Raw genomic sequence first — 72,089 nt, 5'->3', positions numbered from 1 at the left:
ACATCACAAGAGCAGGCATGGGAAAAGGAAGGTTCCAGAAAGCCTTACACTTATGGATATTGATGTAGAAGAGCAGGATGATGATGATGATGATGATGAGCCAGTCATCACAAACATCACTCCCGGGCCTGAGGAGATGGAGACCAATATTTTTACACTATCCAAAATGGCTGCGAGAGATGTAGCACGAATACCTCCAACACAGGTAACACCAACACGACCTCCAGCTTCCATATTTACATTAGCAAAGGGCCGGCAGCGTCCTACATCCAGCACAAGCACCACCTCAGCAGAAGTAGGTAGTCGTACTGCACAGAGTCAAATTCAACACACACCCTCCAGTTCATCCGGCTTTGGAAGTGGGAGTGGCACCTCCAGCAGGAGACAAAAGTTAAGCTCCCCAGTGTGGGATTTCTTTACGGTTAGCGGAAAGGAGGAGAACATCGCTATATGCTCCATATGTCATACGTCTGTTAGTCGTGGTAAGCTTGGTACAAACTATGGTACCGGAGGCCAAATGACCCATCTGAAAAAACACCACGCAATCCAGTGGGAGGAGCACCTTAGTCTTATCAAAAGTGGAACCATTGCTGTTGGGCATAAACGAGTAGAAAGTCCGCTCAGGGTGGAACAGGAAGAAGAGGGAGACATTCTCTGTGGTAGTGGTACACAAAGTAGCCCTGTCCCCAGCACTGCAGTGGTAACGCTCACATCGTCAGCCACATCTCATTGGCACAAGAGTAAGAGTCAGCCTGAGACACCAAGGAGTACTGCTGGCCCAAAAAGTGCGACGTTGACCACAGGAAGGAATACCACGCAGCCTACCATTCTTAGCATGTTTAGTAGGCCGGAGGGGCAGTACGAACGCAACCACCCAATAGCACGTTTGTACAATGCAAAGCTGGCTAAAATGTTAGCACTGGACCTTCTCACCTTTTCTTTTGTTGAAGGGGTGGGTTTTCTGGAATTTGTGACCACCATCTGCCCAAAATGGAAAGTTCCCAGCCGCTACTATTTCGCAAGAGTTGCTGTTCCAGCACTACATCACGACGTGCTGGAATTGCTTGGAAAAGCCTTAAAACAGAGTGCTGTTCAGAGTATACAACTGACAACAGACATGTGGACCAGTTGCCAAGCCACTAATTACATGTGCATCACTGCACACTGGGTCTCTTTTTCGGTGTTAAAGATAAGATATCTGACGGTGTTGTTGACACCGCTGAGATTTTTAAAGACACTCGCAAACATGCAACTATAGCCATGTTTGCTATGGAGAAATCTCATACTGCTGCAAACATTTTGGATGAGTTTAACAGCAAGTTGTTTGAGTGGCTGCGACCAAGAGGGCTTACCATTGGTTTTGTTGCCACGGACAATGGCAGTAATGTAGTTAGGGCCATGAAAGATGGTGGCTATTTCAGGGTGCCATGTTTGGCACACTGCATTAAAATTGTTGTTCAAGACTTTCTGAAAAATGAAAGCAAAGTCAGCAGCTTACTGACCACCTGCAGAAGAATATGCAAACATTTCAACCATTCTTTTAAAGCCCGGAAGCAGCTGAGGGTCATTAAACGTGAGCATAAAATGCCAGTCAAATCACTCATCCAGGAGGTGCCAACATGTTGGAACTCAACATATTACATGCTTGAGCGTCTGTTTGAGCAGTACATACCACTTAATGCTTATGTCATGAAAAGGTCAGGGGATCCTACTGTGAAAGGCATGAGAGTTGAGATGGCCCAATGGGACCTCGTCAAATGCCTGACAGAGATGCTACTTCCTTTTGAGGTCTTCACACGTGAAGTGAGCAGGGAGGACTGTACTATGGGCCAAGCTATCCCATTGTTGTACATGGTAGAGCAAGAGCTGAATGAGGTGTCAGAAATGTACGCAGGTGTGGATGACAAAGTAGATGCATATTATTTGGCAGACACCTTATCCGCTCGCTTATCTGACAATACAAGGATTCAAAATAACATTGTGTCACATCCACATTACATTACTGCCTCAATTTTGGATCCACGTTACAAATTATTGCTGCGCAGAAAAGAAGTCATTCCTTTTTCAGAAGTGGATGTTGCCCAGTACAAAACTTTGATAGCTGAGGAAGCCACTGAGTTTGAAAAAGAAAGGATCTTAATTAGAGGCCCGCCCCCCCAGGGCAGAAAAAGTACTGCAGGGCACCCAGAGTCAAGTTCTACTTCAGAGGCCAAGAGCAGTGCGTTTGCCTCCCAGCAGTCAACAACACTGCCAGCAATAACATCAACAGCACCAACAGGATCATCAGGCACAATTAAAAAAACGGCAGGTGATTGGTTTCTACGGAAAGGGTATTGTACGTCCATGACTGATGCAAAGGCAAAAGAGGCCCAGGAAATCGGAGCACCCCTGAACATTGAGCGGATGGTTCAGGCCTATCTAGATGACACAAAAGAGGTCTTCATGGAGCAAAGCCCATTGGTGTATTGGTATGGGAAAAGAAGCCAATGTCCAGTGCTCAGCAGGCTGGCGATAAAGTATGTGGCTTGCCCTGTTGCAAGTGTCTCTTCAGAGCGTGTTTTCAGTGCTGCTGGTGCCATTGTTACTGTCAAAAGGACCAGTCTCTCGCCCAAAAGCAATGAGAGGTTAACCATGATCAAAATGAATCACCACTTTATACCACCGGAGTACAAAATACGTGAATCACAGCAGGAAGAGGAGAGCGACTTCGATGACATAAGTAGTGGGTTGTTAGACGTACTTCTGTCTGAACCACCAGAGTTTGAGGACGAGCTCCTCTTCCCTGACAACAAGGCTTTCAAATTGTTCTCCCTTCCTTTATTTGTGTGTGACTGTGCATCTGTTTTTCTGGTTCAAAATCTAATCACAACAAATCCATCAACAGTCTCCTCTTTTTATTTCCCTATTGGAGTTGCACGTCTGTGCATAACTGTCCACTCCACTCCTCAGCGTCCTGCTCCATCTTCCTTACTCTCCCTAAGTACATTTCAAGCAAGTCAGACATTGGATGGAGATGGAGAATAGTACAATACATGTTGCCTCTAACAGTCCCTCCATAAGAAGTGAAACGTGACTCCAGCTATATTCCATTTTGTTTCCAAGCCGAAAGAAACTCATCACTGACTGCCAGAAGGCTAGGCAGGCATCAGATCAGACAGCCAAAGAGAACACCAAGACAGGTAATGAGTGATTATTGTGAATGATGGTGGCATGCATTGCATTGGATGCTGGCTGACTACGAATAATTGTGCATGAAGTAGAACTATACTAGTTTATCGACAAAGTAAAAGTGACTCAGGTGTGGTGACAGTTAATGTTTCCTTGTTGTTTAATAATAACCACATTGTACTCCTACCATTGGAGGTGCCGGCCAATATCCGTTGCAATTTAGTAATATGGAATATATTATAAACTTAATCAGTCACTACAGACTGAGTTGGTGTTGGAGAAGACGTACCACACGGTCATCATCATGATGCTGCTGAGCATACTATCTTTGCACACAGTCAGTTGGATCGGAGAAAATTGATGGAATAACTGCGTTTCATGGGCTGACTTAAAAGGTAAACAGTTTGAACAAGAACCACAGCACAGACCTAGGCTAGATGTCCGTGTAGTGGTATGGACTTGAGTAGAGTGTAGTGGTATGAGGGACAGTGGGGCATTCATTTAGTCACTTCATTTGGAAAATGCTCGGTTGCTGCAGTGCATATGACATTTCTCTAGCTCGCTCAAAATGTAAGTAAGGGAAAGGGTGCCTGGCCTGTGCCACGGTTCTCCTGTTCTGTGGCTGTGCTGGCTCCTGAGTCCTGTCCCGTTGTTGTTGTACCTTAATGCTGTAGAGTAGACACTTATGTATCCTATCCAAACTGCCTCAGTCTGAAAGTGTTCTCTCCAGAGTGTTGTCTTCTTGTCTTGAACTCCACTGTAATTGAGTTTATTGTTTTAAATGCAGTAATTTTTCAATACCCTGTTTGTTTTTCCATCTACACTTACAGGCCGGCCTTTAACCTGTGCTATAGTGGGAGAAAAGACTCACACTTACCTTACCAATCCGCATCAGGCAGGCAGTGGTACCCAAGATTGATGTGCGGAGTGTCCATGGAAGGGAGGACCAAGAGGAATGACGAGAATGATGCAACTCCACATTTGGACCAGGATAATACAGTAACTTTAGTATCAATCATCATTCGTCTTTAAATGTGTTTGATTGCTTTTTTCTCTTCAATCATTACAACTGTGTCTTGTGGTTTGTTTGGTAATTGATCCCTACAACTATTTTTTTATTTCCTTTGCTAACTTGAAAAATAAAAGTAAGCCCAGTACAGCAAGTAATTGGGTTCGGTCTGAGCTCTGAGGGCGGCAGACAGTCAAGGCAAATTTCTATTTCTTCCCTGACTGTACTGTCTCATTGGGTAATAGTAGTTATAGTAAGTACAACTCATTATCATTACCATCAAGTTCTCTTCCTCAGCATGCATGCATTTGCTTTTTCTCACTTTATACTTTGATTTCTTTGTTAATGGATCATGGTTGTCTTACAAGATTGTGTTTTACTTTTGTTGTGTCCATGCATACTGTCTGTTTTTCTTTCTCAAACCTTTCCCAAAACCCCACTTCCCATCTATTCATCAATCCCTAACCCTCTTCCCCCGGGTTGTGTGATTTATATTGAGGTGTGATGTGATGACTACATTAAATGTACACCAATTGATCACACGCTTGCTGGGGCAGATGTGGTGAAAGCAACACTAATTGAATTTCAACTAAGGCAGGGCAAGGATCTTCTTCTGCTAGCCCACCCATGCTGTAGTTTACTTTGTGTTCTGTTCTACTACTCCTCCCACAGTCTCTCAGTGAAGTGACTTTCTCTTTCTTCTTTCAAATGCTATTGCCAGTGTCTACTACTACCACCACAATAATGGCATCTTGTCCGTTAATTTGGGAAACCAACCATGCAGCCATCAGTGTGCCGAACTTCATCATCAATTGCAGGTAAGATAAGTTTGGTGGGAGGTATGGACTAGGAGGAGAGATTGACAGTACTATTATGACAATTAAAATAACTCAGTGAGGGGTACTGCATCTATCGGTTTGTGTGTTACAAAATCGGCAGATCTTTTAAATCAAACACTGGCTGTGGGCATGCAGCAGCACGGAAACAAAGTAAACAACCATGTTACTTAGATGGAATTCGGAAAACTGTAACCCACCACAAAACATTAACATCGTATAAGTAAATAGTATATATTTTAATATCCCTAACAAAAACAAACTATTCCACTCTGACCTAACCCACTCCCCTCCCTAACCCCAACCAATGTCCAAAACGAAAGTTGAGAGTCCCAATGTCCGGAAAAAATCCCCAACGCCCACAAACCCACCCACCAACAAAAGGAATTAAAAAAGGGGCAAATGACAAGGTCCTCTATCGTCGGCGGGCCTTAAGGTGTTTATCCACCAGGATCTTTACCCGCTCCTCCAGGTTCTCCTCTAAGTGGGCCATCCGGCGGAGCAGCTGGCGGCGACATGCCCTGCAGTTACATTCAGGGTGGGGGGGCAGCAGTGCTTGAAATCGATGCGCGCCGGCGGGCGGCTGCCGGACCACGATGCCGTGAAAGTGGAGGCAGGGCCTGACTGGGACCCGGGGCATTGGAGGAGGCTGCAGCTGCAGCTGCCTCCTCCTCCTCCTCTGCCTGAGCCACCAGCTGGCGATAATGTTCACAGATGGCCTCCAGTTTTCGGCCCCAGGCCATAGCGGCCAACTCCTTCCTTGATGGTTTAGTGGGTGTGGAAGGAGTATCTATATCAAGAAAGAAAAAGAACATGTTGTAGCCAATACTCTTAGCAAAACAGAAACACTAAAATCATTCAACACATAATGTCACAGTATCACTAGCAAGAACAGTTCATAACATTTGTGATTTGGTGGTAAGTATCTCTACTCCTACTTCCTTGGACTCTAACATTTGTGGGAGATTCCGACATTATAAATATAATCGTACTATGTACTCCGGTACACCAGTCGTGTTGTTCTTATCTGTAGTTTAGCCCAATTACATAACCTTGTTGTAGCCGGCATGCCAGCTCAGTCTGCTAAGCTTGCACCCAAAAGAAACCAATATGAGCCACATGATGCAGACTCACGTTAGTTTTATCTACTACTACTGTCTGCAGGTGGGGAAGCTCATATTTTTGTATGACGCCTTACGGCCGTTGGCACTGGCCATACTCTGTTACATGGATGCAAATGGCATGCACAATTTCACTTACACCCTGCCATGGGTACTACAAAAAGGCTGATTATTTATCTGATCCAATGATCATTGCTTAAATTCATATTATACATGCTAATACGATACGACATCAGGCCAGTAGCAGTCAGTGGTGGGAGTGCTGCCGGGCGGTGAGTCGGTGACGTGGGAAGGTGCAGGGTGGGGATAGTAAACTATGGATTAAGGACAATCACAGGTAATTACACAATACATTAAAAAAAAAATTGTTGCAAGCACTGCATCACATTCGGCGGTGCAGCACGCACATTGAAAACAATGTTATTTATTTTTATGTTGATTACCTGTATTTGGCCGTAATACACAGTTTACTCGCCAGTGCCACCCACCCGTCCCCTCCCCATGTCACCGCCCGCCAACACTCCCACCACCAACCGCTACTGCAGAGGGTACTTTGCTTTCATTGATTGTGTAACCCATAAATGACCATAAACAACAGATAGGCCACCCTTTGCAGGCCGGCTGCCCCAATCGAAAATACATTAATAATAATAGGTAGGGAGTGGTCCCCAGAGTGGGAGGAAGGGGCTTCCGCTTGACAATATATATATATATATATAAATATATATGATGTGCTTGCAAACTACTGCAAGTGTACTGTATTCTGATAATACTACCTATATTCCCCTAGGCTTTGCTACTGTCGCGCAGTTTCTTTTACATTTTCTTCAAAGTAAGAATCTCCAGTGACACTTTCCAACCTATACTGTCTATAGTACATCCAGGCATACATCCATTAAAGTAAACGTTTATCCTTCTTTTTTATATCTCTCATACTTAGTTGGTTTCACCAACAACCACCCATGCTTCCTCTCCTTCCTTGCTTGCCTTGGCTTTGAGTTGAATTTGAACCAAACAACGCTGATTTTTGCTATCTAGCACTATCCACCCATACTGTGTCGCCCACCCAGGCAGGCATTCTTTCACCTTCCACCCATCCTTCAACAACCCATGCATCTGATCTGATTATTTACTATCAGCCACCTATGCATGCTTCCAACAACATATCCTTCTCTGCCAGTCAGTCATATTATTTATCTCGCCCGTCCTTCCACCCTTAGTTCTTTCCCTCTTTGTTCAACACATCCATCAAGGTCATCTGATCTGAGTTTGTCTTCTCCATAAAACCTTCACAGCTGATTTTGGAGTCAAATAGAAGAGGCCTTTGGTTACTCTACTCACGCTGCTAATGCTAAGTAAAGGGTGTCTTCTTCAACCGTTGAATAATAATAAGTCGCACAGTACAGCGAAATAGTGAACACACTTCCATCTAGTAGTAATGTCAAGAAGTAATGAATATAACTTACCGCCGCCGGCCACTGCTGCTGCATTCCCCCCTGTCTCTCCTGCAGGTGCCGCCAGTTCGCCTGCCCCCTCCAGAATGGCCGCATCACTGGCCCCGACGGCACTGGTGGATGGTAGTGTGCCTAGAAAAAAACATCACACATTTTTAGATGCCTGGAAACCTCCCCCTATTTTAAGTGTTGTTCACTTGGAACATTGAAAAAAAAGTTAATACAACATACATCAGCACTAGACAGTATGTACAGTCAGTACACAGACACTAGTGGTTATATGGTTCCACTTCCTAGGGTCATCTAGTCCTACTCTACTCTTTTGAAAGTTAGCCTGAGCCATGTGTAACCCTTTTAGATTCATCATTCCGACTACTACTCTTTTGGCGCATATTTAATTATACCTGCAAGCTTATTGAGATGTGCAGTAGAGTAGATGCCTTTGAGGCCACTTGACTGTTGCGTACAAGTGACGAGGTCGGAAAAAAACACACTTATTGAGTTTGTTTAGTTCATATTGCTTAGCCATCACATACATGTTACAATTTTTGCGATGACTGCAAAATGCTTGCATTCACCAGTATACTATCTAACGGCTAACTCGCCGCATTTTTCTCATATAATAGGCGGAAGATTCCCTTCTACAAACCAGAGATTTACAGAACATATTATGATGCAAGATTATGAAACCAGTATTTCTACGTTCTATGGTGAGGGGTCTTCCAGAATTCTAAAGATCTTGGCTCTTGTTCTTGTTGTCATGCACTTGTAAATGTTTACTGTTTTAATGTTAGGCTTTTTGCTGGCTTATTGACTATGGCTGTAGTAAATTAAATTTCATATTAACGATGTACAGAGTTTGATACTTGTTTCAAATAAACCTTTTGAACTTACACATAGACTCTGTGGTATTTGGTGGGGTGGGGTGGACTTACACAAGTGAGTGTGCTAAATGGTATTATTATGTTCTGGGTTGTCTGTCTCAGTCATCATCAACATTGTGTATCTTCTTCGTGGGGGGGGGTCGGGAGTGGGACCCTAATGTGAGACACTATAGCTAGTCGGTCAGGGGATCCTGGGTTCTTCGGACTGAGGTGTGACCAGTAAGGTCCAACCTCCCATCAGCAACATCCTATTTTGTTGTGCATAGTCCTGTATGTGGCTCTGCAGAATCACTAGACAAGAGTCATGTACTATCCGATCAAAAATACTAGTCAAATATCTGGTTGGCCATTTTGTTTGTGGTAATTGTCAAAGCCTTTACATTGAGAAGACTTGAAGAGGACAACCCAAAGGACAGGACACAGTGGCTAGAGCTATTGGTCAATCAGAGTTTTATTATTCCAAAGAAAACCTTCTATAAAGAGTGGGCAACTGTGCAAGCTTCGCTACAGACAGAGTAATATAATAGTAATAGTAGTAGTAGTAGTAGTACAGAGAGTCATAGCAGAGGCAGTTAGAAGCAACTTAGTTAGAGGCAGGGATAAACAGAATTTGGAAACAGATAGTCAAGGTCAAAGAAGTAAGCTTTTGTAAAAAATAGAATTAGAAAGTGGAACCATAATTTATAGTTCGGAAAAAAAAGATGCAGTAAAAGTTAGGGAAATATAAATGTCAATATAACCACTGGAGGACTTACTGGGGCCAGCAGCAGGAGCCTCGGTAGAGGAGCGGTCCTCTTGTGGTTCCCCCGCCGACTCCGACCCCGTCTTCTTGCCCCTGGGTGGTGCTTATGATCATGTAAAATATAATAAAGAAAGAGACAAACATTAAGGAGTGCTGTGAAAGAAATAATAATAAATCATTTGGAAAATTAAGTCAAACAACATTTTAGGAAACAACAATTGCAATAAAATTGACCTAACTAATCAGATGGATCGACTACTGGCTTCTTCCTGCATTCACGCATCGTCTACTAAGTTATTTATGAACACTCCAGTGTTCCATAATCATTCTGATTACAAATACTAACGAAGCCTAGTAAGTACCACCTGACCTACACCACCTATTCCAGACGGGCCAATTGTTCACTAAGTCTGCATTTCCATTTTTTTTCAGCCATCAAATGCATAGATGAGATGGAGGACACATGCATACATTAGTGCATACATAGATACAACAAATTGTAGGTTGGTTGCATGATTCTGATCTAGTTCTGCTACTGACTGACCATGCTAAGCCTACCACTCACTAAACAAAGTACAAAAGGTTCGACGGAGGACTGGGGTAAGCAGCACTCAGTGACAGAGGAGGCATCACGCAGACCGCATAAAACAATTATTAACTAATACTAACAAACTAAACCTAGTATCCAATATCCATCCACCACTATTTCACAGTAGGACCATCCACCACTATTTCACAGTAGGACAATGGAAGGACTAGAGTCTCTCTAGCAAATCGCATTACCTAACTTCAGTTCTGTAAAATAAACTCTTATATAATCAGCATCAGCACAAGCTAGCGCAAACTAAGTTGCAAACAAGTAAGAGTACCACCGAGCAAATGGGTCCTTAAATCAAAGAACATTTTGCTTTTTGGAACTTAATTTACCAGCAACGCTTGGCACGCAGCAGTAATCTTGTTGTTCATCAAATTTAATATACACAATAAGTTACTCACCAAGCCCGACGACCTCGACACCTAGTAGGTCCAACAGGTCCTGCTCCCGGTCCAGGACGTCGCACCACCGGTGGGCTAGTTGATTGTGGGTGCGCCGGACCCCAGAGCACCGGAACACGGCCCGGCGCACCTTCGCCCACCGACGGTGCCGCTCCTGGGTAGCGTACCCGGAGCCGGGCCTGCCGCCTGCTGCCAAGGTAAAGGGGAGGTGGCGCTGTATGAAAAAAACAAGGACGGCCACCTCCTCCTCCCCAAACAGTTGCCGGGCCTGCACCCCTGCAGGACGCATTCTGCCGCAAGGCAGGCGGCCCTTCTCTGCTCCTGCAGGTCCCTTGCCCTTGCCACTCGGACTTGGTGTGCCCTTGGCCATGGTTCTGGGGTGGGTGGGAGGCAGAAAAGAAAAGTTAGAAGGGGAAAAAAAAGTTAGGGGGAAAAAGATAGAAAGAACTTTATAAAAGTAACAAAAACACAGTAAAAGTAGAAATAAAATGAAAAATATAAACTTAGGCAAAGAGAGAGATAGATAATAATTTAAAAAAGTCAGAAAAAATGTTTTAAAGACAAAGGATGGCAAAGATAAAGGGAGGATACAAAAGTAGGCCCAGAACCATAGCATAGAGTGAAAAACAAGATGGCCGCGCCCATTCGCGAACGCGTGGGTAAGTTCACGCGATATTTCTCGCGAACATGTACTATTCATCGCGAACAAGTAAAATGCGCTCCCGTACACTTCAATGCACATCGCGAACACGCTATCCGCGACCCGGAACAGGAAATAAGGCATCGCGAGCGGGCGGGCCAATGGAAAAACAAGATGGCCGCGCCCATTGGCGACCGCAAGGGTAAGATCACGAGATATATCCCCCGAGCATGCAAACAGCTCCCCGAACATGCTTACCATGCTCGCGAACAAGAAAAAGCCATCGCGAACGGGCACTCCAAGCAACTACACAAGCTCGCGAAGCTACGCGAAAGTCGCGTAGTGCAATGACATCTTCGCGAAGCTTCGCGAAGCGCGGCTACGCCCAGGGTTAATCTGCACCAGTGCATTGGTATTGCTGTTGTGGGCCATTGTCTGGATGTTGTTTTTGTGATTTACCCTGCTGTCCCCGTGAGTCATATCACATCATTCTGCACATTCATCCTGGTTGCTAGGTCCCATTGCTGGCATGGAATGGAAGTTTGTGACCTGACAACTACAGTATACACAGGTTGTTTTGGTTTGTGTGTCTATTTTCCACATGTGTATGCTTTGTGATGGTCACTTCTGCTTTTGTGCCGTTGTACACTGTATGCATTGTCAGCCCCCATGGGTGGTGCTTGTCTGCACATGTCCGAGAGTATGTTTGTGTTTCACAGCACTGTTAGCCTCACCACATCTCTTTGGGTATGGAACACAACCACTACACAACCACAACCACTACTTTGCCCCAAAAGTGTTTCATGTGTTGGGACCAGACATCATACATGCTATTTGGCATTTGCAGCTTTGACAATGATGACACTTACCTTTTGGTCACTGTGATGAGGGGGGTTTTCGACCCCATCACCACAATGCTCAACTTTTGCTGCAGTTTGGAACTACACACTTAACTTTTGTTCTACAGTGAGGGGGTGTTATTTTTACATTGACACAGTGCTAGTAATGCTCTCCTTGTGTAGGGCACACTCAGTTTTTGGTCACACTTGTGATGGTAGTTACATTGTGTGTTCGAAGTCATAATCACTGTTGTGGGCATTTGTCACAGACTACACACTGTTGTCATGTTGTTAGGGGGATGTATTTTGCTGACATACCTAATGTTGGTGTATGATGGATGTGTGGCGCTTCACCCATCCTATGAGTGGGGGTGGCAACAGGTCCCCTATGGGTTGGGGTGGCAGTAGTGATGTGCAACAGGTCCACTATGAGTGGGGGTGGCAGTAGTGATGGGCAACATAAGCCCTATGGCTGGGGGTGACAGGAGTGATGGGCAACAGGTCCCCTATGGTTGGGGGTGGCAGGAGTGCTGGGCAACATAAGCCCTATGGGTGGGGGTGGCAGTAGTGATGGGCAACATAAGCCCTATGGGTTGGGGTGGCAGTAGTGATGGGCAACAGGCCCCCTATGGGTGGGGGTGGCAGGAGTGATGGGCAACAGGTCCCCTATGAGTGGGGGTGGCAGAAGTGATGGGCAACATAAACCCTATTGGTGGGGTTGGCAGTAGTGATGGGCAACATAAGCCCTATGGGTGGGGGTGGCAGGAGTGCTGGGGAACTGGTCCCCTATGGGTGGGGGTGGCAGGAGTGAAGGGCAACATAAGCCCTATGAGTGGGGGTGGCAGTAGTGATGGGCAACATAAGCCCTATGGGTGGGGGTGGCAGTAGTGATGGGCAACAGGTCCCCTATGGGTGGGGGTGGTAGGAGTGATGGGCAACATAAGCCCTATGGGTGGGGGTGGCAGTAGTGATGGGCAACAGGTCCCCTATGGGTGGGGGTGGCAGTAGTGATGGGAAACATATGCCCTATGAGTGGGGGTGGCAGTAGTGATGGGCAACATAAGCCCTATGGGTGGGGGTGGCAGGAGTGCTGGGCAACAGGTCCCCTATTGGTGGGGGTGGCAGGAGTGATGGGCAACAGGTCCCCTATGAGTGGGGTGGCAGTAGCGATGGGCAACATAATCCCTATGGATGGGGGTGGCAGGAGTGCTGGGCAACAGGTCCCCTATGGGTGGGGGTGGCAAGAGTACTGGGCAACATAAGCCCTATGGGTGGGGGTGGCAGTAGTGATGGGCAACAGGTCCCCTATGGGTGTGGGTGGCAGTAGTGATGGGCAACATAAACCCTATGAGTGGGGGTGGCAGTAGTGATGGGCAACAGGTCCCCTATGGGTGGGGGTGGCAGGAGTGATGGGCAACAGGTCCCCTATGTGTGGGGGTGGCAGGAGTGATGGGCAACAGGTCCCCTATAGGTGGGGATGGCAGTAGTGATGGGCAACATAGGGCCTATGAGTGGGGGTGGTAGTGGTGCTGGCCATGCAACCCCTATGGTGGCCTGCTGCTTGTGGCCAGGATATGGATCCCCTGTGTGTGTGTGAGATTTTGTGGGTACGTGTCATTTGTTTGTGTGGTGGGTGTCTGACTTACCATCTGTGCCATCCGCGTTGGTTCCTGATCCAGTCATAGATGTACAGTACTGGTATGACCTGCGCGATGAGATTCATGATGTGTTCATCTTGTACACGCTGCTTGTTGCTCCGTCTCATACCCGTTGCAAGCTGGTCTGTCTCGTATCAGTGGATTGAGTTCTGGCACGAATCGTACCTGATATGCTTCTTTTCTGGATGCTATGCCGTGCCGTACGTGGCGACCCATCCGGCGCACATGATGTGCGCATCGTATTTGTCCGGCCGGAAGCTGCTATGGATACTGCTTCCGGGCAACTCGGTTCGGCGTTCGGAGGTACGGCTCGGACGGAGAGTGAAGCTTGAATCACAGCCTACGTGTCGGTCGGATTTTTGTCAGTTATGCGCATCATACTTCATCGCCAGGACGGACCGCCTCTGGGTACAAGGTATGGCTACGAACAGCTCTCGGAGAGCTGTTCGACCCGGATTGGAATCGACCCCTTAGTGTTTAGTAGTTTACAAGTAATAACATCTAATTAATACAACTTTGAGCATATGTTTTTCCTTTTTACTATTATATATTTTTGTCTGTTTTAGTATTTTGATTTTAAACTTTATACAATTAAAATGTAATGTTAATGATTTCATTTTTTTAATAAATGTGCTACAATTTTAAAATGTTAAGAATATTCCCATATGTTACAATCCCAAGTTTAAAACAGCAAGCAACAATAATTATACCTTTTTATACTTGTGTTGCAACTCCCACACAAAAATCATCCAGAAAGAGTCCCAAGGTATGAGATGTTTTGCTCAAGAGGTGTGCATATCCACCGCTCCCGCTGTTTCCAAGGAACAGTCTCCAAGACTAATGTTCAAATTCAAACAAATGTGGAATGCACCACCAGCACCAAAAAAATGTTGATTTATGGCAGACTCCAAGGAGGAATTCATCAGCTTGTTCAGAATAGGATTACAGCCAAACAGCCTACGCATTTCGTCCAACTGGTGTGAACTTCATCAGAATTATAGAATATTGGGGTCCTGTGTGGAAACTATTCCCCCTGTATCCAGGGACAGTTGATAGTGCAAGGCTCCTGTGCTGTAGCGTTGCGAGGACAAGACCATCCGATTAAGGGTTCTCCTCAATAGTACTTAATACTACATTGGATGGACATAATTATTTTTGGTGCTGGTGGTGCATTCCACATTTGTGGGAATATTCCATTTTGTATTTTAGAATGTTCAAAATGTAATGTGTAAAAAAAGTTCATATTATTTATGATGCAGCAAAAGGGACACCTTCCTGCATATAAACAATCACAAGAGGCTTTTTCCTCTTTCTATGTGTGCTGCTGAATGCAGCACACCTGGAAAGTGATAAAAACAAGGTGAAATGTAAACATTTCTCCTTGTTACGTCTGCTCTAGGAAGACACAAGGTTTTGGCGCTGCTCTAGGTTTACCTGATGTTTTAAACCTGGTGCAGCATCAAATTCCATGGGTGTTGAGTGGGAACACCGCCAGCAACACCCATGGAACGCCTTTTTCATGCAGAGTAAGGCAGGCAGAGACTTGCGCTGCTTCGCCTTACTTCATATCTACAAGACCATGAAAAGTCGCACAAGGTGAGTTTGTGTGGTATTGTAGATATGGGCCTGCACTGTGCAGCATCGGATGATCATAAAAAGGGCCACTCCAGTGGTGAAAGGGGCTTGTAAATACTCTCCCTTATTAGAAAACAAAATGTTCTCTCCTATCTAAATGAATTATGGCATTCAAATAATAATAGTTTGGTAAGAAGGGGGCCCCTACCGTGAACAATGAAACTTACTAGGTGTAAGGAAAATTAAATATGGGGTAAAGGCAAAAAGCTAGGAATAAGTCATAAAATCAAGTAAAGCATTTCAGGCTATATATTTTCATATATCTTTCAAATAACAGAATAACAGAATAAAACGCTTTCTAATAAACACATGACCAGAAAATGTATATCTTTTTTTGAAAGAGGAAGTGTTTATTCAAGGTTTCTCAATAATAAAGAAATTTTTTTTTGGGGTGTATCAAATATGTAATTTTATATACATTTTTTTGGTTGATGTTCTAGATCATCAGTGATTCAGATATACAACATACCAATATACAATCACAGGTCTGTGAAAAACATATACATATATATATTCATATGTCTATAATGAACAAACACATACACACATGAATTTGACAAAAACTGTACATAACATCACTGGACATAGAGTTAAAATGCAAGAAAATGTGGATAAACTATAAGGCAGTTCAAAGGCTGGCGGTAGATGGAAACACTACGCGCATTTTGGCGGGTATGCCTTTGTCAGGAAAAACTGCCTCAACATTTTCTACAACAAAATATACAATAAACATGGTGTAAACATTTAAGTGCACTACTTAGCCTGAAACGTAAGCTTTTCTTTATTAAGAGCAGATCATGCTTCTAAGATAAATAATCAGTGCCAATGCTTCTAAGGGAATGCTCATAGATATACAAGAAACTTTATAAAAAGCACACAGAGTGATATTAACAAGAGTGGTATTAAAAGCCCACATTGCTAGTCATCAGCAACGGCCCGTGTAGGGCGTGTTAGTGGAGCGGTGACGTGGCGCAGAGGAGGGGCAGGGTGGGGGGTTGCAAAATGAGGCATACGGCCGATTTCAGGTAAGTTACGAAAAAAATTAATAAAACGAATTTCGTTGCATGCACTGCATCACCAAATGTAAATGTAAATGTCAAGGTACTTATAGAGCGCACTGTCACCAGACGGCCACCTTGCAGTGTCGCCTTTGCGGTTTCCTGGCGCTGATACTCATACCGCTGTGGAACCCCTCCTGGCTTTCCCTGTGAAGTGTCCACTCCTGGGCACCCCCAGGGTGAAGCCAGGCATCCTTAGCGCTGTTGGGGCCGGTGTGGAGGCTAGGCAAGCTATTGCCCAGAGTTGCAGCGTGGGGCACGTGATTAGAATAGGCACCGAGGCGAGAATAGACAGGTCCGAGGAAATTGAGCCTGAGCCCCGCCGAGATGGGAATCGAACCCTGGTCCCTGGCCAGAACTCTGCTTCAGGGTCTGCCGCTCTAACCATTGAGCCACACTCCTCCAAATGCGATGCAGCGCGCGCAACGAAATTCGTATTATTTTTTTTTTTCGTAACTTACCTGAAATCGGCCGTATGCCGCATTTTGCAACCCCCCTCCCTGCCCCTCTTCTGCGCCACGTCACTGCCCCACTAACACACCCTACACGGGCCGTCGCTGCTAGTCATGCAATGTGAGTAATGTGTGCGGCCTTCAGCAAAGTTGCTAGAGATAAAACCTTTTATTCACAAGAGAATAGCCGAAAGTGTTGATCCTACAGAGGAATGAGTGAGAGAAAATATGAAAAAGTAGTGCTTCTAACTAATACTAGAAGTGAATAGGAGGACTGATGTACAATATCTGGCTCCTCTCATAATGCAGCATAGCTGGGCTTAGGCACTGGTAATATGGACACCCTGGTGTCATACGTGTTGCGTTCACCGGATTTAAAAGGGATATAAAACAAATATAGATGCAGTAAATAGTAGTTTTAATTTTGAGATTGGGGGTCTTTGCTTCCTAGAGTCGAAGACCTACAGGTAGAACCTTTTTACCAAATTTGGTGTAATTCCACTCAGTCATTTTTTTCTGTAGCTGCAACAGGAGATTGCTAAGGGAATACACATAAGAAATCATTTTTTGGGGACCCCTCTTTTTCTTGGCCTCCACTTGATGGATCAGTACACCAATATTCAAGGAGTAATACGCAACAGTAATGGTTAAGAAAAGCCCTTGCAAAACAAACTTGGCAGCTGTACTGTTTATACCACACTCGGTCTTTGCTCTGTGTTTTATTGTGAAATATAGCTTATTACTGTTCTAATGATGTATAAGAATACTCAAGGCAGTTTAGCAAGTTTAGAGCTAGGGAAAAGTATTTTTATTGATTTATATATTTTTTAAATATATATGATGTACCACAGTACTTTCTCGAAAATATCTAGCAAGTACTGCAGTACTTATTGAAATGTAAAAAATAAAAATGTATATAAGACAAAATAAAATTAGGCATCAGATAGAGTGGCTCTAAAAGGAACCTTTGTTTTTTACTAAACATTTTTGTATATGTTTGGCAAGTCAAGTTCGTACTCTTGAAATGAAAATATAATTTCCATGGGTTGAAAAATGTACAGCATCAGGACGATACAGTGCTGCCTTGCTATTTCTTATATTTAAATGAATAATTAAAGATATTTTATGATCGCAAAGGAATGCTGACATTACCTTCTTCTCAAGTCTTTGAGAACTCTCAAGGTTAGCAGCATTTACAATAGACCACTTCCACTTTTGTCTCTGACAAATATTTGAGAACACAAAATGTAAATGTGTTAGATTAGACATTAAAATATAAAATTTCTCCTTCATCTCAATTTCCAATTTTGCTCCAGTTAAGTGTCATAAATCATTGTCATCATAGTAGATAACCAGAAAGTGGGGAGGGTCACAATTACATGCATAGGAAAGTAAAGGGAGTAACTGATTCAATTTCAACCCTCTTTCACCGATCCATTTTAATTAAACTCCTTTCAAACCTAAATCATTTTTGACATCTAGGAGCTTATTTACAAGGACAGTGTGCTGCCAGAACGTCACTTTTAATGTTGCACCAGCAGTACACTAGGCTTACCCATATCTACATGGCCACGGTAAGCCGCCCTACATGGCTTTTCATGGCCTCATAGATATGGTGTGAGGCATCGCAGCACAAGTCACTGCGTTGCTTCACACTGCGATGGGGAAGTGTGCCATGGGGCGTTATGGTGGATGTTCCCATGCAACACCCATAGCATGTGACACATTCCCAGATTTACAAAAAGCTGTAAACCTGGAAATGCACCAAAAGCCTACGCTCCCCTCCCCCAGGTGTGGTTAAAGGGTTGATTTTGTGAGGGAAGGTGTCCCCTCTCTCACAAAAACAACCTGACTCCAATGCAGACACCATGGTGCAAGGGTGCCTGTGTTGGTAGGCATTTGAGAGCCAGGACAGTAACAGAGGACAGGAGTGCGCCGTATCTCCTAGATACAGAGCATTCCATCCTTTTTCTTACATAGGGCAGCACTGCAGGAAGGCTTGCACTGCTGCCCTATGCCAAAAAGTTTGTAAATGATGCTCCTACTTTCTTAGCATGGTGTTTGGGACGAAAAATTAAACTGTGCCCCAAACCCCAACCATCTTGCACGTACACTGACATACAAGGATTAGGAACACAAAGCCACACAAACAAATATATAAAGAGTTAGATGGTTGGCCATTAGGATACTACATCATACCAACAAGTTGATTTTGAAAGGAGGGTAATTATTGGCTTGAATAATATTTGTGCTACTAATGTAGAACAATACTACCAAAACTCAAACTACAGTAAGAAAATAAACTAGTTTGCAGTAATGACATTTAAAAAGTATTAGAATGGCATGTGAAACACACATTTCTGGTCACATGACAATGAAAATTAATACAAAACCCAGATAACAAATAAAATGAAGAAGTAAAACATTATGGCCCTAATTACGATGTCGGGCGGACACTGTTGCGGTAAGAAACCGCCCGACCTTAGGTCGGCACTTTCGAACACAATATTAACAGAGGAAATATTCTCTGAATGCTAACTGCCATTAGTAACCTGGCCGGGATAGGTTCACAAGACCTGGAATCTGTCGAATTTGAAACGTTCAAACACCTGTCGGAGCATGAAACAACAAAAACAACCTGGGCTACTCGTGAAATCGCTGAGAGAATTCTTAAGGAGGAGTACCAACTGGAAGCTTGGGGGATCCGACTACAGATTCACCACACAGTCGGGTACCCAGAACCCCTACTTCAACTCCACCAAGGGCCTAATGACAGCAGGCCAAGCCACAAGGGCAACCCTGGACCCACTAACTCTGTGCTTAAAGGGGCACGCAGCACCTCAATTGAGGCCACGGGCAACAACGGAGCAACCTCCCACAAAGCATGGAACAACGGAGGAAAGGACACACCAGATGACTGGTCATGGATAGCAAAAACCATAAATTGCAGACCCGAGAATCAATGACAGGGAGCAGAACAGGCAAAACTGACTTCAAATCTAAAATTCTGCTCCTGGAATATAAACGGCCTTGGCACTAAAACCTCTGATAAAGCCTTTCTGATGTACCTTCAACAATTAGATATAATTCTCCTACAAGAAACATGGCTGGAAGATCCTTTTCATCTACAAGGCTTCAAATCATACCATCTTCCAGGAACCAGAAGTTCGAAATTTGGCCATTTGAAAGGTGGCCTTACAACTTATACCTCAATCAAAACTATAACGTCCGCGAAGGAACTAACAAGTAAAAACACCCCAACAAATGGAATAAAAACTTTACGGATAGAAATAGCAGGTCCTAGAGACAAACAACAGTTAATACTTGGTAATACCTCCATACACCTCGGTAACAAAAAAACAGGCTCAAGACTTCTGGTAGCCGAACTAACCAAGCTAGTCACTGAAGAGGCATCTTCAAACTACATTGTTTTAGGTGACTTCAACATGTGCCTCACAGGGGGTGCTTACCCGGACAGGCTGGCAGCAGACTGACATGCAGCATGGGGGGGTCCCTCGCCAGGATGAGTGTAGGTGGGGCAGGCAATCTAAGATCTCTAGAGACCTTTTGAACGAACTGGAGAACCTGTCCCTGGTGGCATTGAATGGTCAATTTGCGGGAGACCGCCCACAAGCTGCAACTTTTCACAATGCGCTCACAAATACTGCAATAGACTATACTTTTACTTCTTTATCATTCTTTAGCTCAATAAAAGGGTTCAGGATTGGAACGCTGGACCACAGTGACCACCAACCTCAAGAGTTAACACTTGACGCTTACAGAACGGCAATCACACAACCAATTGAGAATTTAAACTTAATGGTCACATTGAACCACCGGCGAATTAAATGCAACACGACTAATCTAGAAAAACTACTGGCCCTATCGGAAAAAAGATGGGAGGAAAGCAAACAGCTGAGTGCGAACAGCTTAACAGCTTGGGAAAACTTCATCAAAAATTTCGACTCAACAAAGTCGAAAAATGAGCCAAGACAAGAAAAAGCAAGTTCAAAAAACGAACGAGAGGCAACATGCAAGTCGGCAAGCAACCAAATAATTCACCTCTCAAGACCCCAGAATGCTGAATTAAGACAAATAAAGAGTGAAATTAATAGAGCACTGCGTAGCGTCTGCTCACATGGCCCAGCTGATAACACACAGTCAGAACTAAGGAGGCTAAAGATACGCAGAAAGAAAATCATATGGCTTGTAAAAAAAGGAAAAATCCGACATAGATGGGCAAAACTGCTATATGACGCAAAAAATAACAACAGCACCAGGTTTTGGCAGACAGTTAACAGCTTAGAGAACCCAAAAGCTCCAGGAATTAATTCGCACATACCGGAGGATACTTGGGTACAGTTCCTACAGCGCCACTTCAACACGGAAGTTGGTGAAATTAAACAAGATCTGTCAGAGAACCGATGCCACCAGCAGTTCCCCAAATTCCAAGGATCGGAACTCATCCCCTTTTTCTCAATCAAACAGCTTGTGAATAGAATCTCGAAAAGCCGGAAGGACGGAGCACCTGGGTCTAATGGCATAACACCAATCATATACAAGCATGACCCGGATTACTGAGCTGATGTGCTACTACCCCTTTACAACAATATCATGGAACGTGAAAGAATTCCCGATTCTTGGAAGGGGTCAATTATCTCACAGATCCTAAAAAAAGGCAGTAGGACCGAGCCAAGGAATTACAGTCTCATCGCAATAATAGACTTTGAAGCCAAACATTATGCAGGCCTCCTACTGAATGAATTTACGGAATGGGCACAGGAAATAGCCTTAATTCCCATCAACCAAACTGGCTTCCAAAAAAGCATGGGGACTACGACAAATATTCTTGCTCTTTCTCTCCTGATAGATGCTACAAAAAAACTCAACAAGCCACTCTTCGTCTGTTTTATCGACTATAAAGCCGCTTTCAATAGCGTCGACAGGGGGATACTTTGGGCGAAATTCTTGAGGTGGGGAATTCCCACAAACCTCCTGAAGCAGTTAATTTTACTTCACTCTGGAACATGGGTCCAAATCAAGGTGGGAGCAGGGGATATTTTTTCAAGGAGAATACCAACCACCAAAGGGCTGAAGCAGGGCTTTGTCTTGGCCCCGACCCTGTTCAACCTCTTCATCTCCAACCTCACCACAGAGCTGGACAACTGTAACCATCATGCCCCGAATCTGGGGGGCTTATCTCTTTCAAACCTACTGTACGCCGACAACCTGATACTCCTCAGTCGTACTCCAGTCGGCATGCAGCATTTGATAAACACCACAAGCAATTTTGCAGACAAGAACGGGTTAAGTATAAACCTTGAAATATCTAAAGTTATGATATTTAACCAATGGAATAACAAACATCAACCCCGATGGTCAATGGGGGCAGACCACTGGAGACGGTTGTGGAAGTAACCTTTGATAGGAACGGTTTGTTCACTAAGCAGAAAGCAGCCATCAAAGGCAAAGGGACCTCACTGGCAGTTGCATTAAAAAACATCAAGAACAAAATAACCGGCCCCAATCTTTTGCCTTTACTAGAAGTGCTCTGAGCAAGACTCTTACCTACGATCAATTATGGCAGCAAATCAATGAGAGGGAGAGACGAGGTTACCTTGGACAATGCGGTCGCCAAGGCCTTGAGAATAATATGCAACCTCCCGCAGTTCACTTCGCCAGCCCAAATAAGGCTAGAGTTCGGGCTCCAAAAGCCACAAATAACACAGAAGGGCACCGATGCAAAGTGCTGGTACAAAATAAAGGGAGCCGTGCCAGGTACACTGAACTCACACTTGTGGAAGGAAATGATAAAGAAAAAAGACAGCCCGGCCATGGGCTACCTTCAATCAGCAATTCGGCTGCTCGCATTACAGGACCTATGGGAAACTAGCATGCCCCAAATAAGTTTCATTGACCTGGTAAATAAATCAGAAAAGATTGTATCTCATGCAGAAGACAAGGCAGCACTTAGCAAGAGGGACCACGGTTGGTTTGTAATTCAGAGCTATGCGAGGGCCAAGCCACAACCATACCTAGAAACAGGCTTCTCGAGAATCACAAAAAAAAGATTCTTGCTTCTGAGGATGGGAATTTTACCCGCAAAGAGTCACTGTCGACCATGGAAACGTACAGACACAACAAACCATTGTAGATTATGCGGAGACATCAGTAAGGATGTTCTACATCTATTATGCATTTGCAAGGGCTTGGGAGCGGAACGAAGACAACTATTAAAGATGCACCTGATCGAAAACCAGGTACGAACGTGAAAGGCAGGCGTTAAAGGCTTGCTTCTTCGGTTTATGAGTGCAGCAAAAGCAAAGCTGTGTCTGGCAGCCCTCTAACAAATTGGTCACCAATTTAGGCCCATTGTCCTCAGAGTAATTTATGACAACCCTGCTCAAAAGAGATCGCCCTTAGTAATTGTGCCTATCACTCTGGCCCCTTTGCATCTTGAAGCAGCCACTCTTGGGATGTGGACCACCAACGCTAACATAAAATTGCTGAATCTATCATGCCACCCCACGCTCAGCAACATGGGCCAAGGAACCAGCCAAGCACTGACACTGGAATCACCTGGCAAGGGGTGTAAAGAACTGGGCAAGCAAAGGTCACAACGAATTGCAGACTGCAACTGTCAAGAAAGAACATTTTGGCAGCCCGCTTACAGACCCCAATGCTATTTAGATCAAAATCATTAATACTAACTTGAAAGGAACTGGCATTACAAAGGAACACTCAAGAACTAACACCTGAAAAACATTGCACTTTTCATGCCACTCTATGCACCTTACTGTATTGTATGCCATTTGTTTCTAATTTTATGGATTCATCGTAATTTTTAAATGTATCTAACCAATCTTAGTATTACAAAGGATGTTGTGTTGCTTTTACACAAATGTTTTACTGATTGCAAAGGTTTTAATTAATCATGCAATAAAGAGATTACTTACTTACTTACTATTAGGATGTGGTGGTCCACAGGGCGGTCAGAAACTTCCATTTCACAAAGGAAGCATGTGCGGCCGGCAGAATACGCCCACAGCACAAGCTTCCATTGGGAAATTGAAGTTGGTAAACAACCCTGCACTGTGTGGCAGGCATAATGAGATGTTGTGGGGGGGCCCCCACAAAGACACTTTCTGACAGCAGTTCTATGTCGAAAAAGCCAACATGGAATTGCTGTCGGAAAGTGCCTTCATAATCCAGACAACAGAAATGTCGTCCTTTAGGGATTATGTTGCCTTTCTGACTGGAACCCGGTCAGATTAGACCGCAGGTTTAAACAGACTTCAAACCTATCATGTTGCCATCATCATATTCAGGCTCTATGTGATTCAGTAATATCACAAAGTAGTCATTAGACAAAATCCAGTAGTGCTAAATACACCAGCAACCATAGAGACTGTTAGAAAGCAATAGAGTTCAAATACTACTTTAATGACATGACTGAGAAGCTGAAAATTATACCTCATCACCTCCATCTATATATTTCTAAATAAAACAGGTACATTTCTATATTAAATACTGTTAGAAAAATAATACAGGAAAATAAATAAAAACATTAACATTTGCATTAGGACAATTAGTACTGGAACTATTACTTCTTTATGTCTTTTCCAAAACAGATTTGCCCACATTGAACACAATGCAGAAAAAAACAATACCTGAAGAAGCAAAAAAGGAAACTACTACAGAGAAAGGAAATATAAACTAAATGAACAGAGGGAAGGAGGACTTTGAAAAGAAAAACAATACGACAGGAAAGAGTATAATTACATTTTTCACAATCCGTTTGTTTTGTTTTTCCACAGTTTTTTTTTATGACACTTCCATATGATCATGTTGACCTGTAAATAATCTAAATGACAACATACTAGTATAACAGAAATTGTATTTTTTGTCTGAAAACACAAAAAAAGGAAAACAATAATGGTTTGATGTTGTGGTATGTTTAATAAATACAATCAGATATCACTTCAGTTGTCTATTATTAACTTACCATCTATGATGCCACCGTAAGGCACATGTTTAACTTACCTTACACTTACTATTTATGTCTACGTTAATCATAATGTAATATTTTTGATACCTTAACAAATATGGGTAAAATTGGTTGAAGCTCTTTAACTTTTGAGACATTTGGTTAGTTCTGAAAACATATTTTTTATTTAAGATTTTTTGGGGATTTTCTTTCTACAAGGTGAACATGACCAACCAAAATATTAGTCTGAAGAGGAAACAGGAAGACAACTAAGGCAAAAAATAAACTATACTACAGAGAGAGGAGTTTCCACAGTGTTTCATGATGACAACTATCATATGATTATCTTGTACTGTAAATGTTCTTTATGATGACATTGCAGGGGAACGCACTATACGCCGGCATAAACAAGTCCCTACATCGGAAACTCCAGACGATACAGAATACCGCCGCCCTACTCATCCTCAGCATACCCCGGCACAAACTCATCAGCCAACACCTACGAAGGCTCCACTGGCTCCCCTTGGAGAAAAGAGTCACCTTCAAAATATAAACCCACGCCTACAAATCTCTACACAACACTAGACCCAAATTCCTCAATGACAGAACCAACTTCCACGTACCCAAAAGAAACCTCCAATCTTCCAACCTCGCATTGGCCGGAACCCCGCGCGTCCGCAGAGCCAAACCAGGTAAAAGGTCTTTCTCTCACATCGCGGCCAAAACCTGGAATGAGCTCCCGGCAGACATCTGACCCGCCCCCACCCCGAATACCTTCAGGAAGGCTCTCAAGACCTGGCTCTTCGGCTAACAGATCTGCAACCCCCTCCATCAGTGCCTTGAGACCCAGTCGCGCGCTTAAGAACCCCTGATTGATTGATTGATTTAACAAAAATTGCAGTTTTGTCTGAAAACACATGAAAAGGAAATCAATGATGGATTGACTTTGTTTACCTGCTGCTATTGAAAGCTATATGATCACTCAGACAATGCTGACATTCATAATGAGCTTTGACCTATTGCAAAAGTACAGCGGTGCCAGAAACTAAATGTACAATAATTAATATCATAGAAAATAAACATTGTATGAGTAGAAACAATTTTTTTTAAAACATTCAATGTAACTTTCTAGTTATAACTCAAAGTTATAGTTTACGCCCGTCCAAAACCTATTATCTAGCATGTTAAATTCTACAATTCATAACAAAACTCATACCATCTCAAAAGACATCATTTATGAGAAGACTGCATGGGAGTAGGCTGAGTTATAGTTAAAATGGCTGCCATCATATCTTTATTGATGTGGTGGCAGCCAGTCAGACCAGTCAGCTCAGCAGATTGTCCGCAGCATGAAATATCAATATTTTTTAACCTTAATAGCTTTAAAGCTACTGAACAGAATTACAGCAAATCAAAAAATGCACATATTCTTGACCAAGATCTAGATTTCTGGCAAATTTGGTGTAATTCCATTCAGTCGTTTTGGCTATAGCTGTTACTAATTGTCCTAAGGAAAAATGAATGGGGAAATTGTTATTTTTGGGACTCCCCTTTTTCTTGGCCCTTGCTTGATGGATCACCCTGAAACTTTCCAAAAACGAGCAGGGTTGGATGAACCTTTGTTTTGGAAAGTTTCATGAAGATTTGTCAAACAGTGCAAAAGATATTAGCAAACCAAAAACTGCTTGCCTTATGGAAACATAGAGCATCATGAGGATGCCGGTCGGACTCTTGTCCTACGGGCTTCATAGTGGAAGCGGGTCCACCTGACAAGGAGTCGGTAGTCACGCAGCCCTTATTACAACGTGACCGCATTCACGACAGTCGCAAAGTGTATATTTTCCATTGCCGCTTGTGCTGCGGGCTGCAGCACACGCGGCGATAGAAAATGTACACTCTAAAAACATCCATACACCTTGTGGCAGGCAACATGTGGTGCCTGCCAAATGGTGCAGGGAAGTTTAAGTGGGCATCATAGTTGCCCCCCAGGCTCCATAGTGGAGGGCGAATGGAGAAGGCGGCTCTGCTAAGGGCCTCCAAAGTCACTTTCTGCCTGCCTTTTCATGGCAGGTGAACAAACATTGTAATCCCCAAGGTGATGCTGAGCAGGCACCGCCCCATTGCTAGGGATTACTGACCCTCCGATGATCCCCGTTGGACAGCGTCAGACTGTCCCTCGCTGCTTTCAACCGTACGCATTGTAATGTGCCAGTCAGACCGCAGCAGCAGATGGCAGTCGGACCACATCCGATGAGCTGTTGAATGCGGTCCGACCTCCATCAGAATGGCCTCCATAGTCCTAGATACCCAATGTTGACAGCCACTGTGGGGCTATATAGCTACATATATATATATATATATATTTATTACCTACTGGCGGTTGCCAGTAGGTAGATATAGTTAGGACCTATTTTCCATAGGAAATCTGCAACATTCTATTTGGAATAACGTTGGCACCGATTGACGAATCTTCGCAAAATTTTCCAAACTTTAGGCCAGCTCCGGTCCGCTCCTATCCTGAAAATTTCACGGTGATTCGTAAAGCGGGGGCCGAGAAAAAATGGGGGTCCCAAAACATGTTTTCCCCATGCATTTTCCCATAGGACCTGTTGACGCAGCTACAGCCCGAACTGCTGAACGGAATTACACCAAATTTGGCAAAGAGGTAGTCCTCAGTTCAGACTCGTGCCTTTTGCTTAAAATGTGTAAATCCGTTCAGTAGCTCCTGAGAAAATTAGAGTTAAAAAGATAGATATATCTATGGCCTCGGAAGATCCGCACACCCTCCCCGCACCCAGTGCACACCCTGCCGTGCACGAGCTGAATGCTAATTGGCTGCCAACACTCTGAATCAGGAAGTGTTGGCAGCCATCCTGTGCCTCGGTAGAACCGAAGCACAAGAAGCCCCAAAAAAAACGCGAAAAGGGGGCAGGGTAGAAACTTTTTTAAATTGCGCGATGCGCTTAGGGCCCGCTGACGAAAAAAAAAAATGAAGCACGGGCTCCTGCTTCATTTACAATTAGCCCCAGGGGGGGCCAAGTCCCGGGGCAATCCCAGCCTTGGGGACCACCACCCCCTGGGGCTTTAAGTTAATGTGTGCGGGGGGGCTCATGGCCCACAGCCCCAGGGGCCGCTACTCCCCGGGGCTTGTTTGTTTTAAAAAAAAAAAAAAACCTGTGTGGGGGGGCTAATTAGTGCCACCTCCCCGGGGCACTAATAATTTTAAAATAGGGGGTCTGTCATGGACCCCCAAGCCCCGGGGACCACCACCTCCCGGGGCTTTAAATTAAGTGGGAGCCAAAGATGGCCCTGGGGACCGCCACCCCCCAGGGCCGGCTCCTGCAGTGTCCCACGGTGCCCACCCCCGGGACACTGCTGTTTGCAATGGCAGGGCGGGAGCCTCGCGGCTCCCACCCTGCCATTGCAAACTGCTTTGATTCATTGAAGCGAGAGCAGGGAAACCAGCTCTCGCTTGAATGAAGCAAAGACGATTGCTTTTCCACATGGAGAGCAGCATGTTAGCTGCTCCTCATGTGGAAAAGCAATGCCGGCTCCCGCAGGAAGCGGGGAGCCGGCTGGGACCGTGGGGGGATTGGGACCCCCCACGGTCCCCAACGAGATGGCCAGGCCCCGGGGGATGGGGTCCCCGGTGCCAGTAGTGGCCCGGGAGGGGCACCACGCAGCCCCCCTCCTAAAAATAAAAACAAACCCAAAAAAAAAGGGCCCCGGGGGATGAGGCCCCCGGGGCCTTAAGTGACCACAGGAGGGGGGCTACGCAGCCACACTCCATAAAAATATATATTTTTTTTTTAAAAGGCCCATGCCCCGGGGGATGGGGTCCCCGGGGCAGATTAAGGCCTCGGGAGGGGGGCCGCGCAGCCCCCCTCCACAGTTTTAAAATAAAAAAATAAAAAATAGGGGGCAGGCCCTGGGGGATGGGGTACCCAGGGCCAAAAAATAAGAAAAAGATGGGGGGCTACACAGCCCCCCTTCTTAAAAAGAAAAAGAAAAAAAAGGGATCGGGGAGGAGGCCACGCCCCCTCCTTTCATCACTCTGCAAACGCGCCCCCTGGTGCGTTTGCAGAGGGGGAACACATTTCCATTCAATACTGGGGTCCCTGGGGGCCAACTAGCCCACCAGGAACCTCCCGTATGCGCCAGGGGGCTGCGTTGCAGAGAGGTGTAATGAGGCCACGCCCCTTTTTACACCTCTCTGCAACGCAGCTCTGTGGCGCTTACTGGAAGTACCTGGTGGGCTAGTTGGCCGCCAGGGGACCTCAGGATTCAAGGGGACTTAATCTCCCAACTGAAAACGCGCCACGGGCGCGTTTGCATAGTGGTGAAGGTAGGGGGCGAGGCCTGAGGTGATACCGTGCAAACACGCCCTGTGGCACGTTTTAAGTTGGGGAATTCATTCCTTTTCAATCCTGAGGGTCCCTGGGGACCAACTAGCCCACCAGGTTCCTCCAGTAAGCGCCACGGAGCTGTGTTGCAGAGTGTTGTAAAAAGGGGCATGGCCTCTGAATACCTCTCTGCAATGCAGCTCCCTGGCGCATACTGGAGGTACCTGGTGGGCTAGTTGGCCCCCAGGGGCCTCAGGATTGAAGAGGAATTAATTCCCCAACTTAAAAACACCCCACCGGGCACGTTTGCACAGTGGTGAAGGTAGGGGGCCGGGCCTGAGGTGATATGTGTGCAAACACGCCCTGTGGCGTGTTTTAAGTTGGGGAATTCATTGTGTGGTTTTCAGCAGAAAATTTTCTGTGTCCAGTTTTGAAACGTACAAATATTCCTCTAAAATCAGCCGAACTACGAAATACGATTTTCTCACCTGTTATCAGGAGAGAACCCAGTGCTGCATCTTTTAGCCCAGCACTGACCCTGAAAAGTAATTCTAAGCGTTCTTACCAGTAACTTGCATTTCCTTCCATAGGAATCCATTGTGTGGTTTTCAGCAGAAAATTTTCTGTGTCCATTTTTGAAACGTACAAATATTCCTCTAAAATCAGCCCAACTACGAATTACGATTTACCCACCTGTTATCAGGAGAGAACCCAGTGCTGAATCTTTTAGCCCAGCACTGACCCTGAAAAGTAATTCTAAGCGTACTTACCAGTAACTTGTATTTCCTTCCATAGGAATCCATTGTGTGGTTTTCAGCAGAAAAAGTTTCTAAGTGTCTATTTTCACAAACTAAAAATATTCCTAAAAAATCATCTGTATGACTTAAACACATTCTTTCAACTGTTTACAGGAGGTTGGCCAGTGCTGGATCCAGTATCCACCACTGAGTAAGAAAAAGTAACGATAACACTACTTACCTGCTAAGTGAATTTTCTGCCTTAGGATAACATTGGTGATTCTATGTGTCAACTTTTAAAATACAATAATATTCCTTAAAAATAACTACTGTAACCAAAACGCTTTTACTCAACTGTTTACAGGAGATGTCCAAGGACAGAATCTAGGATCCAGTCCTGGGGTTAGAAAAGTAATCCATAAAGTAACTAATTGCATTTAACTAGAAATTCACATTGAGCTCAATGTTGCTTTGTGTTTGAAATTGTGTTGCCCATTGCAACAACTGTAACTACTGTACTTAAAAGTCTGTTGCCTATTTGACAAGTATTTAAACTAAAGTAATTCATTCTGAGAAAGTATATTTTGTATTGTAATGTATAATGTAATTATAATGTAATTAAAAAAATATACCTAAAAATAAATAGTTTAAAAAATGTAGTAAATCAGTATAAAAAAATCAGTATACCAATTAATACATTAAAAATTGTCATTTACAAAACCTTTGAAATTCACTGAAAAAACCATAGGTTTCAGGCCTGATATAGTTAGAAATTAGTATTTAAAAAACCTTTGAAATTCACTGAAAGAACCTTAGGTTTCAGGCCTGATATAGTTAGGAATTAGCATTTAAAAAACCTTTGAATTTCATTCATTGAAAAAACCATAGGTTTCAGGCCTGATATAGTTAGGAATTAGCATTTAAAAAACCTAATGAATTCACTGAAAAAACCATAGGTTTTAGGGGTGTTATAGTTAGCTTGACATTTCACTCGAACAAAACCATTGAAATTCCTCCAATATAGTTAGTTGAACTAACTACATTTCGCGCGCCCGCAATCCACTGCTGATGATGTCACATATTACATCATTCATGACATGGTCAGTGACATCACTGATGACATCTCAAATGACATCACTGATGACATCACTGATGGCATCATCCACGTGACAATCAGATAGACCTCATCATACACTAGTATAACCTTTCATCACTCACTGTAAAATACAGAGTGCCAGATTTAAAACCATTGACACACCAATACAAGTTTCTAAACACCCACTCAGTGATTCCTAGATCTATACACACATCTAATCACTTACCTATAGATTCACTCATACATGCTGTCAATGATCAATAGAACACTATCACTTATACACCTACATCGACATTACACACCAGCACACATCCTAATCACTTATGAAGTCATCCTACTCACTTATGCAAACAATGGATCACACTTACTTTTACTTAGCTATACACTTATAAAAAGACCACTTCATCTATTCATATAGCTAATAACTCATACTTAGTGTGTTATAAAAACACTATTACAGGTATACAGTTATCCATACAGTCACTCATACAATCACTGAGTCTTATGTATACTTATTTATATGCAACAACTGACACATACACAGGCTACATTTTTCTAGTTTGTCGGACATGTACCATTGAGAAATATATTGGCTCATCACCACACCAATAAACATAGTCACTCACCCAAACAACTGTTATAACGTAGTTTTAACTTCATATACCTACTGAATCAACTATTCACACATCTTTGGGCAGTCACACACCCCCCACCGTACCACACACACATTCACTCTCCCATACAAATACTCAGTTAACTAATCAATAAATAATATAGACTTTCACGTAGCTAGTAACCAACTGGTGCAGCAGTTTACACAACAACTGACAAAGTGATACAGATATTCACACAGTTTAGTCACTATCCAATATATTTAGTAAGACACTATAATTTAGTCAAGTAAACAGTCAATCACACTGCTACTAAGTCCTCCATCCAGATATTTATATTTACATATCCACTCATTCTTCAATGCAAATTGCTATATATATATAATACATATTTAAATAACGAACCAAACCACATTCACTGGATGATGTCATCAGTGATGTCATCAGTGATGTCATTTGAGATGTCATCAGTGATGTCACTGACCATGTCATGAATGATGTAATATGTGACATCATCAGCAGTGGATTGCGGGCGCAATAACTATATCGGAGGAATTTCAATGGTTTTGTTCGAGTGAAATGTCCAGCTAACTTTAACACCCCTAAAATCTATGTTTTTTTCAGTGAATTTCTAAGGTTTTTTAAATGCTATATATATATATTATGGTGTTAAACAGCAGCTCTACGGGATATAATGGCACCCACTGGGGATTTACGAACAGTAGAACTTCATCTACCAGAATGCCGTGATGGTTTACGCCCACTGGGGTGGAGAAGTCTTAAACGGTGCAGGTGCGCTATAAACTTTTTGCTGTTTTCCTGTAGCCTCAGCCAGTGATCAAGGGCGAAAGGAGCCCGAAACATGTTTGGCGAAGATAGTGTTTGAAAGGCATGCTGATTTTACTGCAAGGACACTGCTGAATCCCTGAAGCTCCATCAATAAAAGGGTGAAATTGTACGAAGTGTGTGGTGCCTCAATTGGGAGCAACCTTCATTTGGCTATATATATATATATATATATATTCACTGAAAAAACCATAGGTTTCAGTGATGTCATGATTGATGTCACTGACCATGTCATGAGTGATGTAATATGTGACGTCATCAGCAGTGCATTGCGGGCGCGCGAGTTATAGTTAGCTGAACTAACTATAACGGGGGAATTTCAATGGTTTTGTACAAGTGAAAAGTCCAGCTAACTATAACACCCCTGAAACCTATGGTTTTTTCAGTGAATTTCTGAGGTTTTTTAAATGCTAATTCCTAACTATAACGTGCCTGAAACCTATGGTTTTTTCTGTGAATTTCAAAGGTTTTTTAAATGCTAATTTCTAACTATGCCTACAGAGATAGGACATGTGAAGAAAGAAGAAGAAATGCACAGAAAGAAAAAAAAGAAGTGCAGAAAGAAGCAACAGAAGTCCTCAAAGACGAAGAAAAGTGCAGGAAGAAAGATAACGTGCAGAAAGAACAAAAAGAAGAGCAGAAAGAAGCCTTGTTGCAAAATCATCCTGTACCCTTAATTTTTTCAAACGGATACTGGTGGTAACTGACTCTGACTAACCAGTCCTAGAGCCAGTGCTATGTTAAAAGACACTTAGAATACAGTGAAAACACCTACATACACTAGGGAACATTATGCGTTGGGGTCCCCCTGTGATTAGCATGACCTCCTCTGTAAGCCCCTAGTATATAATAGGGCAGGGGGATTAAAACTACCTCTTAAAACAGGCCACATGGCGTTTTTGCACACGTTAACTCAGGCCCCGTCCCCTCCCTTCACCACTGTGTAAACACGCCCTGTGTCCGTTTTTAGTTGGGAGATTAAGTTCATTTGAATCCTGAGGGTCCTAGGGTCCAACTAGCCCACTAGGTACCTCCAGTAAGTGCCACAGAGCTGCCTTGCAGAGAGGTGTAAAAAGTGGCACGGCCTGGACCACCTCTCTGCAATGCTGCTCAGTGGCGCTTACTGGAAGCACTTGGTGGGCTAGTTAGCCCCCAGGGGCCCTCAGTATTGAAGGGAAATTATATCCCCAATTTAAAACGTGCCATAGTGCGTGTTTGCACACGTCACCTCAGGCCTCGTCCCCTCCCTTCACCACTGTGTAAACCCGCCCTGTGGCCGTTCTAAGTTGAGAGATTAAGTCCCCTTGAATCCTAAGGGTCCCTAGGGTCAAACTAGACCACTAGGTACCTCCAGTAAGCGCCACAGAGCTGCGTTGCAGAGAGGTATAAAAAGGGGCTTGGCCTCAGAACACCTGTCTGCAGCGCAGCTCCCTGGCGCATACTGGAGATGCCTGTTGGGCTAGTTGGCCCTCAGGGACCCTCAGTATTGAAGAGGAATTAATTCCCCAACATACAACTCGCCAGGGGGCGTGTTTGCAGAGTGCTGCAAGGAGGGGGCGTGGCCTCCGGCGCGATGCCAGTCTTTTATTTATTTAAATTTTTTAAGAATGGGGGCTGTGTGGTTTCCCTTCTTATTCTAATTTATTGGCCCTGATGACTCCATCCCCCAGGGCCTGTCTCCTAATTATATTTTTTTGACCCCAATCCCCAGGGCCGGCCACTGTTTTTTATTATTTTTAAAAAATATATATTTATAGACACACCTAGGACATGCTGGACAAACCGTACGTACCTGTCACCATGACGATTTGCGTGATATTCATTAAAAGGCGACTATGCATACAATGAATCCACGTGGAATGTATTTACACCACTAGTGAAGCTCTGACATGTCTGATGCCCTATCGTGCCTAATCCCGGTAGACACCCTTGTCGTTTATTTATACAAACATGGGTAGCTATTGACGGGCACATTTAATACACATGCACACCAGGCCATTCAAAGGGGATTCGACAAAAATGAGACCAAAACTATGCAAGAAACCCCCCTCACGGTTAATAAAACACACATCCACTGCCGGATGTGTAATACTTTTTATTTTACTCTCTTGAAAGGGGACGAACATCACTTGAGAGTCACAGCGCGCTCCTGGCAGAGCCCAATGCTGTGTTACACCCACCAGTGCCTGCTGAGTGCCACACACCTCTGTGTTGTATTCCACTAGCTAGTGCATATGCTATGACACTCTCTAGCCCATGTGCACTGTAACACCACCCCGTGAATATGTCATGCCACACTTGTCTTCGCACGGGTTATATTGCCCCATCTAACGTGCCTTCCTCGATGCCTATGTTAAAACTCACAGTGCTATGCCATACATATTACAATCTGGGATCCATATCTTTGTCACAGTGCATATGCAACGTTACACTCCCCAGCACATATTTTATATTACAACTTTAGAGACTAGTTAGGTTACACAACACTGCCCTGTGCATATTACACTCCAAGGCGCCTATCGCATAGCACGCGCTAGTGCCTGTGCTATCTCGCGCTCTCCAATGAATCTGTCATTGCGCACAATGTATTGCATATTATATTTCACGCCCGGTTCATCTTATATCACACTTTTCGGTGCATAGTTTATACCATACACTATATCTAGTTTTCATTTTCAATCGTGCTCTCAGGACTATGTTCTATATAACACTGTGTTCACCTACCCTTTTCACGGGCATTACATTTTGCGATAGGGGGTGGAGGGTCAGGGGGTGTTTCTGCCAAGTGAGCCCGGAGTCACAGTCACAAACGTCCTCTTCTTCCTGAATAAAAGTGAGATTATGCTGCATACTTGTTCATATTTTAAGTAGTTCGCACAGACACACGTTTTAAAAACAATAAAGTTCCTAATACCCGCCTTCTCTGAACAGTTAGCTTGCTGCCCCATCCCCCTCCTCCCTATCCTCTGTTGTGTGAATCCATGGACTAGCCTCCTCTCTCCTGCCATGCATGGTCTGATGTGCTGCCACTGCCCTCAATTTAGTATGATGTACCAGTCCACTCCTCCTGCCCTCCATTGCCCAATTCTATGCCCCATAATTGACCTCCTGCTTAAACTCTGTGCTTAGCTTGCTGCCCCTATTCTCCTTCCCCCTGCCCTCCGATGTCTTTGTGCATGTCCCTGCTCCATCCTTTTTGCCCACCATGTTCCATGGACCTGCCACTCCTATCTACTCTGGGTGTTCTGTTGAGCTGCCACTCCCCTCCCACCTGCCTAGCATAGTCAGATGACTGTAACCTGTCCCTGCCACCTCCACCCTGCCTGTCCACATGCCATGACCCTATCCTCTTCCTCCTGTCCTACATGGTCCATTGTACTGCCACACCCTTCTGCCCTCCCTGGTCTTTTGTGCTGCAACTGCTCCTCCTGCCTGCCCCGTGCGGTCTGTTGTGAGGCCCCTTCCCCTGAACTTTCTTGTCTGTGCACAGGTCCTGACCCTCCCTTCTATCCTCCATCGTCCTTTGTGCATGCCCCTGCACTCTCCTTCTTGCCCATCATAGCCATTGTGCTGCCACTAACCCTCCCACTTGCCATGCATGGTCTTCTGTGCTGGTATGGCCCCTCCCACCTTCCATGTGTGGTCAGTTAGCTGCCCCTGACCCCCTCCCACCTTCCCTCCATGGTCTGTGTGTATGCCATCACAGTCTCACTGTTGCTCTTCATGGTGTGTCTTGCTTCTAGTGCCCATCCTGCCTGACCTCCATGGCTATCTTGCTGCTCCTGCCCTGCCCCCTTGCCCCCAGCCCTCTGTTTACATGTGCAGACCCCTACTCCCTCCCTCCTGGCTTGTCTGTTCCATTGTAATGCCCCTGATCCGTCCCTCCTGCCCTTTATGGTCTGTTATGCTGCAGCTTTCTCTCCTGTCTGTCCATTATGGTCAGCTAGCTACCATTGCCTCTTGCCCCTCTGTTCTCTGTTGTCCATGTGCATGGTCCTGTCCCCTCCCTCTTGCTTTCTATGGATTGTTGTACTGCACCCCCGTCCCGCATGCCCTGTGTGGTGTATTGTGCTGCTGCAAACCCTGATGCCTGCCCTGCAGGGTCAGTTTGGTGCACCTCTCCATGTCCCTCCTGTCCTCTGTTATCCGAGTCCATGTCCCTACCCCATTTCCTTCCATGATCCAATGTACCATACTTGCGAACATTTTGAACTTGGTAAGAGGGAGATATTGAAAAAAAACTGGGGTATTGATTTTCCCCTTTGAGTTACATTGAAAAAGAGGAGATTGTAGACAGGAGACAGATCAAATAAAGCCCATTTGAGCTTAAAAACATTGGACGTTTCCTGGCTGAATCGGGTCTGTTGGCATGTATGGTTGTACTACCATTGCCTCTTCCTTCTGCCCACAATGGTCTATTACATTGCCACAGCCTCTCTTGCAAGTCCTGTATTGTTGGTTTGTTGCCCCTGCCCCCCTTTCCACTGCCCTCCATAGTCTGTTGTGCTGCCACGGCCCTTCCTGCCTGCTCAGTGTGGTTAAATTGTTGCCTTTGCACCCTCCTACCTGCCTTCAATTTTCAGAGTCCGTGCCCCTGGCCTCTGCCTCTCAACAGTATCCTAATGAACAACTAGATTGCTAACATTCTATATTTATTACAAAAGTGTGGAACGCCTGACGTCATCTTGATGTAATCAAAACTGTAATACCTAGAGCATTTCCTTTAGAAATTACATATATGAGAGGGTCTTATTGGTATCAAAATTATGGTTAGTGCTCTAAAAGACTAAAATAAGGACATTTTTTCTGAGTTTTCAAATAGCGACAAAGCACTTTTAAATTATTTGTTATCTTTATGTTTTTTTATCCAGTTGACCACTTGATTAAATGTTGCACTTAGGGGAGAGGGTGTGGTGTTACTTCCAGAACTGCAGACTTCGCAACTGGGGAACCAGGTTGGAGTTTCTGCTTCAGCTCGACATTCTGTGATTCTGGTCAAATCACTTAGTCTCCCCATGTCTACAACCAAAATGAATTTGTTCTTGTGTGATGTAACCAATGCTCATGTAAAGCACTCCAATACCTGACAAGTCTGCACTATAAAACACTTCAAAAACACAAAATAATAAGTGTTTTGCACACTTCTGTCATTGGGCTATATTTGGGCTACATCTGGGTGATTTTGGGCTACATTTGGGCTCTTTTGTCTCCGGTGGCCATCTTGGGAGATTTATTTGTTATGAAGTTTCCTAATTTCCTCATGTACTGCAGTCTCCTCAGTAGGAAATGCTTTCAGTTTTTTACTTTGATTCCATCATGAAGGTCTTCAGATATGTCACACATTTGCCATAAATTCTGAATGTTAGCACTCTAGTTGCTCATTAGATCACTGTAGTAAAACTACTGTTCACCATGGAAGTCTGCTCCTGGTATTAAAAGTGCATGTTTCAGTCTGCATGTCAGAATTTTTTAATGAAATAGAAGAGGATTTGAGAAGTCACTCAAAATGTGCCCTCATTTTCTTTCTTCAGCATTAATCATAATTTCTATGGCAAAATGAACCCCCTCATTGTGTTCCTTTTTAAATTAAATGTTTTAAGTGTTACCAGTTTATTCCAATCAAGATGGCTTCAGGTGTGCCATACTTTTGTCATAATGAAGACAGTAAGCGCTCTAGTTGTTTTTAAGAACACTCTGGGACATTCTGTCATTGGGCTATACTTGGGCTACATCTGGGTAATATTTGGGCTACATTTGGGCTCTTTTGTCTCTGGTGGCCATCTTGGGAGACTTATTTGTAATGAAGTTTCCTAATTTCCTCATTTACTGCAGTCTCCTCAGTAGGAAATACTTTCAGTTTTTTACTTTGATTCCATCAAGAAGGCATTCAGATGTGTCACACATTTGCCATAAATTCAGAATGTTAGCACTCTTTTTGCTCATTAGATCACTGTAGTAAAGCTACTGCTCACCAGGGAAAACTGCTGCTGGTATTGAAGGTGCATGTTTCAGTCTGCATGTCAGAATTTTTTAATGAAATAGAAGAGGATTTGAGAAGTCACTCAAAATGTGCCCTAATTTTTCTTTCTGCAGCACTAATCATACTTTTTATGGAAAAATGAACCCTCTCATTTTGTTCCTTTTTAAATTAAATGTTACCACTTTAATCCAAGCAAGATGGCTTCAGGTGTGCCATACGTTTATCATAAGTAGGACTGTTAGCGCTCTAGTTGTTCTTTGGAACACTCTGGGAAGCTGCAGTAGAACACAAAGGAATCAACTGACAGTCTCTGCCTTTGTTGGATGTACATGTTTTACTGAGAATGTCAGACTTCATTCTCACATGACTGAGAAAGATAATGTGAATTTACAGAAAATAAGCTCTCAGTTTAGCTTATAGATCACCTTCCAAACCTCTGTGGGAAAAGCATGAGAAAATATTTTTCTCTCAATCATGATATCCCAACGGAAGGCTTTTTCACATGGTGAAATCACCTTAGAACATACCACAATTCCTAAGATGAGTATGGTACCATCAACAAATGATTTATAATGTAACTAAAGTCTTAAAACCTTCTATTAACTGCAATGCTTTTTAATGAGGTGCTATCATGTATATTGGTCCCAAGATGGCTGCCAACACTTCTTGGATGAAGTGCTGACAGCCAATCAGATCTCAGGATGAGATGTGTGGTTAGGCTCCGCCCACATATATATATGATTTTACTTTTGATTTTCTCAGGAACTACTGAACAGATTGACTTCATATATGCAAAAGGCACATCCCTGAGCTGAGGACTACCTCTCTGCCAAATTTAAAGTAATTCTGTTCAGCCGTTCGGGCTGTACCTTGGACTAAAGGTCCCTATGGAACATTGTCGGGGAAAACGTGTTTTGGGACCCCCTTTTTTCTCAGCCCCCGCTTGACTAATCCCCCCGAGACTTTCAGGGTAGGAGCGGAGCGGAGCGCCCCACCTATTTTGAAAATTTCGCGAGGATTCGTCAACCGGCGCCAAAGATATTCCAAATAGAATGTTGCGGATTTCCTATGGAAACACGGTCCTAACTATAACTATCTACTGGCGACCGCCAGTAGATAATATATCTACTGGCGGTCGCATGGATAAAAAAACATAAAGATAACAAATAATTTAAAAGTGCTTTGTCGCTATTTGAAAACTCAGAAAATATGTCCTTATTTTAGTCTTTTAGAGCACTAACCATAATTTTGATGCCAATAAGACCCTCTCATATATGTAATTTCTAAAGGAAATGCTCTAGGTATTACAGTTTTGATTACATCAAGATGACGTCAGGCGTTTCACACTTTTGTAATAAATATAGAATGTTTGCAATCTAGTTGTTCATTAGGATACTGTTGAGAGGCAGAGGCCAGGGGCACGGACTCTGAAAATTGAAGGCAGGTAGGAGGGTGCAAAGGCAACAATTTAACCACACTGAGCAGGCAGGAAGGGTCGTGGCAGCACAACAGACTATGGAGGGCAGTGGAAAGGGGGGCAGGGGCAACAAACCAACAATACAGGACTTGCAAGAGAGGCTGTGGCAATGTAATAGACCATTGTGGGCAGAAGGAAGAGGCAATGGTAGTACAACCATACATGCCAACAGACCCGATTCAGCCAGGAAACATCCAATGTTTTTAAGCTCAAATGGGCTTTATTTGATCTGTCTCCTGTCTACAATCTCCTCTTTTTCAATGTAACTCAAAGGGGAAAATCAATACCCCAGTTATTTTTCAAAATCTCCCTCTTACCAAGTTCAAAATGTTCGCAAGTATGGTACATTGGATCATGGAAGGAAATGGGGTAGGGACATGGACTTGGATAACAGAGGACAGGAGGGACATGGAGAGGTGCACCAAACTGGCCCTGCAGGGCAGGCATCAGGGTTTGCAGCAGCACAATACACCACACAGGGCATGCAGGACGGGAGTGCAGCACAACAATCTATAGAAAGCAATAGGGAGGGGACAGGACCATGCACATGGACAACAGAGAACAGAGGGGAAAGAGGCAATGGTAGCTAGCTGACCATAATGGACAGACAGGAGAGAAAGCTGCAGCATAACAGACCATAAATGGCGGAGGGACGGATCAGGGACATTACCATGGAACAGACAAGCCAGGAGGGAGGGAGTAGGGGTCTGCACATGTAAACAGAGGGCTGGGGGCAAGGGGGCAGGGCAGGAGCAGCAAAATGACCATGGAGGTCAGGCAGGATGGGCACTAGAAACAAGACACACCATGGAGATCAACAATGAGACTATGGTGGCATACACACAGACCATGGAGGGAAGGTGGGAGGGGGTCAGGGGCAGCTAGCCGACCACACAGGGAAGGTGGGAGGGGCCATGGCAGCACAGAAGACCATGCATGGCAAGCGGGAGGGTTAGTGGCAGCACAATGGCTATGATGGGCAAGAAGGAGGGTGCAGGGGCATGCACAAAGGACCATGGAGGATAGAAGGGAGGGTCAGGACCTGGGCACAGACAAGAGAGTTCAGGGGAAGGGGCCTCACGACAGACCGGGCGGGGCAGGCAGGAGGAGCAGTTGCAGCACAACAGATCAGGGAGGGCAGAAGGGTGTGGCAGTAAAATGGACCATGGAGGACAGTAGGAAGGGGATAGGGGCATGGCATGTGGACAGGCAGGGTGGAGGTGGCAGGGACAGGTTACAGTCATCTGACAATGCTAGGCAGGTGGGAGGGGAGTGGCAGCTCAACAGAACACTCAGAGTAGATAGGAGTGGCAGGTCCATGGAACATAGTGGGCAAAAAGGATGGAGCAGGGGCATGCACAAAGACATCGGAGGGCAGGGGGAAGGAGAATAGGGGCAGCAAGCTAAGCACAGAGGCTAAGCAGGAGGTCAATGATGGGCCATAGTCAAGTCAAGTCAAGTCAAAACCACTTTATTCGATTACTTAAAATCATAAAAGTATACTACACAAATAAATACATAAAATCATGCGATTCACAAATCTACAGTTAAAAACAAGTCCTAATAAAAATTCATAAAAGACCATAAACAACGTGCAATCAATAATACAGAATCAAATTCCATATATCAGATAGGCTCCACATCCTGTATAGGTTTTAGTCTCACCCTCCTTTCTCTAACAGCTGCCACCAGAAAACTAGCGACACAGAACATAATTAATGGACAATCAAGCATGCTTAGGAACAATAAAGCTGGTTTATACTGAGTAAAATTCCTACTCTTTAGCAAGGGAATAATAAACCTCTTCCTGGCATGTTTGAAAAAGGGGCAGAATAACATAAAGTGCGTAGTGTCTTGTGGAGAAATATCATCGCACTTGCAAGGTGCAACATTTTCAGGCTTATGCCAGCCAGCCACATCCCAAAGTACAAGGTGTAATTGGTTGAACCGGAATTTGGACAACAACCATTTGTGAAAGGGATGGGTTACCACTGTAAGATATAAAGACAACCCTGAGGATTGAGATACCAGGACGTGTCCCCTGACGGAAGGTTTACGTAGTTCAACTTCTTCCCGCTCGGCCTCCCTTAACTTCGTGAAATTGGATTTTACCCAGTCAAGATCTGCCTTACAGAGAGTGTCAGGGCTAGAAAAAATTTCCGGTCTCCCAATGTAGGCAGATAACCTCTCGATATTTGACAGCCATGGAATTTTATTCATGTTGTCAAGTCGAGTACAGTCCTTTAGTATTTTATGGTTTAGAGTAAGTTTCGGGTTTAGCCAAATTTTAATCCATAGCAATAATGGGGCTAATTTAATCATGTCTGCTATGTATCCTAACCCGAGTTCCAAATGGACTGAGAAAGAAGCAGTAGATTGTGGGAGGCCGAGGAGGGTGCGAAGAAATTTATTTTCTTCCGTTTGGATCGCATCGTGTTTAATGTAACCCCAGATTGGCGCCCCGTACCTTACAATGGAAACTGTTTTGGCTTTGTAAATTGTTAGTATTGCCTCTGTCGGTTTACCCCCCAGCCTTTTTGCAAAGCCAAGTACAGCCGCAGTTGAGATTTTTATTGAGTTTATCTTTATAGAGAGCTGGGGGGACCATGAGCCCTTGTCGTCAAAGACTACTCCCAAGTAGGTGAAAGTCTTTACTCTTGAGATTACGGCTCCCCTACAATAAAAAGGCTTTACCTTATTTTTCGCACGGCCTAACGACATAGCGTGAGATTTGCCGTTATTAACCACCAAGTCCAGGCTATGCATAAAGTCCCCGAACGAGTCCAGCAATCTTTGCAGCGCCAGGGGAGTCCTAGCCAGCAGGACAGCATCGTCCGCGTATAGGAGGACCGGTATCGGGGTACCTCCCATGCGCGGGATGTCCTGCGTTGCGGCCAGCAGATTTTGTTCCAGGGAGTTTATGTATAGGGTGAACAGCATGGGCGCAAGAATGCATCCCTGTCGTACCCCTCTACTAGACTTAAAGCTGGCCGTACACTTCCCATCCGTCGTCATCCTTATCGATGCATTCAAATCTTGGTGGAGCTCTGAAAGGAAATACACAAGTGGGGGGTCGAGTCCCAAATCCAAAAGCATTGTCCACAGCTTTGACCTATTAACAAGATCAAAGGCCGTGGACAAATCCATAAAACCCAAGTAAAAAGAGCCCCCGGCCACCCTAGTATATTTATCTATTACTAATAGGAGGTTCAGACATTGATCCTCCGTGCTCCGGCCAGCTCTGAAGCCATATTGAGCATCGGACAAGATGTTATTGTCCGAGGCCCAATTGGTTATCCTAGCAAGTATGACTTTCCCCAGGATTTTTATAGAGGAGTCTATCAAGGATATGGGCCTATAGCACTTAGGGTCTGCCCTTTGGCCTTTCTTGAACACCGGTATTATGGTAGAATGGGACCAGGATTTAGGAAAACCTGCGATAACCGAGGAGTTAAATACATTGGTTAATATATTGGCCCAAAAAACCGGATTTGCCTTATACAGGTCGGTAGGGACCCCATCCGGTCCGGGAGCCTTCTTACCCGCAGAGTCTTCAATTGCTTTTAAAACTTCAGTTAAATAAAAATTAACTGGAATTAAAGTAGAAGCCGAATCTTGCCTGTTTATGGGTTCTAAATCTAAGTCGCTACCATATATAATTTTAAAGTGGCTTAACCAGTCCTTCTCTGTTATATTAGTATCCAACACTCCATTTTTAACATCAGAGAATAAAGGAGTGTTGATAATAGACCAAAATTTCGCACTGTCTTTTAGAGTTGCCTTGTCCATAAGATCGGCCCAGGCGTTAAGTTTAATTTCTTTTTTCCGGACCAACAGTGCTTCTTTATAGTCGCTCCTTAACTGCGACACTAAAATTTTATTCCTCGGGCTGGCCTGAAGTGCAATTTTAAGATTGTTATGAGCTTTAGTGCAGTTATGGTCAAACCAGCCGGAGACTACTTTAGTTTGTACTGGTCTACTTTTACTAGTTAGGTCCTTTGACACTAGGAAACATACGGCTTCAAACGAGGAGATTACTTCCTTCCCTGTAGAAAGTTGGTCCCCACAGATTTCCAAGTCTAGGGCCGCCTCTAGCTTTATTGAGTTAAAAAAATCCTCTGGAACTACCTTAGACCAATTTAACCTTCTACCCTGATCCTTTGCCCTAAGATTATTGTCCAACATGGGTGAGGCAAAGGAATTTAAGAGAGAGAGGCCATCTAACATTTCGATTACCACCGGATTGTGGTCACTAAAAATAGATGGAATCGCGTTATAAAAACATACAAATTGTAAAAGTCCAGATGAAAGAAATATGTAGTCAATAATGGTGTTACTGTCCCTTCCAATAAAGGTGGGCACCCGTACGGTTTGTTCGTGGAAGCCTGGTTGATACAGCTGGTTTTCAATAAGAAGATTTTCCAGAGCTTCGCCCTTACTTGAGTGCTCAAAATGTTGGGGTGATGTCAGATCAGGTCCATCAATATCAGTTAAACAACAGTTATGACTACATAAATGTACGTTAAAATCACCAAGCAAAATATAATAACAAAAAGTGGTTTGCTTCAAAGAATACATTTTTAAAAAATTCGCCAACCATAGCAAGTGTTCATTCGGCACGACCTCTTGTTGAGAATTATAACAATTTATCAGTAACAACTTCCTATCATTGGGGAGTTTAAATTCCAGAATAAGAAAGTTGTTACATGTACAAGTTATCCTGCTAACGGTTCCTTTTAATTTCACCGAGAGCAAAACCACTAAGCCTCCTGAGGCCCTTCCGGAAACTGATTTAGAAGCTGGAACAAAGTGAGAAGTAAAACCATCTAGCCAAAAATTACTTTCTGTTTCCCAGGTCTCTTGAAATGCCAAGATATCAAAGTCCTTCAAGAAGCTTAACCAAAATAAATTATCACTCTTAGCACGTAAACCGGCAATGTTCCATGTTAATAGTTTGATCAAGTTTTTGGGTGAACCCCCCTTGCGGTCATCGGCAGGCAGATGACTCTCTGTAGGTAATGCGGGGGGCTGATCCTCTATGTGAAGAGCCTTAACCGAGGATGACTCGTCCCCCCCCGTATACCAACCTCCTGTCAGTCGCACGTATCTAACAGGGAGAGTGCCTCAAAGCGATTAGATGTGGGTATATTTAGCCCACCCATAACCTGGTGGGGAGCACCTGCCCCCTGGTGAAGAAGAGGCAGCGAATTTGATGCTGGGATGAAGTTTCTCTGTCTAATCAGATGGAAACTATCTCTCCGTGGAAATTGAGAGTAGAAGAATCCAAGGGGGCGTACTTGAATACTATTAATATCTAATGGCAGTGAAGCTGCTCTCAGTAAAACAGTAGCCACATGTTGTGTGTGTTTAAAATTGACTATAACACAATCTCCATTTGATGGTTTTTTGGAAGGCCCAATCCAGTTTACCCTGCGAGTACTTAAGATATCGTTCGCCATGTTAAAAGGGAACCCACACTTCCTATGTAACCACGACACTGTCTTTTGCTTAAGTGAGTCGTGCGATTCCTCTTGCAAGGGAACTGCCAACCTATCCTGGGGAGGGACATTGGCTAAGATCACAACGTAGGGAGAGCAAGCCGGGGGGAGGTTAATAGATCTAACTTTCGTTACCGCCTCACCTTTAGACACTGAAACCCGCTCCTTTTCTATTGGGCAAGCTGTGTTTGAGGCTATAGTAATCATAGGTGATGATGGCGTGACACTAGCATTAAAGCTAACGGGCTGAGAAGAAGTTTGTGGGTTTTCTACTCTACCCAGATTGACGTGCCCAGCTACACACTGCCCCTTCTTTTTGTTACAGTCAACCCAATCAAGATGTTTTGTTAATAATCCTCCCAACCTTTTTACCTCGTCAGCGACCATATCGAGTTTCCTTACCAGAGGTTGAAAAAGTAGATCTAGCTTTGTATCGAGTAAAACCTCAAAGGAGCTGAACAATTTTGAAAAATGGTCAGGGAGTAAAGTAGTTGTTGCACCAGGACTGCTGTTTAAAGGCTCGTCTGGCACGATATGAGATTTTTCTCCAATGTTCTCCCTTTTTTTCCCTTTGGTAGAAGCCCCCCCCTTATTCCTTTGTTTCCTTCTGCAGGTCCTAACTGGTCTGGGAACATATGTATCCTCAACTGTCTCATCACTTGCAGAGTTCACATCCAAATCCTGATCTACAGGGCCCTTGTGAACCTGGGCAGTGGCCGTAATCATAGCGCTTGCTTGAATAAGGGGAGGGGAAACACAAACAACTTTGTCCGAAAGCGAACTCTCATTAGTTAAAGGATTTTGGGGGCTCACCTGGAGGCAATCCTTCCCCAGGGAAGCCCGTCGGTCACTGTTAATTTTATTGACCTTTTTAACTAAATAGTTATCAAGAGGGCCGGTCCCCGTTAGCCCTGGATCCCTTAAGCTTTTAGGCATGGTCAAGGCAAACAAAAAGACAAAAGACAATAACCAGGGCAATTAACACCAGTTAATAGTTCGACTGTACAGTCAACCCTTTGACGAAATTACCAGCTTGGAAGTCTTCAGTGTTCTGTGGCTGCTTAGGTCGACATACAGGGTAGGGCCCAGCCCAGCCTCGGACAGTCCCGGACTGTCACAGACTGTCCGCCCTTTGTCCGGGCTTCGTCCGGCGGCGTCCGTGCGCGTCCGCTGCGCGTCAGCGGCGAGGCGCTTTAAAGGCGCCTGGCAGGATGGCAAATTGCAACCAGGTGAGGGCGATGGCAGCAGGCCCCCTGGGAACTGTAGTCCTCCAAACGATCCTCGCGGCAAATCAGGCGAAGCGGCTCCCGCGACAGCGGGAGCGGCGAGGCGCTTTAAAGGCGCCTGGCAGGATGGCAAATTGCAACCAGGTGAGGGCGATGGCAGCAGGCCCCCTGGGAACTGTAGTCCTCCAAACGATCCTCGCGGCAAATCAGGCGAAGCGGCTCCCGTGACAGCGGGAGCGGCGAGGCGCTTTAAAGGCGCCTGGCAGGATGGCAAATTGCAACCAGGTGAGGGCGATGGCAGCAGGCCCCCTGGGAACTGTAGTCCTCCAAACGATCCTCGCGGCAAATCAGGCGAAGCGGCTCCCGCGACAGCGGGAGCGGCGAGGCGCTTTAAAGGCGCCTGGCAGGATGGCAAATTGCAACCAGGTGAGGGCGATGGCAGCAGGCCCCCTGGGAACTGTAGTCCTCCAAACGATCCTCGCGGCAAATCAGGGAGGGCAGAAGGGTGTGGCAGTAAAATGGACCATGGAGGACAGTAGGAAGGGGATAGGGGCATGGCATGTGGACAGGCAGGGTGGAGGTGGCAGGGACAGGTTACAGTCATCTGACAATGCTAGGCAGGTGGGAGGGGAGTGGCAGCTCAACAGAACACTCAGAGTAGATAGGAGTGGCAGGTCCATGGAACATAGTGGGCAAAAAGGATGGAGCAGGGGCATGCACAAAGACATCGGAGGGCAGGGGGAAGGAGAATAGGGGCAGCAAGCTAAGCACAGAGGCTAAGCAGGAGGTCAATGATGGGCCATAGAATTGGGCAATGGAGGGCAGGAGGAGTGGACTGGTACATCATGCTAAATGGAGGGCAGTGGCAGCACATCAGACCATGCATGGCAGGAGGGAGGAGGCTAGTCCATGGATTCAGACAACAGAGGATAGGGAGGAGGTGGATGGGGCAGCAAGCTAACTGTTCAGAGAAGGTGGGTATTAGGAACTTTATTGTTTTAAAATGTGATATTGTTTATTGTTTAGTTCTTGCTCAGCCTCTAGAGGGCCCTTTTTATTGATACATTCCATTCTCCTTTTCTTTCTTCTCTTTCCCTCTCTTCCTTTTTCCTTCTATCCTTTTCTTGCATGAGTATTTCACTGCTACGATGCAGGTATTATTAGGAAAATGACACTAATTGCCTCCTGGTTTTCTATGCCTGCCTCCATTTGTTTGGGGTCGCTTGTACTGACAAGGTTGCGATTCAATAAACAATAACTGAAAAAAAGAGAAAACCTTTCATAGGCCTATTTATTCTGACCCTTAAAATAGCTTGAAATAAAAGAGACATAGTGGCAAATGACAAGATACCAATACAGTACCATGAAAGTAAATGTAACCAAAATAAGATGTCCATAAAGATCAGTTTATGGATTGAAGTGGGTTAGTGGTAGGCAGTCTACACACATATGGAGTATGCTAGCACAAGTGGTAAGCAGACTGAATTTTTATCATACAGTGCACCAAAAGGCCACTTACTAGGACCGCTAGGGCATTTCTCAAGACATCTAGAATGCATGCTATATTAGTGCTGGACCTCTGATCAGAATGGCAGAGTTAGGGAAATCAAATACATTAAGAGGCCCATTAGGATGGCGGTCGGACGGAACCCTAGCGGTGCTAGGACCGGCTGTCAGTGGTGCGGCGGGCCCGTACCGGTGATTAGGATGCCACCGTACCATAGGTAGCTCCCATATGCACCCCCACCCCCAATATCCTGGGGGCCCTCAACGGACCCCCGGAAGAGAATTCTGCATGCCGTTGCCACCACGGAAAGGCATGTTTCCGCCCCCATGCTAATATGGATGGCGTTGTCTAGCAGACACAGCCACCATATTAAACCCTTTTCCGCCCAGACGACTTGTCGACCGGGCGGAAAAGCAGAGGACGGTCTTCCCATCTGCTGCGGTACCCCCCACCAGACTAATATGGCAGGGGGTAAATGGGTGGCGGGCGGGGAAGGATGTAGGTTTGATTGCCTCCGCCATGCAGGCGGTGGTGATCCACCCTACATCCTAATGGGCCTCATAGGGTCTAATTACAAGTAACTGCCTAGGGTAATTTCACACACCCCACGTTATCGATAATGAGGGTCCGTTTAACACTTGGGATTAAGAAATACCAGGGATTCCATGATATCCCATTAAAATTCCCTGAGAAATGAGGATATACTTTGGGAATCAAGAACTGCTCATTTCCCCATAATAGATAATATTCACATGGATCCTTCACATGGAGCTGTTGAATGCTTTGAGTGGTCAAATTCTATGGGTAAAGGTAAACAGATCCAACTGCTGTTTTTATAAATTATTGGCGAACTTACATGGAGACCCTACAATGTGAAGACCAAAGGAGTGTGCTCATCACTGAGAGTCACTAGCAAGCTCACTTGGACTTGTTGGTGTTTATGGGGCAATCTCTTCTGATTCTCTAGTGGAGATTTGCCATCTGGTACATTGCATCTTTACTCTCCTTGGCTGTGCACAGGCGTCCATGCAGAAACAAACAATTCCCCTTTTGGAACAGCAGAGTTCATCAACACATTCACAACTTTGTACAGTCAATCACCAGGACAAGGCACCAGAAATCATCCCCAAAGCAAACTCAATATGAAAAATTCAATATGTTTTTATTGTTAAAACTGATTAGTCATATGGGATCACATAAAAATTCATAGTGTACAGAACAAAAACAGTTAAAAAAATCTTTAAAAAATACACAATGTGGTAAATGTACATAAACAACAATACACATACAATAGTGCTCAACAAAGGGAGACTCGGTGAGAAAAACTTTTTGTTCTCTTATCTGCAAGAGTAGGTCGAGCTGCTGGGACCCGGAGACAGTCTATGACGCGCACGCGCTTAATTAAGGATTTCTACCATCGTGCTTTAATCTGTGAGGGAAGAAAAGAATCTCCCATACATTACGTCTTTATTCAAATGAACAAGAGGTTTTCGATCCACCAAATCCCCAAAGGATCTCTGTTTTCTCTTCAGATTAATTATTCATCAATGCCTATACCTGCAACTAATGAATACTATCACTAAAGACTATATCAGACTGTTGGGCCTATTGATCGTCATACGACCCCATTGAGTATTCTGGCTGAGGCACGAGGAGGAGGTTAAGATCCCTTCAGTAGCCTTTGTTCGAACACTTCGTATTTATAAGATTGTCTTTTGACTGCATGGGAGAATATTATAACTTGTCCTGAAGAAGGTGGTCGTTTATCTTCAGATTTCCACCGAAACTCGTTGACGTAATTATAGGAGGGAGAGTATAGATTGTTTTGACTCCTAGTTTCCGAATTACTCGAATGTTGACACAATCAACTAGGAAAATAGTGGATCATGATCATATGTCTCCCTACTCTTGCTGATAAGAGAACAAAAAGTTTTTCTCACCGAGTCTCCCTTTGTTGAGCACTATTGTATGTGTATTGTTGTTTATGTACATTTACCACATTGTGTATTTTTTAAAGATTTTTTTAACTGTTTTTATTCTGTACACTATGAATTTTTATGTGATCCCATATGACTAATCAGTTTTAACAATAAAAACATATTGAATTTTTCATATTGAGCTTGCTTTGGGGATGATTTCTGGTGCCTTGTCCTGGTGATTGACTGTACAAAGTTGTGAATGTGTTGATGAACTCTGCTGTTCCAAAAGGGGAATTGTTTCTTTGACTTTCGTCTGCTGGTGCTCCACCCCTTTTGTGGTACGGGGCCCCTCTCTTTGGTTTGTTATATTTATGTCCTTGCAGAAACATCAGCAGCAGAGCAGCCCAAAGAACAGTACTTGTCTCCATGTTCTGGAAGCACCACAAATGGATTCACCCATTTTATTCAAATTCTGTGAGATCTTCCTCAACTGTAATAAATCTCCATGTGATCTAGTATGTCAACGTTTGTACAGTTGGGCAGCAGCAACCTGCCAATCAGAGTCAGTTCACCATTTACAGCTTGAAACTCTAACCACCCAAATTTGAGAACGGTTTCTTTTCACAGAGTGGCTGCAGGGTAGGTCATCACTTGCCATCATCCCAGAATGAACTGTGGTGGCTACACTCTGGACATACCCTGAAATGTACAACATTCAGAGACCTGCTCTGACAGCTAACCTTGTGCATTGCTTTCAAACAGGTGTTGGAGACTGTTGCAGTTTGAGGGCAGTCTCTTCATAGTGTTGAAGCCGCTCAGGTAGGAGGTAAATTCTTTATTCTACCTTTGGATCAAAGATTATAGCCACAACCTGATAACTGGATGGAAGATGGAGCCCTAACAGGGATGACAAGCCTGTAATTGTAACCCAGCGTGAAATAAAGAGCATCCGTCCTATTTGAGTGGCTCCAGACTCTTATGTTAAAACCCTACTCCCAGCTGCAAAATAGACAAATCCCATTTGCCTTAGGAAATTGGGCTTCATATAGAAATGGTTCATCTACTGCACCTCAAAATACTATAAAGCTGTCACAAAATAAGTGAGGAGACTGAGTCTCAGGCCACACTAAAAGTGACCTTGCGGAGCACCAAATTAACACTTGGATGGATTCCTCAACCTGCTTCCAAAAAGGAAAACAAGCACTGGGAAAGCCAATAGGTATGGCCTTCATTGTTGAACTGGTGTATTGAATGCATGCATAAGCCACAAACAAAAAAGAAAGTTGGCTGCCAGATGAACACAATAAAAGTTTCAAATTTAAAAAAACATTCATTGATGTAGGCAGTTTACTAGGGATATTTAAAGAAAAATCCTTACAGTTTTACCATGTCTTTGCTTATTATTGTTAGTGAAGGAGATAAAACCAGGCAACCAAATTAAAGATTGCTACCAACCTACAGTGCTACTTACACCCTTTAAAACAGCAGCTTTAAGACCGAGGCAGAAAATAAAATGTCTCCAAACGGGACACCTTAATTATAGGCCAAATAAATAGCAGGAATTTAAAGTTAACATAAAAAAAATCAAGTTCAAAAAGACACACACTTTGAACCAGCTTTGTAAATGAAGAGAAAGGAAATATTTTTAAGGGATATGAAACATGTGCCCAGGATTTGTGCAGTCAACCAAAGTGAAAAGAGCCAAAAAGTACAGTGGGCAACTGAATGCTCCATGTAGGATGCTGTAAGTGGGTGGAAGCAAACGTTGAATTACAATATAACAGCCTAGTGGATGAAGCACACTGACCAACATTTCCTCACTCTTTGTATATTATGGACCTCATCACGATGTCGGTAGGAAAGCATTCCGACCGACTCCATGTCGGATTTGTTTCCCACCGACTCGGGTCCGGGGAGTCCGACCGACCGATTATGATTTTTCCGAATACCATTCGGTTGAACTCCCATTGACTTCAATAGGAGCCTGTGTTCCAACCAACAACACATGCTCCCATTGAAAGCAGGGGTGGTTGTGGAAAACCTTGCACGCTCTGGCAGGCACCCTTGGTGCCTGTCACACTGTGCATTGCTGTAAAGAGGTGTCCAATGGGAACCCCATGGGCCCCAACCGGAGGCCTCCGGGTGAAGGGGGTCCTGCTACGGGCCCTCAAAGTCACTGGCTGTCCGAATTTGACATCGTAATTTGTCGGTTGGAAACGCTTTTCATAGACCTATACAATTCGGCTCTGACCGACTCGGAGTCTTCCAATGGCAGTCAGAACCGAGTCTGTAAGAATGAATGGTTACCTTTCCATCGTAATCGGTCGGTCAGAAATGTTTCCGAGCCGGTCGGACAAATAAGTTCCGACACGGGTTTGGAAAATCAGTCCCTATGTGCTTGATGTGTTTTTAAAAAATCAATAGTCTAGTGAGATAGCTAAGGCTAGCCTAAAGGCCATACCTAAAATAAAGGGCAACTTCAGGACAAAGGAGAAACATGTCATGATACTACAGCTGTTCAGGACTTTTGACTTTACAACATATACTCATTATGTAAAGAATTCATTTAGTGCACAAGTATTAGTTTCGGTGTCCCCATTTCGTGTAATTCTGAGGTGGTGTTCAGAAGGCTGAGAGGGTAATAGAGTGTTGATAAAGGAACCCATTGTGTTCTGTGCCCTGACTGACGTGACTGAGCATCTGTGACTATGTGTCCTGCATGTATAAGTGTTTTATGGTATCACTATGAGTATGCAGCTGTACTGTTTGGGTCTCATGTCCGAGCAGGTTTCAAGGCTTGCACATCTTGGGCCATTGTACAATGGAGTCACAACCTAGTTGTATCATTTCTTTGTTTGCAATGAGCTGTGACCATTTGCAGAGCTTCTGTGACAGCTGTTTTTTTGTCTTAGGGTGTCTGAGTGGGTGTAGGAGAGTTCAAAAAGGTTATTGTTGAGGGAATATATAAGCTAGACATTTTGGAGATGAGAGATTGTCAATGATTGTCCTTGTACTTTATAAATAAAGGAATATCTGTTCTTGGTTTTGTTGTATGTAATAAAGGAAGGTGTGTAGCAGTCTGTATGTCCCCATTCTATGTAAGTCTGAGCTGATGTCTGAACCGCTAAGAGTAAAACATGTAATAGAATATTGGTGTGTGGAGTGGAGTGAAGTAGAGTGGAAACTAAGGGGCCGATTCACAGAACTAACTTAAGACAAAATCCTAAACTTACTACTTTTGGTATTCACAGAAGTTAGGATTTTGTCTTAAATTTGTCTTAAGACAAACTTAAGACAGACTTAAGACAGTCTTAAGACAGACTTAAGACAGTCTTAAGACAGACTTAAGACAAACTTAAGACAGACTTAAGACAAACTTAACTAGCAAACAATTACAATATTAGGTAGCTTTTTGCATCATAAGAGTATTGACTGATAGCAAGACAAATATTACTGCTGCATCTCCATTCAAGCAAACAGTAAGGAAACGCCTTCTAGTGAACCCAAAAAGAGCATGTCACACAACCTGTGCAAGCACCAGAGACAAAATGAAGCCTCTCATAAGGACTAAAAGTAAGCAACAAAAAAGCCTTTTGGGTGAGACAACACTCTAATTAGTCTACTTTCAGAAGTAAGTGAACCAATAACAACTATAAACCATTGACAAATGAAAGAGTTGTCATAATCACATGCAACATTGACTTACAGAAAAGAGAAAACATGTCAGGGAGAGAAAGTGAAATTGAGCTTGTGAGTCTTGCAGAGCTAATTCGTATTAGGAATTTTTAGTTGGAAAGAAAAATGATTGTGTATCAGCAAAAACCTTATTTTTTATTCAGAAACGAGTTTGAGTAGATTGGAATTAAGAGATTGATGAAGAATGTGGTTTGCAGTTAAATAATATCTACCCTACGTTTGGTTTATAAATCAGAAATAAAGAGAAAACTTTTAGAACTTGCAAAGAAGATGCATCTACACATTATCTTCAAAGCTTGTTTCATTTGTACATTTCCTAGGCTGTATATGAAAGGATTCAGCATGTGGACAATGGTGTACATCACAATTACTGATTTCTTCCTCTCAAGTGGGTAGCTGGAGCTAGGCTGGAATTCAGAGAATATAATGGTCCCATAGTACAAACTGACAACAATGAGTTGTGAAGAGCAGGTGCTGAAGGCTTAACTCCTCCCCTTGCTTGAGCAAATACTCAATACAGTTGCGATGATACGGATGTATCAGATCACTTTAGGGACAATGGAGACATAGGCTATGAATGTGCCCACAGTGAAAATCGGGATAGCAATGATAGTGTTTTCTGAGCAGGAGAGCTTCAGAAGTGCAAACACATCACAGAAGAAGCTCTGGATCAGGTTTGATGCACAAAATGACAGCATGACGACCATCATACTGTATAGGAAAGAATTCAGGAGACCACCTATCCAGGAACCTGCCACCAATACAGTGTACACATTCTTGCTCAATGCTGTAAAATAATGCCTACAGTTAACAACATATCGGTCATAGCCCATAGTTTCAAGTAGCAGATTTTCAATGGTCCCCATAAAAACAAAGACATACAACTGTGCAATGCAGCGTTAGTAGGAGATGGTCTTCCTCTGTGAGATAGTGCTGACCAGAAGCTGGAGCACTATTCCGGTCAATACGCAGATGTCCACTAGTGACAGGCTCCAGATGAAGTAATACATGGGGGTATGAAGCTTGGAATCAGTAGCAATGGCAGCCATGATGGCACTGTTGCTTACTAACCCAACAATGTAAGTTGTAAGGCACAGAGCAAAGAGTGCAGTCGGATGCTATGTATTGTCTGATAGGCCCTGGTAAATAAAGTAGATCACACTGGTCTGGTTCTCCATGTCCATTCTTTCCTCTCCAAACATCTGGGGCTAAAAATGTAAATAATATTTTAAGCAATAGAGTGATGGACATTCAGAATTGATAAGCTGTCAATATGTGAAACAAAAGAAATACTCTAACCTCAAAGCTGTAAAGCTTTTCAAATGCTTAGTTTAATTGTTTCAAAAACATGCATAAGGGAACTGTCACCCCTATAAATACTGTATCTTTTCTATTTTAAAATACAGCAAAGAAACCTTTAGGATTTTCTATTTATGTGGTCCTAAAAGTTACTTTGCTGTGTATAAAAATAGAACAGATACAGTATTAAGCCTGGGCGTAGTTTGCGTAGTCGCGCAGCGCGAAGCTTCGCGAAGATGTTCTTGCACTACGTGAGCTACGCGTAGCTTCGCAAACTTGTGTAGTTGCTTGGGGCGCCCGTTCGCGATGGCTTTTTCTTGTTCGGGAGTGTGGTGAGCGTGTTCGGGGAGCTGTTTGCATGCTCGGGGGATAATATCTCACGATCTTACCCATGCGGTCACCAATGGGCGCGGCCATCTTGTTTTTCAATTGTCCCGCCCTCTCGCGATGCCATATTTGCTGTTCCGGGTCGCGGATAGCGTGTTCGCGATGCGCATGTTGTGTTCGGGAGCGCATTTTACTTGTTCGCGACGATTATTGCATGTTCGCGAGAAATGTCGCGCGTACTTACCCACGTGGTCGCGAATGGGCGCAGCCATCTTGTTTTTCACTCTATGCTATGGTTCTGGGCCTACTTTTCTATCCTCCATTAATCTTTGTAATCCTTTGTATTTAAAACATTTTTTCTGCCTTTTTTTAGTTATCATATATCTCTCTCTTTCCCTAAGTTTATATTTTGCATTTTATTTCTACTTTTACTGTGTATTTTTAACTTTTATTACTTCTTTCTTTCTTCTTCCCCCTAACTTTTTTTTCCCCATTCTAAATTTTCTTTTCCGCCTCCCACCCACCCCAGAACTATGGCCAAAGGCACACCCAGTGCAAAGGGCACGGGACCTGCAGACAAGAGCCGCCTGCCTTGCGGCAGAATGCGTCCTGCAGGGGTGCAGGTCCGGGAACTTTTTGGGGAGGCGGAGGTGGCCGCCCTTGTTTTTTTCATTCAGCGCCACCTCCCCTTGACCTTGGCAGCAGGCGGCAGGCCCGGCTCCGGGTACGCTACCCAGGAGCGTCACCGTCGGTGGGCGAAGGTGCGCCGGGCAGTGTTCCGGTGCTCAGGGGTCCGGCGCACCCATAATCAGCTGGCCCACTGGTGGTCCGACATCCTGGACCGGGAGCAGGACCTGTTGGACCTGCTAGGTGTCGAAGACGTTGGGCTTGGTGAGTAACTTATTGTGTATAAATTAAATTTTTGACGAATAACAAGATTACTGCTGCGTGCTACGCGTGGCTGGTAAATTATGTTCCAAAAAGCAAAATCTTCTGTGATTGTATGACCCAGGTGCTCGGTGCTACTCTTACTTGTTTGAAACTTAGTTGGCACTAGCTTGTGCTGATTATGTAAGAGTTTATTTTAGAGAACTGAACTTAGGTAATGCGATTTGCTAGAGAGACTCTAGTCCTTCCATTGTCCTACTGTGAAATAGTGGTGGATGGATATTGGATACTAGGTTTAGTTAGTATAAGTTAATAATTGTTTTACGCGGTCTGCGTGACGCCTCCTCTGTCACTGACTGCTGCTTACCCCAGTCCTCCGTAGAACCTTTGTACTTTGTTTAGTGAGTGGTAGGCCTAGCATGGTCAATCAGTAGCAGAACTAGATCAGAATCATGCAACCAACTCACAATGTGTTGTATGTATGCACTCATTTATGCATGTGTCCTCCATCTCATCTATGCATTTGATGGCTAAAAAAAATAGAAATGCAGACTTAGTGAACAATTGGCACGTCTGGAATAGGTGGTCTAGGTCAGGTGGTACTTACTAGGCTTCATTAGTATTTGTAAACAGAATGATTATGTAACACTGGAGCGTTCATAAATAAGTAGACGATCCGTGAATCCAGGAAGCAGCCAGTAGTCGATCCATCTGATTAGATAGGTCAATTTTATTGCAGTTGTTGTTTCCTAAAATGTTTTTTGACTTATTTTTCCAAATGATTTATTATTATTTGTTTCACAGCACTCCTTAATGTTTGTCTCTTTCTTTATTATATTTTACATGATCATCATCAGCACCACCCAGGGGCAAGAAGAAGGGGTCGGAGTCGGTGGGAGAACCACAGGACCGCTCCTCTACCAAGGCTCCTGCTGCTGGCCCCAGTAAGTCCTCCAGTGCTTATATTAACAGTTATATTTCCCTAACTTTTACTGCATTTTTTTTTCCGAACTATAAATTATGGTTCCACTTTCTAATTCTATTTTTTACAAAAGCTTCTTTGACCTTGACTATCTGTTTCCAAATTCTGTTTATCCCTGCCTCTAACTAAGTTCCTTCTAACTGCCTTTGCTATGACTCTTTGTACTACTACTACTACTACTATTATTCTGTCTTTAGCGAAGATTGCACAGTTGCCCCCTCTTTATTGAAGGTTTTCTTTGGAATAATAAAACTCTGATTGACCAATAGCTCTAGCCACTGTGTCCTGTCCTTTGAGTTGTCCTCTTCTAGTCTTCTCAATGTTGAGGCTTTGACAATTCCCACAAACAAAATGCCCAAACAGATATTTGACAAGTATTTTGGATTGGATAGTACATGATACTACTACTGTTGTAGTGATTCTGCAGAGCCACATAGAGAACTATGCACAACAAAATAGGATGTAGCTGATGCGAGGTTGGACCTTACTGATCACACCTCAGTCCAAAGAACCCACGATCCCCTGATCGACTAGCTATAGTATCTCACATTAGGGTCCCACTCCCGACCCCTCCACAAAGAAGATACACAATGTTGATGATGACTGAGACAGACAACCCAGAAAGAACATAACACCATTTTGCTCACTCACTTGTGTAAGTCCACCCCACCACACCAAATACCACAGAGTATATGTGTAAGTTCAAAAGGTTTATTTGAAACAAGTAACAAGCTCTGTATGTCGTTATATGAAATTTAATTTACTACAGCCATCGTCAATAAGCCAGCAAAAAGCATAAGATTAAAGCAGTAAAAAATTACAAGTACATGACAACAAGAAAAAGACAAAAGATCTATTGAATTCTGGAAGACCCCTCACCGCAGAACGTAGAAATACTGGTTACATCATGCATCATAAGCTCTGTAAATCACTGGTTTGTAGAAGGGAATCTTCCGCCTATTATATGAGAAAAATGCTGCGCGTTAGCCGTTAGATAGTATACCGCTGAACGCAAGCATTTCGCATTCATGGCAAAAAGTGTAACATGTATGTGATGGCTAAGCAATATGGACTAACCAAACTCAATAACAAAGTGGCTTGCTTTTCGACCTTTTCACTTGTACGCAACCGTCATGTGGTCTCAAAGGCGTCTACTGCACATGTCAATAAGCTGCCAGGTATAATTAAATATGCGCAGAAAAAGAGTAGTAGTCGACATGAATGATGAATCTAAAAGGGTTACACATGGCTCAGGCTAACTTTCAAAAGAGTAGAGTAGGACTAAATGACCATAGGAACCACATCACTACTAGTGTCTGTCTACTGACTGTACTACTCTAGTGCTCATGTATGTTGTATTACCTTTTTTTTTCAATGTTCCAAGTGAACACTAATAAAATAGGGGGAGGTTTCCAGGCATCTAAAAATGTGTTATGTTTTTTTCTAGGCACACTATCAACCACCAGTGCCGGCAGGGCCAGCGGCAATGCGGCCATACCAGAGGGGGCGGGAGAACTGGCGGCACCTGCAGGAGCGACAGGGGGGGAGCCAGCAGCAGTGGCCAGCGGTGGTAAGTTATATTCATTACTTCTTGACATTACGACTAGATGGAAGTGTGTTCACTACTTCACTGTACTGTGCGACTTATTAAGTTGTAGTGAACATTATACAACGGTTGAAGAAGACACCCTTTACTTAGCATTAGCAGCGTGAGTTGAGTAACCAATGGCCTCTTCTATTTGACTCCAAAATCAGCTGTGAAGATTTTATGGAGAAGACAAACTCAGATCAGATGACCTTGATGGATGTGCTGAACAAAAGGGTGGAAGGACGGGCGAGATAAATAATATGACTGACTGGCTGAGAAGGATATGTTGGAAGCATGCATAGGTGGCTGATAGTAATCAGATCAGATGCATGGGTTGTTGAAGGATGGGTGGAAGGTGAAAGAGGATGCCTGCCTGGGTGGGAGACACAGTATGGGTGGATAGTACTAGATAGCAAGAATCAGCGGTGTTTGGTTCAAACTCAAAGCCAAGGCAAGCAAGGAAGGAGCGGAAGCATGGGTGGTTGTTGGTGAAACCAACTAAGGTTTGTTAAGAGATATATAAAAAAGAAGGATAGACGTTTACTTTAATGGATGTATGCCTGGATGTACTATCATCAATAGACAGCATAGGTGGAAACTGTCACTGGAGAGTCTTACTTTGAAGAAAATGTAAAAGAAACTGTGCCAGAGTAGCGGAGGGGAATATAAGTAGTATTTTCAGAATACAGTTGACTCGCAGTAGTTTGCAAGCACGTCTTATATATATAATTATATATTTTCAATCCGAAGCGCCTTCCTTCGACTCCAGGGACCACTCCCTACCTATGTTAATGTATTTTCGATTGGGTCAGCCAGCCTGCAAAGGGTGGACTATCTGTTGGTTACACAATCAATGAAAGCAAAGTACCCTATGCAGTAGTGGTTGGTGGTGGGAGTGCTGGCGGGCGGTGACATGGCGAGGGGCAGGGTGGGTGGCAAGTAAACTATGTATTATGGCCAAATACAGGCAAGTCAACATAAAAATAAATAAAATTATTTTCATTGTGCGCACTGCACCGCCGGATGCGATGCAGTGCGTGCAACAATTTTTTTATATGTATTGTTTAATTACCTGTGATTGTCCGTAATCCATAGTTTACTACCCCCACCCTGCACCTTCCCACGTCACCACCCGGCAGCACTCCCACCACCGACCGTTACTGACCTGATGTCATATTACCATCTATAATATAAATATAAGCAATGATCATTAGATCAGATAAATAATCAGCCTTTTTGTAGTACCCAGGGCAGGGTGGAAGTGAAACTGATCATTTGCCCTCATGTAACAGACAGAGTATGGCCAGTGCCACCGGCCGTAATACAAAAATGTGAGCTTCCCCACCTGCAGACAGTAGTAGAAAATAAAACTAACGTGAGTCTGCATCATGTGGCTCATATCGGTTTCTCTTGGGTGCAAGCTTAGCTGACTGAGCTGGCATGCCGGCTACAACAAGGTTATGTAATTGGGCTAAACTACAGATAAGAACAACACGACTGGTGTACCGGAGTACATAGTACGATTATATTTATAATGTCGGAATCTCCCACAAATGTTAGAGTCCAAGGAAGTAGAAGTAGAGATACTTACCACCAAATCACAAATGTTATGAACTGTGCTTGCTAGTGATACTGTGACACTATGTGTTGAATGATTTTAGTGTTTCTGTTTTGCTAAGTGTATTGGTTGCAACATATAAATGTATGTAAATGTAAATGTTTTTTGTACTTCTATAGCGCACTTCTACCCAGAGGTCTCGTAGCGCTGTATTCATACCACTGTGGAACCCTTCCTGGTTTTCCTGTGAGATGTCCACTCCTGGGCTTCCCCCAAGGTGAAGCCAGGCATCCTAGCACTGTGGGGGCCGTTGTGGAGATTAAGCAAGCTATTGTCCAGAGTTGCACAGTGGGACCCATGATTAGAATAGGCACCGAGGCGAGAATTATCAGGTCCAGGGAAATTGAATCCAACAGCCGCCCAGGCGGGAATTGAACCCTGGTCCCAGGCCAGACCTCTGCATCAGGGTCTGCCGCTCTAACCATTGAGCCACACTTCTCCACATGTTCATTTTCTTTTTTGATATAGATACTCCTTCCACACCAAAACCATCGAGGAAGGAGTTGGCCGCTAGGGCCCGGCGCCGTAAACTGGAGGCCATTTGCGATGAATATCGCCGGCTGGTGGCTCAGGCGGAGGAGGCGGCTGCACCTGCAGCCTCCTCCAATGCCGCGGGCCCCAGTCAGGCCCTGCCTCCAGTTTTACGGCGCCGTGGTCCGGCAGCCGCCAGCCACCGCGCCTCCATCTCTACCACTGCTGCCCCCCACCCAGCATGTAACTGCAGGGCATTTCGCCACCAGCTGCTCCGCCGGATGGCCTGCTTGGAGGAGCACCAAGAGGAGCGGGTAAAAATCCTGGTGGATAAACACCTGAAGGCCCGCCAACTATAGAGGACCTTGTCATTTGCCCCTTTTTTAATTCCTTTTGTTGGTGGGTGTGTTTTGGGCATTGGGGTGTCACTTACGGACATTGGGACTTTGGCTTTCGTTTTGCACATTGGTTAGGGTTAGGGAGGGGGGTGGGTTAGGTCAGAGTGGGATAGTTTATTTTTGTTAGGGTATATTACATTTTTATATCATTTACCTAAACATACAATGTTAATGTTTTGTGGTGGGTTACTCTTTTCCAAATTCAATGTAAGTTACATGGTTTGTTACTTTGTTTCCTTGCTGCTGCAGGCCCGCAGCCAGTGTTTGATTTAAAAGATCTGCCAATTTTGTAACACACAAACAGATAGATGCGGTACCCCTCACTGAGTTATTTTTAATTGTCATACTAGTACTGTCAGTCTCTCCTCCTAGTCTATTATACCTCCCACCAAACGTATCTTACCTGTGATTGATGATGATGAAGTTCGGCACACTGATGGCTGCATGGTTGGTTTCCCAAATGAATGGAGAAGATGGCATTATTGTGGTGGTAGTAGTAGACATTGGCAATAGCATTTGAAAAAAGAAAGAGAAAGTCACTTGACTGAGAAACTGTGGGAGGAGTAGTAGAACAAAGTAAAGTACAGCATAGGTGGGCAAGCAGAAGAAGATCCTTGCCCTGCCTTAGTTGAAATTCAATTAGTGTTGCTTTCACCACATCTGCCCCAGCAAGCGTGTGATCAATTGTTGGTGTACATTTAGGGGCCGATTCCAATCCTGTAAAAAGGCTGTACGAATCGTTGTACGGAGCGTATTCACCGTGCGACTCGTACCCGGTAAACTTTCCTTACAACCTAGGAAGTACGATTCGTACAGAAAGCCTTTTTCCGTACGCTTCGTACAAAAGACCCTACGGGTAAAAAAAAAACACGATTCTGATCCAGAACAGCTTGTACGCGATGTCCGGACGTATTTAAGCAGCGGTTTCCAGCCCAGCAAGTACGAACCGTACATACGTCACTCCGTACGGCTCTTTTTGTACGGGAGCCAAACACAGCCGGAAAAGCAGAGTCCCACACGAACTGCTATGCAACGGAGCCCCGGTACCCGACGTACACGCCCTCGTAGCCTATGACCTGGTGCACCGACCCGGACGCACACGCCGCAGAAGGTGGGAACAACACCCAGGGGCCAGGGTGGGGATGAGGGGCAGGAAACTTACCCCATACCCAAAGCCAAACCTATAATATGGAGCACATACATTACCACCAGGGTCTGGTCACTTGGGGGGGCATGTCCAGCAAACCCTGCGTACCGCAACAACAGAAGTGGACGTGTACGGTGCGTTGCACACGTACCCCTACAATGGTGATACGGACCGTACACACGCAATGAATGCGTGCGTACGGTGCGTGTCACACGTACCCCTACAATGGTGATACGGACCGTACACACGAAATGAATGCGTGCGTACGGTGCGTTTGGTGCGTTTCACACTACCCCTACAATGGTTATACGGACTGTACACACGCAATGAAAGCGTGCGTACGGTGCGTTCAGTGCGTTTCACACGTACCCCTACAATGGTGATACGGACCGTACACACGCAATGAAAGCGTGCGTACGGTGCGTTTCACACGTACCCCTACAATGGTGATACAGACCGTACACACGCAATGAAAGCGTGCATACGGTGTGTTCGGTGCGTTTCACATGTACCCCTACAATGGTGATACGGACCGTACACATGCACTGAAAGCGTGCATATGGTGCGTATCACACGTACACCTAGGGCACCAGTATAATGGTGATACGGACTGTACACACGCAATGAATGCGTGCGTACGGTGCGTTTCACACATACCCCTAGGGCACCAGTACAATGGTGATACGGACCGTACACACGCCAGGAATGGAGGGCTACGAGTCGCACAAGGATGTCCATCAAGTACTTGTCATTGCATACTTTCATGTGCAGACCCTAGTTGTGTCAGCCAGTGAAATTGCACAGGTCATCTCATCTAGTTGCACAATTGATGTGTGATGACCTGTGCACACATGTCATGTGTGATGGGGCACTATGGGCCACACATCACCTTGACACTTGCCACATGTGTGTCTGTAGTCCAACTGTGGTACAAAAGGGGGTGGTGATGGACGGAGCATCAGAATCAATCAAACACTCACACCCAGTCAACAGATCTGGGTTTGATCCATCACCGTTCGTTAGCCCACTCTGCCACCCCAGTTCAGACATGGCCATATGCAAATCAGTCTGACCCTGGCTCAAGAACAGTGATGGATCAAACCCAGATCTGTTGACTAGGTGTGAGTGTTTGATTGGTTCTGATGCTCCGTCCATCACCACCCCCTTTTGTACCGCTTTGTTCGCCATAAGTTGGCAGGGTATGCTCAGACGTGAGTCCCTTGCTCACTTTGCCACTGGATTCAAGCAAGTCTGGCTGAAGACAGCTGAAATGCCAGAAACCGGTCCTAGGAAGCTTGTTTCCAGTCCAGGGAAGGCATGGCTTGGCAGTTGGGGCTGGACTGTTCCCATGAAAGAAAAAACAGGAGCAAACCCGTTAACCCAGTTGAGACCGGGTAGATATGCTATCAAAAAACAATGTCTCAACTAGAACATCATGTAAAGGGACTATTAAACACCAGAATCTAATCAAAAACAACAAAAAGGGGGACAAGGGAGACCAAAGGGTAATGAAAATTGTTATTTGTAATTAGAGGCACAGTAAGTATGTCCAATTTACAGTAACCATAACAATCATATGTGCACTGATAGTGAAGTGAAAAAGTGAACGGCGCAGTGACATAAGTGTTTAAAATGACAACGCGATACGGCGAGAGAACAATTAAATCATAAGGGTCAAACAGAAGTATTCACATAGAATTTGCAATTATAACACTATTAATCCAGTCTTAATTGGCCCCATCAAAAAGCCGCAATTAACGTTGGCAAGCCGACGACGTTTCAACCTCCTTCCGTTGAGGTCATCATCAGGACTATGGTTACGAAGGTTTAAAATATACCTCTGTGCAAAAAGAAGAAGAAGGTAGGATTTATAGGACCCATAGAGTTAAATTAAAAGTAGTGGAGGAAAAGGAAGGAAAATTACCTGTATTACAAAAAGAACGAAGATAATTTCTTAATGACAGGGAAGTGACAGGACGATGAGTAACTTTGGAAACGTTGGAAATCTAGTCTGGAGAGAAAATGGAACAATTGGAGAGCTGTGGGCAAGGGTAAACACACAAATTAAGTAAGGACGGGGCATAATCAAGCTTACCAAGGGTGAAGACTAAGGAGTTATTCGAAATTGCATTGAATGCAGCCGGGAAGCAGTAGCATTTCAAAAGGGGTGACGTGATCTGTAAAGGAAGGGAGAACTAAGTAACCCAAGCTACGTGGCCAAAAAAGACAACTTGCATTGTACCAAGGACAAGGACTACAGCGTAATCGAAGGGTCGCTTACCGGAAGTAAAGACTAATTCGTTGGTCAAGGTGCATCAAGGCATCCAAAAGTGCTTGTGTCTCGAAGATTAAGTCGAGTCTACAAGGAATTAAAACCAATAAGTCGGGTGCTTTGCAGGACCGGAATAAACACTAACTGCACCAAGGGCACTAAACATACTAAAAAATGAATATAAACGGGGAAGGGGTGGCAGCTTACTTGGGAATTGTAATTCTAAACGGGATCAGTCCGATTATTTGGACGTAGGATCAATCCAAATTGAAGCGCTTCTACCAAACGATCAAAGCATCTGGGAAACGCTGCCCGGTTAACCCGGAAGTAGAGTCAGTCCGATCACATGACTCACTCTAACAATGAAAAAGAAGAAGAAGAAAGGGGACTGGAGCCCATAGGAACGTAACACCCTTCTATCCTATTCAAGTTACCACCCCCGTGGCTTAAGGGATGGCTTGCCATGCGGACAGTTTCTCCGTATTCGGCGTAATTGCAAATGGCGAAAAGATTATTTTCGCGAAGCGGCTATTCTTTCTTCTAAATTGGTCGACAGAGGTTATCCAAAACATTTGGTTAAAAGAGCTCTTAAAAGGGCCTGGTATAACCATAGAGAAATTATTTTGGCACCTTCCACTAGACGCGTCAATACACGTATCTCCTTTGTCTCGACCTATAGCCCCTGTAGCAATAAGGTCAGCCAAATAATCAAAAGAAACTGGATATTGTTACGTACTTTTCCACATTTTTTGGACCCTTCCCTGTTATCATACAAACGGGGCGCCAAATTATCGGATAAACTTGTCCATGCAATTACATGGCCCATCAAAGATAAACAGGATCATTCCGTTACCACCTTTTGGGGTCTCCCCCCTGTAATAGGACATTTTAAGTGCCAAAATTGTAATGTATGTGATCTAACCCTTAATACAAAAGTTTTTGTAACGGCTTCACATACTTACCAATTGAAAATTTTTTCTAATTGTCGCACTACTCATGTCATCTATGTGATTCGCTGCCCGTGTAATTTAATTTACATAGGCCAGACAACGCAGATGATTAAACGACGCATCTCACAGCACAAAAGTCGAATTAGATGCAATGTTACCACGGCACCACTAGTACTACATTACAAAGAACATAACCATCTGGAAACAGAGATGACCTGGCAGGTCATAGATCGCCCACAACTATCTATCCGTGGGGGTAATCTTCAAGCTCTATTGAATAAATGTGAATGTTGGTGGATTACACGTTGTAATTCTGTGACACAAGGCCTGAATTCCTTTGATGAATGGAATACAGTCATCACTAGCGCTTAATTTTCCCCTTGACGATGATCTAGTGGCTGCAATTAGGTCCTGATCAGCTGTGTAAATCTGGTCCCTTGTTATTTGACTGTATGTTGCACTATAGTAATGTATTATGCCATGTTGTATTGTTTGCTTACTTGTTTAGTATAGTAGGTTTATTAACACTGCTTTTTTATTAACAGTGTTTTTATTACCACTGAGTCTGTAAATGAAAAAACTGCACGGATACTGTAAATTGCCTATGGATCCTATTTTTTTTTTCCCCTATGAATATGTATCCGTATTCAGCTTTTGTAGTCTGTAAATTATTATGGATTCAGGTTATGTATTATGCTGCAAGATTCACGTAGTGTGTTAAACCTTATGTACTCTGTAATAGGCTTGTATTGTTTCTAATCATTATTGAAAATGCTGTATACATACTATTTTCTTCCCCCCTTTATGTATTCTTATGGTCCAACGCGCTGCTGTATTTATAATTCACTTTGCATTGTGGCCACTTTTTTCTGGTGTAACTCTTTTCTCTTTGGGTGCACGTGTTCTTTCCTATGGTCTCCAGTCCCCTTTCTTCTTCTTCTTTTTCATTGTCAGAGTGAGTCATGTGATCGGACTGACTCTACTTCCGGGTTGACCGGGCAGCGTTTTCCAGACGCTTTGATCGTTTGGTAGAAGCGCTTCAATTTGGATTGATCCTACGTCCAAATAATCGGACTGATCCCGTTTAGAATTACAATTCTGAAGTAAGCTGCCGACCCTTCCCCGTTTATATTCATTTTTTAGTATGTTTAGTGCCCTTGGTGCAGTTAGTGTTTATTCCGGTCCTGCAAAGCACCCAACTTATTGGTTTTAATTCCTTGTAGACTCGACTTAATCTTCGAGATGCAAGCACTTTTGGATGCCTTGATGCACCTTGACCAACTAATTAGTCTTTACTTCCGGTAAGCGACCCTTCGATTACGCTGTAGTCCTTGTCCTTGGTACAATGCAAGTTGTCTTTTTTGGCCACGTAGCTTGGGTTACTTAGTTCACGTCACCCCTTTTGAAATGCTACTGCTTCCCGGCTGCATTCAATGCAATTTCGAATAACTCCTTAGTCTTCACCCTTGGTAAGCTTGATTATGCCCCGTCCTTACTTAATTTGTGCGTTTACCCTTGCCCACAGCTCTCCAATTGTTCCATTTTCCCTCCAGACTAGATTTCCAACGTTTCCAAAGTTACTCATCGTCCTGTCACTTCCCTGTCATTAAGAAATTATCTTCGTTCTTTTTGTAATACAGGTAATTTTCCTTCCTTTTCCTCCACTACTTTTAATTTAACTGTATGGGTCCTATAAATCCTACCTTCTTCTTCTTTTTGCACAGAGGTATATTTTAAACCTTCGTAACCATAGTCCTGATGATGACCTCAATGGAAGGAGGTTGAAACGTCGTCGACTTGCCAACGTTAATTGCGGATTTTGAAGGGCCAATTAAGACTGGATTAATAGTGTTATAATTTCAAATTCTATGTGAATACTTCTGTTTGACCCTTATGATTTAATTGTTCTCTCGCCGTATCGCGTTGTCATTTTAAACACTTATGTCACTGCGCCGTTCACTTTTTCACTTCACTATCAGTGCACATATGATTGCTATGGTTACTGTAAATTGGACATACTTACTGTGCCTCTAATTACAAATAACAATTTTCATTACCCTTTGGTCTCCCTTGTCCCCCTTTTTGTTGTTTTTGATTAGTTCCTATGTTTAATAGTCCCTTTACGGACTGTTCCCATGAGGCACAGGGTCACACTGATTTGCATATGGCCATGTCTGAACTGGGGTTGTATAGTGGGCTAAAGAACGGTGATGGATCAAACCCAGATCTGTTGACTTGGTGTGAGTGTTGGATTGGTTCTGATGCTCCGTCCATCACCACCCCCTTTTGTACCACTTTGTTCACCATAAGTTGGCAGGGTATGCTCAGACGTGAGTCCCTTGCTCACTTTGCCACTGGATTCAAGCAAGCCTGGCTGAAGACGGCTGAAATGCCAGAAACCGATCCTAGGAAGCTGGTTTCCGGTCCAGGGAAGGCATGGCTTGGCAGTTCGGGCTGGTCTGTTCCCATGAGGCACAGGGTCAGACTGATTTGCATATGGCCATGTCTGAACTGGGGTGGAAGAGTGGGCTAAAGAACGGTGATGGATCAAACCCAGATCTGTTGACTGGGTGTGAGTGTATGATTGGTTCTGATGCTCCGTCCATCACCACCCCCTGTTGTACTGCTGTAGTCCAACTGTGTCATGCACAGCAGCAGTGGGATGGCACAGTCATCACCACCCGCACCTGTCTCCTGATGCCAGGGACAGGGACACTCTATCAAATGACATGTCATGATCAGCGTGCCCCGATGTGACTATGTCAGGTGTGTGTCATGTGTTCACATGAGCTTGCTGTTAGTGTTCTGCCAACTGCATCTGCTGTTGGTGCATCCAACATTGGTCTGTGTGGAGATGGGCATGGCACACATCTACGCACACCATGCCACATGTGGATTTCCACGGCTGTAGCGTCTGTGTACATGGGACATCATATTTTCCCAGCCATACATGTCTGCGCCATCTCAATGGCTGTGTTTTTTAGTTGTCACGTGTACCCCTTCATCGCAATGAGTTTCATATGTACATTTGACATTCCATGTGATCTTTGCATGTGCCTTGCAGTCAACTGTCTGGATGAGATAACATCCTTCCAAAGCAGCTATGTGGATGTGTGTCACTTCGGTTATATCTCTGGCTGTTCACTCAGACTTGCCCCCAGCTCATTTCACGGCATGTCATGTAGACTTGACAATCAACAGGTGTATCTGGCGTTTCATCGGAGTGCCAGCAAGCTGGCATATGTGTCCTGAATGTATTGCACACACCATACTCCATAGTTACCTGATGTTTAGTAGCAGTTTAGCATGTGCTATGTTCATTGACATTGATGTTGGCAGACTCTCAATCTTCATTATTCCAAACAATGTCCTGCAGGGCACCGCCTGTCCCAAGACCAATGCCAGACTTGGCTGCCATGAAGGAACGTGCCTGCATCCGACGTTACAGATTCACTCAACAGTTGATTGAGGACTTGACCGACAAGCTGGCATCACACCTCCAACCGCGACACAGGTATCCTACTGCGCTGACCCCCAAGATGAAGGTGATGGCAGCCCTACATTTTTTTGACACAGGTACGTTTCAATTGACCATAGCTGATGTTGGTGGGATGTCACAGACAATGTTCAGCCGTGTCCTGCGTGATGTTTTGGCAGCCATGTTGGAGCACCTTGATGAATTCATCAAATTTCCTACTCCTGAGTAGTTGACAGGTTTCAAGGGTGATTTCTATCCCTGGGCGGGATGCCCCATGTCATTGGGTCCATTGATGGGACACATGTGGCTTTGGTACCACCACAGGCACAGGAGCAAGCCTATCGCAACCGTAAACATTACCACTCAATAAATGCCCTTGTGGTGTGTCTTGCTAACATGCTGATTTCCCATGTCTGTGCACGTTTTCCAGGATAAGCACACAATGCCTACATCATGAGGCGTAGCAGGGTGCCACAAATGATGCTGCGGCTGCACAACGAACGAGCATGTCTTGTTGGTGGGTATACTCTGTTTGTCCTGTGTGTTGTGGTATCTTTGGCTCTTACGGCATCTCCTGACCCACTTATTTACATGATGTTTCCATGTAGGGGACTCTGGATATCCCAACATGCCATGCCTAATGACACCTCTCCGCAATCCAAGAACAGCTGCAGATCACCGGTACAACAATGCACACGGGCAGACCAGGCGAGTGATTGAGAGGACGTTTGGCCTCCTGAAGAGTCGATTCCGGTGCCTTGAGAAGACAGGCGGGTCCCTCCCATATGCACCGGAGAAGGTCTGCAAAATCTTCATTGTGTGCTGCATACTGCACAACATGGCCGTTGAGAAGGCAGTGCCACTCAGCCTTGATCCTGATGAGCAGCAACATCCACCCGTGGAGGATCCAGGGCTTGGTCACGAGGCAAGTGATGAGGAGGAGGAGGATGATATCCGGAGTCAGCTCATACGCAACTTCTTTTCATAATGGTGAGTCAGTGGGTATGAGTGTGCAAGCTTGTAGCATTGATTGGCATGTGTTGCAATGTGTGTGTCCAGCTGACTGAATACGAAGTGACTTTGATGTGTGTACTGATGTGTCACTCGAGAGATGATGTCCTGCCACACAGTTTTGCGGTAAGACTTTCTTTGAAATTTGCATGTGTCCAACATTGTTCATGTTTGGTAACTGACCATGTGTGCGGCGAGATTTGTAGTAGATGACTTCTTGTGTGTCTCTCATTCCCAGGTTTTTGGGCCTGTTGTCTGCTCATGTCATCTTTGTCCTCCTGCTATTCCTCATGAGGATTGCAACGTGTGCTGAATCAGCCTTCCGTGCACGGACATGTGGAAATGTCAGTTTGGGTAAGGGTTGCTGCAAGGCTTTTTGGTGTTGGTACGGGTTGGGAATGTGTGGGGACAGCTTCTGTGCATATTGTGGTACCATGCATACATGTCTTCTCACCATGGAGCATATAACATGTAGCATCACTCCCATGACATGATAGGCACCCTTCTTGACAGTCATCTGTTGTGGAGTGTGGAGTCTGATGAAGGCATCAATGTGTGTAAACCTTGCCTCTGAAACATTGCGGATGCTACGGGTGGACATAGTGTGGGACGTCACAACAACAGGCCCTATGGGGAATTGCAGCCTCTCCGTGTGCAGCAGGATGTGTTTGGTTCATCCTCTTAACTTGTGTGCCAGTTCATTGGGATGTACAACAGCCGTGTTGTGAAGGGGGGGTCCAGCGTATGTCCCACATATTATGTCAACTGACCTGAGAGTCTCTTCATATGGATGCATTTCACTTTGTGTGAGTTTGTGTAATAAAGGTGTTCACCACAATCCAAAGTGCCTCATCTCTGCCACTGCAGATCTCTTGCCAGTTAGCATGCGTCATCTATGGCATAATTGTCAAAGATTGAGCATATGAGTGTATGTGTACTTCGGCAACATGCATGCAGTTCTTCATGGCTAATAATCTCTATAGTGCATGAAGTACCTAGTTGTGGATGTATTTGTGCAGGTTGCCCCCCACAACGGTACGGAACCGCCTGCTGATGGTGTGTCTCCTGTGCTCAGCTCGGTATTTTGTAGCCTGATCCTATGGCCGTCATTTTTGGTGATTGTTCATCCATTTTCTCGGAGTGACCCATGAGTAACCTGACACTTCTTCCTTTACATACACCTGTTGCAATGTGCCTTTCTGACCTCCTTGTGTTTGTGTGCTACTTTTTGCCGAGTATCTCACCCCTTCTGCATGCTGCTGCCTCCCCTGCGGCACCGCCCCACCAAGTATCCTGATTCTGCAACCCACACGCCACCAAGATGCTCCGCCCTTCCTCACTCTACCCATTCTTAATGCAGGCAGCAGCTTGTCTGTACCACTGTTGCGCCAACGCCGTACCAAAGGCTGGACCGTCAGCGCCTGCAACGTGCACAGTGCACGACACTCTGGTCCTTGCATGACCCACATCACACAACAGGCTCATGCTGCAGCCACCCTCCAAGCAATGTCCACCAGACAATCAACCGCCTGCTATCAGGCAACCCCAAAGCGCACATACGACACCTTTGCATGCTGAGTGTGCAACTCCAACTGCCCCGCCTACCAGACCCTGTCAGAACAACCAGGTAATGTGCCTCCTACTCCACACCCACTCCGTCCACCAGCACGCCATTGGACTCTGTTACCTCCTCAACACAACAGCCCCACACATCGCCTTCATGACAGTAACCTGGATTAAAGCATCCTCAGCACACAACTTCTTCATTGCCATCTCAGACGGACACAAGATCACCCGCAGGGAAGGCACCAACAATCCCGGAGGATGTATAGCAATTTATTCACAAGTACACCCTCAGAGTCACAAATCCGGTTTTGCACAAACCCCCAGAGTAACACTCATCTACAGATCTCCTGGCCTACATCCACAATTGCGCTAAGCCATCAACACATACATCTGCACGCACGCCCTCACCTCAACAGGCTACATGTGGCTGGGGGCCAGTAACTTCTGGCTGGAGGAAAACCACACCACCATCCATCATTGGTCCATCAACATTTGCATCCACGTCTCCGACAAGCAACACACTGCCCCACACCCCGATACGGATCACCCAAAGATGCTTGATGTAAGTCACCACATCAAGCTGTGTGGGACACTCAAACCAACACCACCGCCACACCCTGCAACCTCACACACTGGATCAGCAACTGATCCAACTATCTTGCCACATTGACGGACTTTC

At 44.4% G+C, this 72,089-nt stretch overlaps 1 pseudogene; it reads right to left on the bottom strand.

The window, feature by feature from the left end:
• Positions 1-53,639: 53,639 nt before the first annotated feature.
• On the bottom strand, positions 53,640-54,593 carry LOC146796965 (olfactory receptor 1f45-like; annotated as a pseudogene).
• Between the last annotated feature and the right edge of the window lie 17,496 nt (positions 54,594-72,089).

Source organism: Triturus cristatus, chromosome 10, assembly GCF_964204655.1.
Source record: "Triturus cristatus chromosome 10, aTriCri1.1, whole genome shotgun sequence".
NCBI lineage: Eukaryota > Metazoa > Chordata > Amphibia > Caudata > Salamandridae > Triturus > Triturus cristatus.
The sequence above is the reverse complement of the archived record's forward strand: the minus strand, read 5'-3'. Positions and strand labels throughout refer to the sequence as shown.